The following is a 72089-nucleotide window of genomic DNA, read 5'->3' as shown; positions in this document are numbered from 1 at the left end:
CTGTACCAGCCTCCCCGAACAGGTGCCGGAATGTGGCGACTAGGGGCTTTTCACAGTAACTTCATTGAAGCCTACTCGTGACAATAAGCGATTTTCATTTCATTTTTTCATTTCTCTCCACTCTGAGCCGATACCCATTACCACCCCCACCCTGACCCCTCCCATTATCCCAGCACCTGTTTCACCTGTTTCCAAGACCCCCCCAACCATGAAACCTTCAGCCCCCCTGAATATCACCCAGGACCTGCCAGCCTAATTGCACCCCACTGTCCCCTCTGACTGTGACTGTTCCCTCTGCTTCCCAGCATCCGCAGTCCAACCCCCAGGACCCCACATAGACAGAAGCAACCCCGCCCTCTGGGACCATCTCGCTACCACCATCCCTGCCCAGAAACCCCCTCCCCATCCAACCAGTGCGACCCCTAGACCCAAGAAGCAAGTCACTTCCCTCGATCCCATGTCTCTGCACCCTCGAATTCCCTCACATTCCCTCGAATTCCCTCACATTCCCTCGCATTCCCTCACATTCCCTCGCATTCCCTCACATTCCCTCGAATTCCCTCACATTCCCTCACATTCCCTCGCATTCTCTCACATTCCCTCACATTCCCTCGCATTCCCTCGCATTCCCTCCCATTTCCTCACATTCCCTCTCATTCCCTCGGTGCCTCCCTCTCCACCAGGACAGCTCGTGTTCCTTCCCTGGACAGCCGTCCCCTCCCTTCCACCATTAGCCTGACTCCCATGTCCAGCCGTTGCTCCTCCCCTACCCCATCTCTCGTGTCCAGTCTCCGAATCTCCCTGCCCCTCTGCCCCTTCTCGTGTCCGGCCTCCCATCCTCCCTACCCCTTTCCCCCCTCTCGTGTCCAGCCTCCCATCCTCCCTACCCCTCTCCCTGCCTCGTGTCCGGCCTCCACACAGCTTGGTCTACCAATACCGAATATGAGTCACGATTTGTGAGCAGTCCCCAAGGCCAGAACAGCATCTGCTCACCGCAGAGTGGTGGGAGAATCAATCTCACCGGATCCACGCTGCTTCTATAGAATCGTAAATGTGAACATTCTCATTTCTAACTGGAGGGAGCTTTATTCCAGTGAGGTGGCCTTTTAATGAGCGTGTGATGTGCTAATATATGGAAAAGGACTTCCTGACGTTGAACATCAGAAACCTCGACCCACCTTTAACGACCTTTCCAGTCCCGACAACTTCATTCCTGAACTTCATCCCAACATCGGGAAACTGATTTTTGGCCTTGTGCAAATTAAGGTCCCCGTTCCCGCCAAGCTCCCCGCTGCTGGTGGAGAGGAAGATTCTGTCTGAGAGGATGGCTGTGATTCAATTGCCTCGTTTCACTCGAGCGAGGGGGTGGCGGGACCGTGAATAGCGGGAGAGGCCAAAAGAGAGGGCGCCAAACCATTGGCGATACAAGCGGCCCACTCCCATAGGCGAAATCGGGACCTCGTCGGAGCGTGGCTACTCCCCACCAATTGTCACCACTTCAGCCCCATTTTCATAAAATTAACCATGATGTGGAGATGCCGGCGTTGGACTGGGGTGAGCACAGTACGAAGTCTTACAACACCAGGTTAAAGTCCAACAGGTGTGTTTCGATGTCACTAGCTTTCGGAGCGCTGCTCCTTCCTCAGGTGAATGCAGAGGTCTGTTCCAGAAACACATATATAGACAAATTCAAAGATGCCAAACAATGCTAGGAATGCGAGCATTAGCAGGTGATTAAATCTTTACAGATCCAGAGATGGGGTAACCCCAGGTTAAAGAGGTGTGAATTGTATCAAGCCAGGACAGTTGGTAGGATTTTGCAGGCCAGATGGTGGGGGATGAATGTAATGCGACATGAATCCCAGGTCCCGGTTGAGGCCGCACTCATGTGTGCGGAACTTGGCTATAAGTTTCTGCTCGGCGATTCTGCGTTGTCGCGGGTCCTGAAGGCCGCCTTGGAGGACGCTTACCCGGAGATCAGAGGCTGAATGCCCTTGACTGCTGAAGTGTTCCCCGACTGGAAGGGAACATTCCTGCCTGGTGATTGTTGCGCGATGTCCGTTCATTCGTTGTCGCAGTGTCTGCATGGTCTCGTCAATGTACCACGCTTCGGGACATCCTTTCCTGCAGCGTATGAGGTAGACAACGTTGGCCGAGTCGCACGAGTATGTACCGCGTACCTGGTGGGTGGTGTTCTCACGTGTAATAGTGGTATCCATGTCGATGATCTGGCACGTCTTGCAGAGATTACCATGACAGGGTTGTGTGGTGTCGTGGTCACTGTTCTGAAGACTGGGTAGTTTGCTGCAAACAATGGTTCGTTTGAGGTTGCGCGGTTGTTTGAAGGCAAGTAGTGGGGGTGTGGGGATGACCTTGGCAAGATGTTCATCGTCATCAATGACGTGTTGAAGGCTGTGAAGAAGATGACGTAGTTTCTCCGCTCCGGGGAAGTACTGGACGACGAAGGGTATTCTGTCGGTTGTGTCCCATGTTTGTCTTTTGAGGAGGTCGGTGCGGTTTTTCGCTGTGGCGCGTTGGAACTGTCGATAAAATTAACGTGAGCCATCCCATATCCTCCTGTGATCTACCCACCTCCCCAGCAAGTGAACCTGACCGAAGGGCTTCTGTGGGGAGCCGAGGTGGGGAGTAGCCATCTTTGCTCACAGGCAAAGAGCCCGGGGGCACTGGGCTTGCCACCACAGTGCTCGGAGGGGGGTGGGGCTGGGCAACTGTAGGGGGTCGGCTGGGGTGGGCCACCAAGGGGGGGGGGTCAGAGATGTGGGGGGGGGAAGGGGTGGTCCGTTGGAGGGCAAACCCACGCGGCACCTCCATGCCAACCCCTGGATCGTGTGTACCTATTCCGGGGGCCTCAACCCCATCTAGGACCCTCCCCAGGTCCAAACCTTGGGGCCGGTCGTCTCGGCGCCATGACTGCGAGCTGAGTGAGGCTGAGCAAGTGCAGCTTAAGTGCTGCTCGACCTTGTTAGCGGGGGATGCTGGCGAGGGCGGTCCCAGTGAATCGGCTGATGAGCCTTCATTTGTGGAGTGTAGCCTGTGAGGCCTCGTCAAGTGGACCAATTAACGTTGTATTGCATTGCTGGCCTCGCTGGACTGAGCGTTGGGATGCTCGCGGCAGTTCCCGCTCGCTACCCCACTTAGAAATCGTTCTGGAGAATCGCACTCGAGGTGTAGATGAGTTGATTGAAGACAAAGTCATTGGAAAGATATTGGGTGGGATTCTCCGTCTCGCTGCACCCGTTTTCTTTCGTGGCGCGCCCCCGCTGGCATTGGGACCCTCCATCCCGGCAGCCGGCCAATGGGGATTCCCATTGTGGGCACCCCCAAGCCGTCGGAAAATCAGCGGGCATGAGTGCGTTGGCGGAGAAGCAGAGGATCTCGCAGACACAGATTCCAGCCCCAGATCTCCAGTTTCTACCTTGTCCTCAACAGAGACAACTTGCCCCAGAGAATTAACTTTCCCATTTTTGCTATTCTCCCCCTTAGTGATATTGTCCAGTTTACTAATGTTAGAATTTACCACCAGTTCTGGGTAGAATGCAGGATTTTTTATATTTCTTTGTTGGGTATGGAACTCACCAGCTGGGACATTAATTGCCCTCGAGAAGGTGGTGGTGAGCTGCCTTCTTGAACCGCTGCAGTCCACGCGGTGAATCATTCGGTACAATGAATGGTTTGCTAGACCCGCTCAGAGGGCAGTTACATGTTCATCCATCAGCACTGTTGCGCTCCATGCTAAAATTAATCTTTCAGTCAATACTTTTGTTACTTCATCAAGTATTTAAATAAGCACGGAATCAGCATTAAAAGTGAACTATGCAGAGCAGGTTTATAAATATCCAGACTGTGAATACCCTCTGGGTCTCTGCAGATGATTTAAATAAATCTTCTCTAATCATTTGCTTTATTTGGTGTGCTAACCGCTGACTGTTCACTTGGGACCAGCAGACACCTGTTCTGAAGCTGGTTGATGAGATTAACATGATGAGGGCATCATTCTGATCCAGGTTTTTTGAATTCTGCTTGGGGAGACGTTAAAGGGACGATGCCAGGCAATGAATGTAACAATTTAAGAGACTGACTTTTCTTTGAGACAAAGTGGGTCATTGCATTTGACCATGTTTGACCCTGTTTGATTTCGTCCCCTCATTTCTCCTACCATTTACTCAAGTTGCAGTGATAAGGTACAGCTGATTAAAAACATTTCTGGTTCAAATGGAGCACAACATTGTGCACAGGAGCATGAATGGCATACTCGATGTGCTCATTATCCCTGGATCCACGTAGCCTTACTGCTAATGACCAGAAGGAATAATCCAGCCTCTATCCTCTTTCCCGCTCTTGGTCTACAGGTCACAATGCTTCAAGTAAATCCTCATGATGAGAGCTTCTGTCTCTACCACCATTCACACAGCAAGTTCCAGTTCCTCACCACTCTCTGGGTGTAAAAGCTTATCTCAATTCGCATCTAATCCTTCTATCAATTACTTTAGGTCTATGTTGCGTGGTAAATTGACCCCGCTGCTCAGGGAATTATGTTCTTCCTGTGAACTCCTTCTTGATATCAAGTTCTAGTTACCTTTTGCTAGTTGGGCCACATCACTGTGCTTCGCACTTGCTCCCTGTCTCACTGTACAGAAATTGAGATGGGGTCTGACCAGAGCAATGTCCAGGTTCGCTATCAACCCAAAGATGTGCAGGTTAGGTGGATTGGCCACGCTAAATTGCCCCTTGATTGGAAAAAAAAGAATTGGGTAAAAAATAATTTCCTCTGATGATATTAAATTTACCATCGGTTTTGTCAAAGCTGCTCAGACTTATTATATTAGCACAAAACAAACAATAATATACAATTCAGGCAATGGCCAAACAACAGCCGATACAATCCGAATGTTCACATTGCTCAATTCTCATTTGTGGCAGAAACTCCAAACTGGAAAACAGGTGATGGCTGGTGAGAGATGAGAGCACTTTGGACAGCGACTGAGAACATTGCCGGTGTAACTGTAGCCACCAGACTGAGAAATACCACAGCATCAACAGACAAACATGGAAACATTTTGTTTTTGGATTTTAAGCCTGGGGAATTTGGGAATTCCACCTCCCATTAGCACAGTAAGTGTTTTCATGCGAGCTAACTCTTCTCCATAGAATCCTGACTGTGCAGAAGGAGGCCATTTGGGCCTATCATGTCTGCATTGACCTTCTCAAAGAGCACCTCACCCAGGCCTACTCCCTCATCCTAACCATGTAACCCCACTTAACCAGCAAATCTTTGGACACTGAGGGGAAATCTAGCTTGGCCAATCCACCTGTCAGCTGCATTTGAATCTAATCATTTAGTGATACACAGGAGGCAAGAATCATAGAATCCCTACCGTGCAGATGGAGGTCATTCACCCATTGAGTCTGCCCCAACCCTCCAAAAGAGCGCTGTTACCAGGCTCTCGCTCTTGCCCTGCAATCCCGCATCCCCACCTAACCCACACAACCCTGAACACATCTTTGGGACTGTGGGAGGAAACCGGAGCACCCAGAGGAAACCCACGCACACACGGGGAGAACGTGCAGACTCCACACAGACACTGACCCAAGCCGGGAATCGAACCTGGGCCCCTGGCGCTGTTCAGTGCACTACCGCTGAATTAAAAGTCAAATAATGGCCATGAAACCATAAACAAAAAATCCATCTGGTTCACTAATGACCTTTAGGGAAGGAAATCTGCCGTCCTTACCCGGTCTGGCCTACACGTGACTCCAGCCTCTGAAATGGAGACTCAGTTCAAGGGCAATTAGGGATGGGCAACATGCCTACATCCCCTTATCAAATTTAAAAAAAAGAAACAAATACACCTTAGCTTCCCCTAAAGTCTTTCTGGTGGGGATAGTGGAGACTGATCTAAAATCAGAAAATCCTGGAAGCTCCTGTCTGACGTCCATGCAGAGAGCTGATGGGTTAACATTTTAGTGTAGAGTCTAGTGTAGGGGCTGCTTTAGTACAGTGGCTAAGGCAGCTGGCTTGTAATGCAGGACAAGACCAGCAGCGTGGGTTCAATTCCCATTCCAACCTCCCCGAACAGGCGCCGGAATGTGGCGACTAGGGGCTTTTCACAGTAACTTCATTGAAGTGATTATTGTTATTAGATTCTCCATCAACACTGGATGAAAGTACAGATGTACATGTTTTAAGTAGGGACATATAAAAAAGAACAGGAGGGTAAAAGGGTTTTCTGGGTTAGGGAGAGGGCCCTAAAGATCATGGATCATTTCTAGAATCTTGGAAGGTACAGGGGTCCCATTGTTGCATTGTCCTCCTGCCTCTCGCTGCCACACCCTATCTCAATTAGCTGCTTGTTTCTTCAATTGTTTTATATTCTTTGTTTTCAAATCCGATTTAATTTAGGTTATAGTCTCTGTCACAATGGCCACTTGTGGTAAAGTCTTCCGTATCTAAAAGCACTCCATGTGTGAAAAGATTTTGTTGAATTTATACCTTGTTGTTAAACCATCAAAAATAATCTTTCACTATTTTCCCCTCGCAGAACCTTTCATATTTTGAAAACCTCAATTTGTCCTCCGCCCTCCCTGTTCCTTTCTTCAGCTGCGGTCCTGAACTGTGAGTGTCAGTTTGCTATTCAACTGCGGTGTGATTCATAACGTCAAACCAAAGTAAGGAACAGGAAGACATTCAGCATCATATGAGATGGCAGGTTGCTTGAAATTGTGAGTGGATCATGTTAAATCTCCAGGCAAGAGGTGAGTGAATGGTGCATAAGGTTACATATTACATAGTAACTGTAGCGAAGAAACAGGCCGTTTGTCCAATGAGTTCCACGATCTTCATCAATGTTTACACTCTATTGGATGTGCGGGCTTGATGATCTTTATTTGTTTTTAGTTTTATAGTTTCATACTAAGGGCAGCACGCTAGCACAGTGGTTGGCACAATTGCTTCACAGCTCCAGGGTCCCAGATTCGATTCCAGCTTGGGTCACTGTCTGTGCGGAGTCTGCACATCCTCCCCGTGTCTGCGTGGGTTTCCTCCGGGTGCTCCGGTTTCCTCCCACAGTCCAATGATGTGCAGGTTAGGTGGATTGGCCATGATAAATTGCCCTTAGTATCCAAACTTGCCCTTAGTGTTGGGTGGGGTTACTGGGTTATGGGGATAGGGTGGAGGTGTTGACCTTGGGTCGGGTGCTCTTTCCAAGAGCCGGTGCAGACTCGATGGGCCGAATGGCCTCCTTCTGCACCGTAAATTCTATGATAATCTATGACTATACAACATCTGCAACCAAAATAAAAGTGACCCTCCAGCCGAGATGTTGCACTTCAGTGAGCGATCTTGTTTGGGAAATTCTTCATGTTCATCACAAGCTCCTGCTGACATGGGATGTGTTCTATACCCACTGCTCTGTGATTGAGTGGATTATAACCATAAGACCATAAGACATAGGAGCAGAATTAGGCCATTCGGCCCATCGAGTCTGCTCCGCTATTCAATCATGGCTGGTATTTTCTCATCCCCATTCTCCTGCCTTCTCCCCATAACCCCTGATCCCCTTATTTTTTTTTTTTTTAAATATTTTATTGAAAATTTTTGGTCAACCAACACAGTACATTGTGCATCCTTTACACAATATTATAACAACACAAATAACAATGACCTATTTTATAAACAGAAAATGAATAAATAATAAATAACAAAAATGAAAATTAACCCTAATTGGCAACTGCCTTATCACAAGTAACACTCTCCAAAAATATAATTTAACAGCCCAATATATAATTATCTGTAGCAACGACCTATACATATTATACAGTATATATTAACAACCCTGAGAGTCCTTCTGGTTCCTCCCCCCCCCCGATCCTGGGCTGCTGCTGCTGCCTTCTTTTTCCCATTCCATCTATCTTTCTGCGAGGTATTCGACGAACGGTTGCCACCGCCTGGTGAACCCTTGAGCCGACCCCCTTAGGACGAACTTAATCCGCTCTAGCTTTATAAACCCCGCCATGTCATTTATCCAGGTCTCCACCCCCGGGGGCTTGGCTTCTTTCCACATTAGCAATATCCTACGCCGGGCTACTAGGGACGCAAAGGCCAAAACATCGGCCTCTCTCGCCTCCTGCACTCCCGGCTCTTGTGCAACCCCAAATATAGCCAACCACCAGCTTGGTTCGACCCGGACCCCTACTACTTTTGAAAGCACCTTTGTCACCCCCATCCGAAACCCCTGTAGTGCCGGGCATGACCAAAACATATGGGTATGATTCGCTGGGCTTCTCGAGCACCTCGCACACCTATCCTCCACCCCAAAAAATTTACTGAGCCGTGCTCCAGTCATATGCGCCCTGTGTAATACCTTAAACTGAATCAGGCTTAGCCTGGCACACGAGGATGACGAGTTTACCCTGCTTAGGGCATCTGCCCACAGCCCCTCCTCGATCTCCTCCCCCAGCTCTTCTTCCCATTTCCCTTTTAGTTCATCCACCATAGTCTCCCCTTCGTCCCTCATTTCCCTATATATATCTGACACCTTACCATCCCCCACCCATGTCTTTGAGATCACTCTGTCCTGCACCTCTTGTGTCGGGAGCTGCGGGAATTCCCTCACCTGTTGCCTCCCAAAAGCCCTCAGTTGCATATACCTGAATGCATTCCCTTGGGGCAACCCATATTTCTCGGTCAGTGCTCCCAGACTCGCGAACTTCCCATCCACAAACAGATCTTTCAGTTGCGTTATTCCTGCTCTTTGCCACATTCCATATCCCCCATCCATTCCCCCGGGGCAAACCTATGGTTGTTTCTTATCGGGGACCCCCCCAAGGCTCCAGTCTTTCCCCTATGCCGTCTCCACTGTCCCCAAATCTTCAGTGTAGCCACCACCACCGGGCTTGTGGTGTAATTCCTCGGTGAGAACGGCAATGGGGCTGTCACCATAGCCTGTAGGCTAGTCCCCCTACAGGACGCCCTCTCTAATCTCTTCCACGCCGCTCCCTCCTCTTCTCCCATCCACTTACTCACCATTGAAATATTAGCGGCCCAATAATACTCACTTAGGCTCGGTAGTGCCAGCCCCCCCCTATCCCTGCTACGCTGTAAGAATCCCTTCCTCACTCTCGGGGCCTTCCCGGCCCACACAAAACCCATGATGCTCTTTTCGATCCTTTTAAAAAAAGCCTTCGTGATCACCACCGGGAGGCACTGAAACACAAAGAGGAATCTCGGGAGGACCACCATCTTAACCGCCTGCACCCTCCCTGCCAGTGACAGGGATACCATATCCCATCTCTTGAAATCCTCCTCCATTTGTTCCACCAACCGTGTTAAATTTAACCTATGCAATGTGCCCCAATTCTTGGCTATCTGGATCCCCAGGTAACGAAAGTCCCTTGTTACCTTCCTCAACGGTAGGTCCTCTATTTCTCTACTCTGCTCCCCTGGATGCACCACAAACAACTCACTTTTCCCCATGTTCAATTTATACCATGAAAAATCCCCAAACTCCCCAAGTATCCGCATTATTTCTGGCATCCCCTCCGCCGGGTCTGCCACATATAGTAACAAATCGTCCGCATACAAAGATACCCGGTGTTCTTCTCCTCCTCTAAGTACTCCCCTCCACTTCTTGGAACCCCTCAACGCTATTGCCAGGGGCTCAATCGCCAGTGCTAACAATAATGGGGACAGAGGGCATCCCTGCCTTGTCCCTCTATGGAGCCGAAAATATGCAGATCCCCGTCCATTCGTGACCACGCTCGCCATCGGGGCCCTATACAACAGCTGCACCCATCTAACATACCCCTCTCCAAAACCAAATCTCCTCAACACCTCCCACAAATAATCCCACTCCACTCTATCAAATGCTTTCTCGGCATCCATCGCCACTACTATCTCCGTTTCCCCCTCTGGTGGGGGCATCATCATTACCCCTAACAGCCTCCGTATATTCGTGTTCAGCTGTCTCCCCTTCACAAACCCAGTTTGGTCCTCGTGGACCACCCCCGGGACACATTCCTCTATTCTCATTGCCATTACCTTGGCCAGGATCTTGGCATCTACATTTAGGAGGGAAATAGGTCTATAGGACCCGCATTGTAGCGGGTCCTTTTCCTTCTTTAAGAGAAGCGATATCGTTGCTTCAGACATAGTTGGGGGCAGTTGTCCCCTTTCCTTTGCCTCATTAAAGGTCCTCGTCAATACCGGGGTGAGCAAGTCCACATATTTTCTATAGAATTCGACTGGGAATCCATCCGGTCCCGGGTCCTTTCCCACCTGCATGCTCCTAATTCCTTTCACCACTTCTTCTACCTCGATCTGTGCTCCCAGTCCCACCCTTTCCTGCTCTTCCACCTTGGGAAATTCCAGCCGATCCAAAAAGCCCATCATTCTCTCCCTCCCATCCGGGGGTTGAGCTTCGTATAATTTTTTATTAAATGTCTTGAACACTCCATTCACTCTCTCCGCTCCCCGCTCCATCTCTCCTTCCTCATCCCTCACTCCCCCTATTTCCCTCGCTGCTCCCCTTTTCCTCAATTGGTGTGCCAGCAACCTGCTCGCCTTCTCCCCATATTCGTACTGTACACCCTGTGCCTTCCTCCATTGTGCCTCTGCAGTGCCCGTAGTCAGCAAGTCAAATTCTACATGTAGCCTTTGCCTTTCCCTGTACAGTCCCTCCTCCGGTGCTTCCGCATATTGTCTGTCCACCCTCAAAAGTTCTTGCAGCAACCGCTCCCGTTCCTTACTCTCCTGCTTCCCTTTATGTACCCTTATTGATATCAGTTCCCCTCTAACCACCGCCTTCAGCTCCTCCCAGACCACTCCCACCTGGACCTCCCCATTATCATTGAGTTCCAAGTACTTTTCAATGCACCCCCTCACCCTTAGACACACCCCCTCATCTGCCATTAGTCCCATGTCCATTCTCCAGGGTGGGCGCCCTCCTGTTTGCTCCCCTATCTCCAAGTCTACCCAGTGTGGAGCGTGATCCGAAATGGCTATAGCCGTATACTCCGTTCCCCTCACCTTCGGGATCAACGCCCTTCCCAGCACAAAAAAGTCTATTCGCGAGTAGACTTTATGGACATAGGAGAAAAACGAGAACTCCTTACTCCTAGGTCTGCTAAATCTCCACGGGTCTACACCTCCCATCTGCTCCATAAAATCCTTAAGTACCTTGGCTGCTGCCGGCCTCCTTCCAGTCCTGGACTTCGACCTATCCAGCCCTGGTTCCAACACCGTATTAAAATCCCCCCCCATTATCAGCTTTCCCATCTCTAGGTCCGGAATGCGTCCTAGCATCCGCCTCATAAAATTGGCATCATCCCAGTTCGGGGCATATACGTTTACCAAAACCATCGTCTCCCCCTGTAGTTTGCCACTCACCATCACGTATCTGCCCCTGTTATCCGCCACTATAGTCTTTGCCTCGAACATTACCCGCTTCCCCACTAATATAGCCACTCCCCTGTTTTTCGCATCTAGCCCCGAATGGAACACCTGCCCCACCCATCCTTTGCGTAGCCTAACCTGGTCTATCAGTTTCAGGTGCGTTTCCTGTAACATAACCACATCTGCCTTAAGTTTCTTAAGGTGTGCGAGTACCCGTGCCCTCTTTATCGGCCCGTTCAGCCCTCTCACGTTCCACGTGATCAGCCGGGTTGGGGGGCTTCCTACCCCCCCCCCCCCTTGTCGATTAGCCATCCCCTTTTTCCAGCTCCTCACCCGGTTCCCACGCAGCTGTATCTCCCCCAGGCGGTGCCCCCCCCGCCCATCCCCTCCCATACCAGCTCCCCCCTCTCCCCAGCAGCAGCAACCCAGTAATTCCCCCCTCCCACCCCCCCCGCTAGATCCCCCGCTAGCGTAATTACTCCCCCCATGTTGCTCCCAGAAGTCAGCAAACTCTGGCCGACCTCGGCTTCCCCCCGTGACCTCGGCTCGCACCGTGCGACGCCCCCTCCTTCCAGCTTCTCTATTCCCGCCATGATTATCATAGCGCGGGAACCAAGCCCGCGCTTCTCCCTTGGCCCCGCCCCCAATGGCCAACGCCCCATCTCCTCCACCTCCCCTCCTCCCCCCATCACCACCTGTGGAAGAGAGAAAAGTTACCACATCGCAGGATTAGTACATAAAACTCCTCTTTCCCCCCTTTTTAACCCCCCTCTTCGCCCCCCACATTCGCCCCACCACTTTGTTCAAACTTTCTTTTTAATAACCCGCTCATTCCAGTTTTTCTTCCACAATAAAAGTCCACGCTTCATCCGCCGTCTCAAAGTAGTGGTGCCTTCCTCGATATGTGACCCACAGTCTTGCCGGTTGCAGCATTCCAAATTTTAACTTCTTTTTATGAAGCACCGCCTTGGCCCGATTAAAACTCGCCCTCCTTCTCGCCACCTCCGCACTCCAGTCTTGATAAATGCAGATCACCGCGTTCTCCCATTTACTGCTCCGAGTTTTCTTTGCCCATCTAAGGACCATTTCTTTATCCTTAAAACGGAGGAATCTCACCACTATGGCTCTGGGAATTTCTCCTGCTCTCGGTCCTCGCGCCATCACTCGGTATGCTCCCTCCACCTCCAACGGACCCGCCGGGGCCTCCGCTCCCATTAACGAGTGCAGCATCGTGCTCACATATGCCCCGACGTCCGCTCCCTCCACACCTTCAGGAAGACCAAGAATCCTCAGGTTGTTCCTCCTTGCATTGTTCTCCAGTGCCTCCAACCTTTCCACACATTGTTTCTGATGTGCCTCATGCATCTCCGTCTTCACCACCAGGCCCTGTATGTCGTCCTCATTCTCGGCTGCCTTTGCCTTCACGACCCGAAGCTCCCGCTCCTGGGTCTTTTGTTCCTCCTTTAGCCCTTCGATCGCCTGTAGTATCGGGGCCAACAGCTCTTTCTTCATTTCCTTTTTGAGCTCTTCCACACAGCATTTCAAGAACTCTTATTGTTCAGGGCCCCATGTTAAACTGCCACCTTCCGACGCCATCTTAGTTTTTGCTTGCCTTCCTTGCCGCTGTTCTAAAGGATCCACTGCAATCCGGCCACTTTCTCCTCCTTTTTTCATCCGTATCCAGGGGGGATTCCCTTCTGGTTTACCGCACAGTGTTTTTAGCCGTCAAAATTGCCGTTGGGGCTCCTATCAAGAGCCCAAAAGTCCGTTTCACCGGGAGCTGCCGAAACGTGCGACTCAGCTGGTCATCGCCGCACCCGGAAGTCCCCTTATTAATCAAGAACCTATCTATCTCTGTCTGAAAGACACTCAGTGATTTGACCTCCACAGCCTTCTGCGGCAAAGAGTTCCACAGATTCACCACCCTCTGGCTGAAGAAAGTCCTCCTTAGCTCTGTTTTAAAAGATCGTCCCTTTAGTCTGAGATTGTGCCCTCTAATCGTAGTTTTTCTACCAGTGGGAACATCCTCTCCACGTCCACTCTATCCAGGCCTCGCAGTATCCTGTAAGATCCCCCCTCATTTGTTACAATATACACCAGTATATCATGGTGCAGACACACTGCACACTGATAGACACACCGCAAGACCAATCAACACACACAACACCGCAGCCAATCACCAGTTAGAGCACACTCACTATAAAGACAGGAGGCATCAGAGTTCCCGCTCATTCGGGATGCAGCCTCCTACAAGGACAGAGCTTACGGCTTACAGCACAGATCTTCACCATGTGCTGAGTGCATAGACTGGTTAGGACAGGCATAGGTCTTTAGTTTAATCTAACATCGTGTTAACCCACAGTGGAAGTATATTCAACAGTTTCTAACTTAATAAAATAGTGTTGCACTATTTTAAGTGTTGGTGGCCTGTATGTGTTCCACGGATCCAGAGCACCCAACACATCATGCCGGTGAATTGAGAATTTGCATTGATCCCAAGGATCTAAATCGCAATATCATGAGGGAGCATTATCCAATTCCCAAGCGCGAAGAGCTCACATGTGAGATGGCTCGCGCCAAGCACTTCACCAAACTCGACGCCTCAAAAGAATTCTGGCAAATCCAGCTCGATAAATCCAGCAGGAAACTTTGCACATTTAACACCCCCTTTGGCAGATATTGTTGCAACAGATTGCCGTTTGGGATCATATCTGCATCAGAAGTGTTCCATAGGATTATGGAACAAATGATGGAAGGCATTGAAGGTATTCGTGTCTATGTCGATGATATAATCATTTGGTCCACCACCCCGCAGGAGCATGTTAGTCGCCTCCAGCGCGTATTCAGACGTATACATGAGCATGGCCTCTGCCTCAACAGGGCCAAATGCTCTTTTGGTCAGACGGAACTCAAGTTCCTCGGGAACCACATCTCCCAATTGGGTGTGCAGCTGGATGCGGACAAGGTAGCTGCCATCACAGCTATGAAAACACCAGAGGACAAGAAGGCGGTCCTCCGATTTCTGGGAATGGTCCTTTTTGTTAGGAAAATTTATCCCTAACCTCGCCTCTCATACCACAGCTCTCAGGAACCTGGTCAGGAAGACGACAGACTTGTGAACCTCCTCTGAACCCTTTCCAAGACCAGCACATCCTTCCTTGGATACGGGGCCCAAAACTGCTCACAGTATTCCGAATGGGGGCTGACCAGAGCCTTATACAGCCTCAGCAGTACATCCCTGGTCTTGTATTCTAGCCCTCTTAACATGTCACCGGATCATACATCTGTCTCGGTGATCAAGTGTGTGATAAAATGCCATTTTATGAGTTGATTTTCAGGCAACCCTGAAGCTACTGCCCATGTTAGGCTGCACTACCCTCCGCTCGCATTCGCAGACAAAACTGGCCCCATTAACAGAGCCAGGAACAGGGGTCATTCCCAGGCCTCGGTGAAATTCCTGCTGATGGGAGATTAACAGGAGTGGAAAATTCAGCCTTCACCCAACCCACTGAGTTCATCCAACTCAAACAGTGGCCATGGATAAGGTTGCCTTGGTACCTTTTTCAAAGTGACAGCTTCAGTGAGCTAAAGCCTTATGAAATGAAGAGAAGTGGGTTTCCTCTGAACCTTATAATATGCTGCAATCTTGTGGAAAGTGTATTGTTGAAAGAATTTAAATGGCCAATTTGGAATTCTTCTCTCCCCCTACCTGCTTAAGTCAACATTGAAAGGACAGATGCCCAAGGATCTGGTTTAGTTCTGCTGTGGAAAACATGTTATTCTGAAGATTTGCTTGCTTGGCTTGGGCCTGCTACTATGCCTGCACAGAAAACTATCACCTTAAAGACTTGGTGCAGTAGTCCGAGGATCAGGGTTGTGGATCCTCAAGTTCCTGAGGTTTTCCAGTTCAACTACCCTGAGGTACATCTTCCCCGTCTGCCTCCTCAAGTTGATGCGAGAAGATCCCAGGGCGCTATTTTGAAGAGGAACAGATGTTCCCCCTGGTGAGCTGGTTAATATTTATTCCTACACCAGCGCCGCTAAAAGTGGTTTATCTGGCCGTTATCTCATTGCTGTGTGTGGGATCTTGCTGTGCGTAAATTAGCCGCTGTGTTTGCTACATTACAAACCAGTACATTTCAAAGGCCCTTTGTTGGCTGTAAAACGTCAACTGTGAAAACCACTATATAAATACAAGTCTGTCTTTTCTAGCTTTACAATCCTTGCTATTCCCACTCCTCACCCTTCAGGGTAAATCCAGTCCCAAAAATCCAGCCCCAAATAAATCCCAGCAGGAAATAGTTCCGGGTTTGTCCCAATAGGGAATTCTCAAAAAGGCGATCTACATGATCTCAAGACACCTGGCAAAAGAATAGTTAGAGAAAGGAAGCCGTTTCCTACCACTAAGGAACAGTAACAGATACAGATGATAGCGCAGACTCCAAAAAAGTATTTAGTCCTGAATAAACAATGTTGCTTCACCCCAAAGAAACTATAGTTTTAATGTTATTCAGGCTTCCCTATGACTCCATTTAATCTTTTATCACTAGGAAATCTGAACATGAAAACTCACACCAGGAAATTAACACACCCATCCAGAAATAGGATCCAATGAGACACTCAGTCAAACCATAAAAGGCAACTTTAATCATCAAATCCACTGGGCTTTCACAGACTCACTCTCTTCAATAAGGGAAAAGATGTGTCGGTTTTGTGACTGGGCTAAATCACTGGGAGAGGACGGTGGACCCCTGGCATTGGTCTTGTAGCTACAGCAATATGGTGAGTAAAATTGGAACAGGCTGGTATATTTGTGGACAATTAGAGATTGTTTCCTCTTGTTTAAAACTGGTATATCTGAATGTAGGCTTAATGGCTACATGTGTGTTGTATAATTATATATCTAATTGTAAGATAGGGTTCCATGTTTCTTCTGTGGGTTTAATTGTTTTGAATTTTTTTAACCAAAAATTAATTTATTGAGCACATTTAGAAAGCACGGCGCATCAGATTTTTACCTACATTGTTTATTCAGGACTAAATACTTTTTTGTACACTTGAGTACAACCTTCTAGTTATTGCAAAATGTCCATTTCTTTGCTAGTCAATGATAAAAGTACAGGATATATACAGGATATGTAGCGTGATCCTGATGAATTACGGTTTACACTGGTGACTCTTCACAAGCCATAGAGGGCGTCAAATTGGAAAAATAAACAGGAGGCACCAAGCCTAAACTTGAATTGGCTTCCAGCAATGTTGCTCTACTCTGTGGTGATCTTTGTGACATTGACTTAAGGATGGAAGGCGTGGTGATCACAAAGACAGTTAAAGCTCTTTTCATGAACTAAACTAATTTTATTTACACTACCTGATTTAGAGTTCGACATTTATTCCTATGGTAAACAAATGGATTATTAAATTACGCTCACTAACACTATCTCTATATTCTAACTATAACTATATTCCATCTTCTCTAGCTCTACAATGTACTCTACTCCAGTCTCCTCTAACTTTAATCCACCGTCTCCAGCTCACTCCCAGAAATCTACGAGTCAGTGCCATTTATAGTACTGTCCCTTAGCTCCCTCTAGTGGCTAGTTTTAACATATCATTAACTCTTCACATTCTGTACATTTGTATAATTTCACATACTCCAGTCCCTGCGCTTGTGATCGTCTTGATCTGTTTTAACTCGTGCAAAGACCCAACTTGATTCTGGAATATGCCCAATTGCCCCTCCGTCCAGAGGTCGATAGCAAAGTCTACATTGCTTTCTACTTTTTGTCTCATCGCCTGAAATGAAATTATTGCCTCGGCTCCCAGCAAAGTAATTTGTCAGCCACTGTATCACACACAAATATCTAAGGTTTTCAAACGTGCAATGAGAGGACAAAGTGGAATGATGGACAAAGTGACCAACTATAAGTGTGGCTGACAACTAGAAAATGTTTGTGTGTATCAGCAACCTCACTGAGTTATCAAATGCAAAGTGGCGAGTTTTCTGTATGTTGTAGAAACACATCGAAACAACATAGTCAAAAGGTAGAATTTGGCTTCCGACCAGTATGACTGATAAATCCGCGCTACCCTCTCATGAGCTACACAACCAAGCAAGGTCCAGCGAATGATAGACAAAGTGACAATCAGTCAGTACAAAGGGTTTCAGCAACAATGGACCAGGATGATGGGATCTGCTGCCTGAATCTTTCCAGATAATTAATCAGAAACGTATTGTAAACTCCCAGTCTCCTGTTCTGAGTCTCTATCTTGCCACACATTTTTATTTATGAACTTTGCATGTTGAAAAACTGATGCAAAGTGTTAATTTTATGAATGCACTTCTAAGACCAAGATGATGTTTTGAATATGATCATTTGAATAAAAATGCTAATCCTAAGCATCCCTGCATTGAAAGAGTTCAGCGACCCTCTGGATCAAAATTATTTGCTGATAGTTTCCAAAATAAACTGAGGCTGAAAGCAGTTAGAATCAGTTTGGCAAGTTTCATAGATTATCATCGAATTTACAGTGCAGGAGGAGGCCATTCGGCCCATCGAGTCTGCACCGGCTCTTGGAAAGAGCACCTTACCCAAGGTCAACACCGCCACCCTATCCCCATAACCCAGTAACCCCACCCAACACTAAGGGCAATTTTGGACACTATGGGCAATTTATCATGGCCAATCCACCTAACCTGCACATCTTTGGACTGTGGGAGGAAACCGGAGCACCCGGAGGAAACCCACGCACACACAGGGAGAACGTGCAGACTCCGCACAGACAGTGACCCAAGCTGGAATCGAACCTGGGACCCTGGAGCTGTGAAGCAATTGTGCTAACCACAAGGCTACCGTGCTGCCCCTTTAAGTGCCCCTAAAGTTAACATTAATGTGTGCAACAAACTCTTCAAGGAAAATTGTCATCAATGATGATCACAGAATGGTTACAGCACAGAAGGCCATTCAGCCCCTTGTCTCTGTATCAGTTCTCTGAAGGAGCGATTTACCTAAAACTGCTCCCTTGCCTTCTCCCTGTCATCCTGCACATTCTGCCTTTCCAGATGGTAATCCAATTCTGCCGTAAAGCCCTCGGCGAACCCTCCTCGACCACCCTGTCAGGTCCCATTTCAGACCCTAATCCCTCTCTGAGTTAACACATTTTTCCTCAAGTCTCCATTGCTTCTATTGTTAATTACCTCTGGTTCCCACCCTTCCACCACTGGAAACAGTTTTTCCCGATCGAGTTTTCTCAGACCTCTTGTTCAAATCTCCCCTCAACCTGCTCTCTGTCAAGGATCAGTCGCGACCTCTCCAATCTGCCCATGCAGCTGGAGTGAGGCTTGTGATCGTTAATGTTAAAAATAACAACTGAATCTGTCAGTGAAGTATCATCGAATGGCAGATAAGACTCAAGTGTTTGGGAATGTTCCCGTCGGACACTGCAGGCAGATCCTGGAATTCCTAAAAGTGAATCCTCTGATCTTTGCCACCTACCCATTTTGCTACAATTTATTTTCCCCCCTCACTCTCCCTTCTGTCCCTTTTGCTTGTCATCGATTTCCAAACTCCCCGCCCACCACCCCCTCTCTCCAATGTCCCCACTCTCTCACCATCCATTCTTTCCTTACTCATTCCCTACCTCTCCATTCTTTCACCCCTCCTTGCCTCTTCCTATCCTTCTCTGTCCTCCCATTCCTTCCCCTCCAGTCACCTCCTTTCCCCCTTCACTCCATTTCCCTTGGTTTGCTGTTTAGTTGCCGTTGAAAACCCTAACTGGATCCTTCCGCCTTTTCCGGCATCTCCCAACAGAGACAGCTGACGTTGGCCAACTCTGCGTACTGTGGTGGGGACCTGTCCGCTGTGTTAGCTAAAAGAATGAGAAGGAGCCAGCCTGGAGGAGGAAGGGGGCAGAGAGATGGCGAGCACAGCTGGGGGATGGGGAGAGGTCGTGCTGATGTCTGTCAGCAGATAAGGCCATAACCCCACCCTGAAAGTCTACTGGTTGCCACGTCTGGGTTCAATGGATATGCTGTAGTTTAGTGAGTGAACACACAGCCAGTAGAGATCTAGGCCATTGATTTATGGCTGGATTTTTCATGTTGGTAATTCCGTAGAGCTAACTCCTACTCCATACAGAATAAGGGAAATGTGGAGGCTAATTCAGGCCCTGCTACTGATTAGCATTGAGGTCCCATTAGCAGGTCCCTGAAAATGGTGCAGTTTGTCTCCCTTACAATCAGAGGATTGTGCGTGGGCCTGTGTGTGAAAAAGGTGAAAGAGTGTCTAAATTACAAACCAGGGCTTCGGGATTTTGAGGAGTTGCTGAGTGTTTGGCTCCCGCACTTTCTATCGGGAATGGAAAACTGCCATTCTTGCCCAGTCTGGCCTCCATGTGGCTCCGGACTCACAGCAAAGTGGTTGATTTTACCTTCTGAAATGGCCAAGCAAGCCCCTCAGTTCAAATCACAATGAGACAAACGCTGATCTTTCCAGCGAGGCCCACAGCCCCATGAAAGAATAAAGAAAAAATGACCTGCTGTTCTTTATTTTAATTGTTTTTCATTCATTTCTGACATTTACAGTCATTAACCGCTGAGCTTCTTGCCGAGTACAAGGGAGTGTTTGAAATGTTCGACGAAGAAGGGAACGGATTAGTGAAGACAGCTGATTTGGCCAAACTCATGAGTCTGTTGGGCATCAACCTAACCAAACGAGATTTGGCACAAATGGCCAAAGATGTGGATAAAGACGGTGAGAAAACCTCTTTGGCTATTCTGCTGAGACGTCAGTACTAATGTAGAGAGAGGTGTGTTCACAAATGGAGAACCATCTGTATCAGAAATACCTACTAGTCAGTAAAATAAAAGAAATAAAAGCAAAAAAAAAAGCAAAATATGGCGAACAGTCAATATAATGGGGATATATGACAGCTCTTTCCAGAGAGCTAGTACAGGGGTGATGGGCCGAATTACTTATTGTGCACCTTCTCATCCCAATTGTTAGTATATCTGGTAGGGGAACATCTTCCCAAGGGCTCGGTGGGTAGATGAACCACCTGGTGTGTGGTGCCAAGCCCCTGTTAGAAGGAGGATGTTCAGGTTAAACTGCAGCTTGTTTCAGTCTGGTGCAGTGACATTAGAAAGGTCACAATTTGGGCCTCACTCTGTGTTATGAATGGAATGAAAACAGTGCCTGCCCTCAGCACTGACCAGTGACAGTCTCTGGATAGTGTGTTCAGATATTGAGTGAGAAATGAATCCTGTGCCCCTGACAGGTATATTCTTGCTGACAGCCATTAATATGAATAGAAGTCCTTAGACAATATACCAGAGGCTCCAGGTGCTCCTGGATATGTATGAGCATTTCAGTAGAGACACTGAAGCTGGAAAGGATTGGACTAAGATAATTCTATAATCTACACTTCCATTTGGACAGATAGTACATTCAACTCATTCAGAGGACAGCTTCCTTCCAAATCAGCTCCCTCCAACCGCAGTAATAGGGACTTTGCACACTCTGAATCCTTCATTTAAGTTCAACAGATGTTGCTAAAACCATATTGTCCGGGTTTCTGTGGTGTCTCAGGGACGTTACCTGTATGGGTTGGTGTTGGGTTGAACAGATTGCACAGGTTCCAGATTCAGATCCAGTGTCCAGTGATCTAGTGAGCGTATCAATGCCAAGGTTAGCTCCCAATTGTGACCAACCAATTCCTGGTGCGGTACGTGTGCGTGGGTGAGTGTGCAAGTCAGTGAGCGCCTGTGAGAAAGTCCATGACAAAGCGTGAACATCATTTAAGCAAAAGGATCAGTCTCCAAGTTTGTGAAACAGAGTAATAATCAGGTGGGATATCTCAAGCAGCTGACCAGTGGAGGGTGTACCAGAGCTTTAGACAGCACCTTCCTGAAGAGAAAGTGTGATAGAAAATTGTACAGTACAATGGTTCAAAATGCAAGTTAACTTCCTTCAATGGTAGCCTGGCATTCTACTGTGTGATAAGAACAGCTCTTAGAAGACACCACCAACTGACCTTAAACTGAAATGGTAACGGAGAAAGTTAAAAAGAAATCTCTTGTCATATGTCCAGAGAACATGCTCACAATTGTTCTGCCGTTTCTGTGACAGGGAAAGGTTCATTTAACTGTGAAAACTTCCTGGCCCTGATGGGTGATTACCACGAAAAATCTAAGAACCAGGACAAAGAACTCAAGGAGGCATTCTTGGTGTTTGACCCGGACAAAAAAGGCTACATCGACTGGAACACTTTAAAGTGAGTACTTCCACAGGTATTTACAGCAGCAACAGGAGCTGTCTGCTCGAAGTTATATTAAGATTTACCCTGTTTACAATCTCATGTTGGAGCTTTCACTTGTTCTCCCTGTATTTTGTGTAATGTGCTCTGTAAATATTGATTGCATTTGTAAATCAATTCTCATAACAGGGCTCACCCGCCTGTTCGTTGCTGAATATCAAACAAACTGTTACCTCACTCTGTGTTTCTGCAAAACAGGATCAAACGTTTACACCTTGTTACAGAGTGTCCTTTAGACCAGCGGCTAAATCAGTTTCCCTTTTCTTGGTGTTGACACTTTGAAGCAGTTTAGAAACAAAACCTTGAAATTTAAATTATGATTGAAGGTTGCAGCGATCAGACAGAGTGCGGGAAATACTCCGTAGAACAAGATCTCTAGTGTACTGTTGGGCCGGGGCACTGGAGTTCACAGCATGAATGATGGTTTGAGTAATGGAGATATAAATGCTAAAAAGGATGAAAAAAACAAAGCCTTTGTATTAATGCAGCAGCTGCTCAAATCTCTCAGAAAGATTTCAAGTGCTTCACAACATTAACGTACAGCGACTCCTGTTGTGTAGGGGAGATTCTATCATTTGTAAGACCCCACAAATGACCACATGGTGAATTATAGAGATATTGGGCCCGATTCTCCTCAAACATTTCTAAGTTACTGTGTGGTGGGATTTTCAGGGATTTTCCCGGGCTCTGTCGGTAAGCTCCCCACTGCTATCCAATGACACTTAGTCACTTTTTTGGGCCCTGGGGAGTTTCTCGCCGGTTTTGGCCACACTTGGAATTTTCTTTAGCACTGGGGAGCTGAACTCTGACATCGGTCCGCAATTTTGAAAAGGTGCCCCCATCTCTAAGTGAGCTTGTGTCCGCCCCCCCCCCCCCCCCCATGGGCAATGTCATCCCCCGCACACATGGATGCTACCTCACCCCCGCCCCCCCCCCCAAGTGAGAACACCTGTTATGGGGTCCCTGATGGTTCCCCCTCTTCAGGCCCCCAAGCCCCTTTACAGAACCCCCTCCCTTCCACAACGCCCACCCATCACTCACCCCAATCTCTGAGGCCCCTATTTACTTGCCCTGCACTCCCCCACCCTTCAAACCCCCCTCCACCTTCATTTAATTGGCATGGCCCCCTCACCCCCTGGCCCTTGGCAGTGCCACCCTGGCACCCGGCCACCCTTGCACTGCCACACTGGCACACATGCTACGCTCCCGCTGGCTCGGCAGTGCCGGGTTTGCAGTGCCCACGTTCCAGGGGAAGGGCCAGGGATCCACCCTGCACTTACTCTGACCACCCAGGGGTCTCCGATGTCCCAGGAGACCCCCCGGATTCCGTTTCACCTGGTCCATGTTGGGTGATACGGGGCGGTCCGTACTGGGTGATACGGGGCGGTCCGTACTGGGTGATACGAGGCGGTCCGTACTGGGTGATACGGGGCGGTCCGTACTGGATGATACGGGGGGTCCGTACTGGGTGATACGGGGGGTCCGTACTGGGTGATACGGGAGGGTCCGTACTGGGTGATACGGGGGGTCCGTACTGGGTGATACGGGGGGTCCGTACTGGGTGATACGGGGCGGTCCGTACTGGATGATACGGGGGGTCCGTACTGGGTGATACGGGGGGTCCGTACTGGGTGATACGGGGCGGTCCGTACTGGATGATACGGGGGGTCCGTACTGGGTGATACGGGGGGGTCCGTACTGGGTGATACGGGGGGTCCGTACTGGGTGATACGGGGGGTCCGTACTGGGTGATACGGGGGGTCCGTACTGGGTGATACGGGGGGTCTGTACTGGGTGATACGGGGGGTCCGTACTGGGGGATACGGGTCAGTCCATACTGGGTGATACGGGGCGGTCCGTACTGGGTGATACGGGACGGTCCATACTGGGTGACACGGGACGGTCCATACTGGGTGATACGGGGCGGTCCGTACTGGGTGATACAGGACGGTCCATACTGGGTGATACGGGGCGGTCCGTACTGGGTGATACGGGACGGTCCGTACTGGGTGACACGGGACGGTCCATACTGGGTGATACGGGGCGGTCCGTACTGGCTGATACAGGACGGTTCATACTGGGTGATACAGGGCGGTCCGTACTGGGTGATACGGGGCGGTCCGTACTGGGTGATACGAGGCGGTCCGTACTGGGTGATACAGGGCGGTCCGTACTGGGTGATACGAGGCGGTCCGTACTGGGTGATACAGGGCGGTCCGACTGGGTGATACAGGGCAGTCCGTACTGGGTGATACGGGGGATCAGTACTGGGTGATATGGGGGGGTCTGTACTGGGTGATACGGGGGGTCCGTACTGGGTGATACGGGGGGTCCGTACTGGGTGATATGGGGCGGTCTGTACTGGGTGATATGGGGCGGTCTGTACTGGGTGATACGGGGGGGGGGGGGGTCTGTACTGGGTGATACGGGGGGGTCCGTACTGGGTGATACGGGACGGTCCGTACTGGGTGATACAGGGCGGTCCGTACTGGGTGATACGAGGTGGTCCGTACTGGGTGATACGGGGGATCAGTACTGGGTGATATGGGGGGGTCTGTACTGGGTGATACGGGGGGTCCGTACTGGGTGATACGGGGGGTCCGTACTGGGTGATATGGGGCGGTCTGTACTGGGTGATACGGGGGCTCCATACTGGGTGATACGGGGTGTCCGTACTGGGTGATACGGGCGGTCCGTACTGGGTGATACGGGCGGTCCATACTGGGTGATACGGGGGGTCCGTACTGGGTGATACGAGGCGGTCCGTACTGGGTGATACGGGGCGGTCTGTACTGGGTGATACGGGGGCTCCATACTGGGTGATACGGGGTGTCCGTACTGGGTGATACGGGGGATCAGTACTGGGTGATACGGGGGGGTCCGTACTGGGTGATACGGGGCGGTCCGTACTGGGTGATACGGGGGGTCCGTACTGGGTGATACGGGGGGTCCGTACTGGGTGATACGGGGCGGTCTGTACTGGGTGATACGGAGGGTCCGTACTGGGTGATACGGGGCGGTCCGTACTGGGTGATACGGGGGGGTCCGTACTGGGTGATACGGGGGGGTCCGTACTGGGTGATACGGGGGGTCCGTACTGGGTGATACGGGGGATCAGTACTGGGTGATACGGGGGGGTCCGTACTGGGTGATACGGGGGGTCCATACTGGGTGATACGGGGTGTCCGTACTGGGTGATACGGGCGGTCCGTACTGGGTGATACGGGCGGTCCATACTGGGTGATACGGGGGGTCCGTACTGGGTGATACGAGGCGGTCCGTACTGGGTGATACGGGGCGGTCTGTACTGGGTGATACGGGGGCTCCATACTGGGTGATACGGGGTGTCCGTACTGGGTGATACGGGGGATCAGTACTGGGTGATACGGGGGGGTCCGTACTGGGTGATACGGGGCGGTCCGTACTGGGTGATACGGGGGGTCCGTACTGGGTGATACGGGGGGTCCGTACTGGGTGATACGGGGCGGTCTGTACTGGGTGATACGGAGGGTCCGTACTGGGTGATACGGGGCGGTCCGTACTGGGTGATACGGGGGGGTCCGTACTGGGTGATACGGGGGGGTCCGTACTGGGTGATACGGGGGGTCCGTACTGGGTGATACGGGGGATCAGTACTGGGTGATACGGGGGGGGTCCGTACTGGGTGATACGGGGGGTCCGTACTGGGTGATATGGGGGGTCCGTACTGGGTGATACGCGGCGGTCCATACTGGGTGATACGGGGGGTCCGTACTGGGTGATACGGGGGGTCCGTACTGGGTGATACGGGGGATCAGTACTGGGTGATACGGGGGGGTCTGTACTGGGTGATACGGGGGGTCCGTACTGGGTGATATGGGGGGTCCGTACTGGGTGATACGGGGTGTCCGTACTGGGTGATACGAGGCGGTCCGTACTGGATGATACGGGAGGGTCCGTACTGGGTGATACGGGGCGGTCCGTACTGGGTGATACGGGGCAGTCCGTACTGGGTGATACGGGGGGTCCGTACTGGGTGATACGGGGCGGTCCGTACTGGGAGATACGGGAGGGTCCGTACTGGGTGATACGAGGCGGTCCGTACTGGGTGATACGGGGGGATCAGTACTGGGTGATACGGGGCAGTCCATACTGGGTGATACGACGTGGTCTGTACTGGGTGATACGGGGGGATCAGTACTGGGTGATACGGGGGGGTCCGTACTGGGTGATACGGGGGGGTCCGTACTGGGTGATACGGGGCGGTCTGTATTGGGTGATACGGGGGGTCCGTACTGGGTGATACGGGGGTGTCCGTACTGGGTGATACGACGTGGTCCGTACTGGGTGATACGGGGGGTCCGTACTGGGTGATATGGGGCGGTCCATACTGGGTGATACGGGGCGTCCGTACTGGGTGATACGGGCGTTCCATACTGGGTGATACGGGGGCTCCATACTGGGTGATACGGGGGGTCCGTACTGGGTGATACGGGCGTTCCATACTGGGTGATACGGGGGCTCCATACTGGGTGATACGGGGGGTCCGTACTGGGTAATACGGGCGGTCCATACTGGGTGATACGGGGGCTCCATACTGGGTGATACGGGGTGTCCGTACTGGGTGATACGGGGGGTCCGTACTGGGTGATACGGGGGCTCCATACTGGGTGATACGGGGGGTCCGTACTGGGTAATACGGGCGGTCCGCACCTGCCAAATTCCGTTCAAGGCCATGAATCCTTTGCTGGTGAACATGGTGCCGATACTAGCACTTTGACTATTCCCTGGGTACTGACCATGTACCGCAGTCTGACCATGGTCACATTCATGGTCATGGTCTGTACCTTTAGACCTCAAGCCACTTTGAGTGGGTGTCCACCATAACGAGGAATGTTGTCCGCTGAAATCTGTTGCGGACCAAGGTTTTCCCGGTGACTCCCAATGGTCCATCAGTACGGCTGTACTGTTGATGTGAATCAGATTGGTGCCAACAGCATGGGGTTTGACCCTTGTCCTGGTTAGAACAAAGAACAAAGAACAAAGAAATGTACAGCACAGGAACAGGCCCTTCGGCCCTCCAAGCCCGTGCCGACCATACTGCCCGACTAAACTACAATCTTCTACACTTCCTGGGTCCGTATCCTTCTATTCCCATCCTATTCATATATTTGTCAAGATGCCCCTTAAATGTCCCTATCGTCCCTGCTTCCACTACCTCCTCCGGTAGTGAGTTCCAGGCACCCACTACCCTCTGCGTAAAAAACTTGCCTCGTACATCTACTCTAAACTTTGCCCCTCTCACCTTAAACCTATGCCCCCTAGTAATTGACCCCTCTACCCTGGGGAAAAGCCTCTGACTATCCACTCTGTCTATGCCCCTCATAATTTTGTATACCTCTATCAGGTCGCCCCTCAACCTCCTTCGTTCCAGTGAGAACAAACCGAGTTTATTCAATCGCTCCTCATAGCTTATGCCCTCCATACCAGGCAACATTCTGGTAAATCTCTTCTGCACCCTCTCTAAAGCCTCCACATCCTTCTGGTAGTGTGGCGACCAGAATTGAACACTATACTCCAAGTGTGGCCTAACTAAGGTTCTATACAGCTGCAACATGACTTGCCAATTCTTATACTCAATGCCCCGGCCAATGAAGGCAAGCATGCCGTATGCCTTCTTGACTACCTTCTCCACCTGTGTTGCCCCTTTCAATGACCTGTGGACCTGTACTCCTAGATCTCTTTGACTTTCAATACTCTTGAGGGTTCTACCATTCACTGTATATTCCCTACCTGCATTAGCCCTTCCAAAATGCATTACCTCACATTTGTCCAGATTAAACTCCATCTGCCATCTCTCCGCCCAAGTCTCCAGACAATCTAAATCCTGCTGTATCCTCAGACAGTCCTCATCGCTATCCGCAATTCCACCAACCTTTGTATCGTCTGCAAACTTACTAATCAGACCAGTTACATTTTCCTCCAAATCATTTATATATACTACAAAGAGCAAAGGTCCCAACACTGATCCCTGTGGAACACCACTGGTCACAGCCCTCCAATTAGAAAAGCATCCCTCCATTGCTACCCTCTGCCTTCTATGGCCTAGCCAGTTCTGTATCCACCTTGCCAGTTCACCCCTGATCCCGTGTGACTTCACCTTTTGTACTAGTCTACCATGAGGGACCTTGTCCCTCATGGTAGACTACCCCTAGTGTGGGTTGCGGACCTGCCTCCTTGTCCTACCCATGCTGGAAGTCACGGTGCTGTTGGTCGAACCTGCCTTTGGGCAGGGAATTGAAGAAGCAGAACAGAAATCTATCAATCTCAGATGTAAAATTAACAATGGATCAATTACCATTTGCGGAGGAGAGTTTCCAAACTTCAATCGCCCTGTGTGTTTAGAAATGTTTCTAATTTCACTCTTTATTCAGAGCATTAATGTCCCACAGTGCTTCACAAGAGAGTAATTAACATTAAGCAGCATGAGGTGATAAAGGAGCAGGCGATCTAACAGTTGATGAAAGAAGTTGAGTTTATGGAGAATCTTAAAGGACGAAAGAAAGATGAGGATGAGAATTTAAAAATGGAGTCATTGCTTTCCAGGGGTTGGTGCAGGAAAGCGAGCTTGGGTGACAGGGAACTGGCGTGAGTTAGGATGCAGGCAGCAAAGTTTGGATGACCACAAATTTCCTGAGGATAGAATGTGGGAGACTGACCAGGAATGCATTGGTGTGTCATGTGAGAGTACCTTTAAGAAATGGGGGTTTATAAAATAGTTGTAATGGATGTACCTTTAAGAAATGGGTGTTTATCAGTGATGTCAGAGTGTGGGTGGAGCTGTGCTGTCTGTCTGCTTTTACTTTAGCTTTGGGCTTGCAGCTACAGGGTGTGTTTAGTTTGGTTTTAGATTTGGAGATGCTGCAGTCACAGCAAGATGTGTATGAATCTCTGCAAGCTTATGAATGTTCATTTGGTGATTTCAAAGTGGTAACTGCTCTCAGTGGAGAAGTTAAACCTGATGTCTTTCTGTAAAAAGGGTTCTTTTGTCTTATGGGTGTTGCAAGGAAAGATTAAGAGTTACTTATAGAGTACTGTATTCTTTGGGGGATTATTGGTGTTGATAGTTGTTAAGATGTTTACTGTGGGTTTATAAAGTGTTAACTGGTTTCATAAATAAACAGTGTTTTAATTTAAAAGTACTGTAGATCTCTGTTGCATCACACCTGTAGAGTCGGCCGTATGCTCCCCATAGCCACAATCTATTCAAAGTTGTGCGTTAGGTGAATTCCATTATACACTTTGGGGTTCTCGAAACCCTGGTCCATAACAGGTGTCTCTCAGCATGGGTGGAAAGTTTCCAACTAAACCATGTGCAAGAACATTTACATTAGATGTCGATGGTGTGGGAAAGATATCAGCACATCTCCTGCACCCTTTTCCTTGGGGTCTCACTCCTCCCATCCCAAACAGGCAAGGATGTTCTTTGAAAGACCAGTTAGTAGCATCAGTGGGGCTTCAGATCATTTGGTCCCTGTTGTTGAACTGCAATCATGGGTTTAAAACCAGCAGACATTATCACTCTTGGGGACCTTTCATTCCTGCAGTTGCAATCAAATTTCCTTCTCCTGGTTTGGGCTTGGGCCCATTCCCAGATTGTGTTAAAGCGAGCCTGGGAACATGGACGTTCAGGGCTGTATGGACAGAGCAGACAGCACTGTAGGCACCATCTGATTTGCCTGATGTGTGCTTGCGAAAGATACATTCAAAGATTCATTTCTATCTTTCAAACTTATGTTTTTAACCACCTGTGCGACCACTTATCTTTAAGTAGCTGCATCCTGTTCATATTTTTCCATCAGAGATGCTGGCTCACTGGGTACCCAGCTGCCCTCCCCGCTCCACCGTACCCTGCTCCACCCCGCTCCACCGTACCCTGGTCCACCCCGCTCCACCGTACCCTGCTCCACCCCGCTCCACCGTACCCTGCTCCACCCCGCTCCACCCTACCCTGCTCCACCCCACTCCACCCAACTCTGCTCCACCCCGCTCCACCGTACCCTGCTCCTCCCCGCTCCACCCTACCCTGCTGCACCCCGCTCCACTGTACCTGCTCCACCCCGCTCCACCCAGCCCTGCTCCACCCCACTCCACCGTACCCTGCTCCACCCCGCTCCACCCAGCCCTGCTCCACCCCACTCCACCGTACCCTGCTCCACCCCGCTCCACCCAGCCCTGCTCCACCCCGCTCCACCCTACACTGCTGCATCCCGCTCCACTGTACCTGCTCCACCCCGCTCCACCCACCCCGCTCCTCCCCGCTCCACCATACCCTGCTCCACCCCGCTCCACCGTACCCTGCTCCACCCCGCTCCACCATACCCTGCTCCACCCCGCTCCACCCCACCCTGCTCCTCCCCGCTCCACCGTACCCTGCTCCACCCCGCTCCACCCAACCCTGCTCCACCCCGCTCCACCCAACCCTGCTCCACCCCGCTCCACCCAACCCTGCTCCACCCCGCTCCACCGTACCCTGCAACACCCCGCTCCACCGTACGCTGCTCCTCCCCGCTCCACCGTACCCTGCTCCACCCCGCTCCACCGTACCCTGCTCCACCCCGCTCCACCCAGCCCTGCTCCACCCCGCTCCACCCAACCCTGCTCCACCCCGCTCCACCGTACCCTGCTCCACCCCGCTCCACCCAACCCTGCTCCACCCCGCTCCACCGTACCCTGCAACACCCCGCTCCACCCAGCCCTGCTCCACCCCGCTCCACCCAGCCCTGCTCCACCCCACTCCACGCAACCCTGCTCCACCCCGCTCCACCGTACCCTGCTCCACCCTGCTCCACCCAACCCTGCTCCACCCCGCTCCACCGTACCCTGCTCCACCACGCTCCACCGTACCCTGTTCCACCCCGCTCCACCGTACACTGGTCCACCCCGCTCCACCGTACCCTGCTCCACCCCGCTCCACCATACCCTGCTCCACCCCGTCCACCCAACCCTGCTCCACCCCACTCCACCGTACCCTGCTCCACCCCGCTCCACCCCACCCTGCTCCACCCCACCCTGCTCCACCCCGCTCCACCATACCCTGCTCCTCCCCGCTCCACCCCGCTCCACCGTACCCTGCTCCACCCCGCTCCACCCAGCCCTGCTCCACCATGCACCACCCAGCCCTGCTCCACCCCGCTCCACCCAGCACTGCTCCACCCCGCTTCACCCAACCCTGCTCCACCCCGCTCCACCGTACCCTGCTCCACCCCGCTCCACCGTACCCTGCTCCACCCCGCTCCACCCCACCCTGCTCCTCCCCGCTCCACCCAACCCTGCTCCACCCCGCTCCACCGTACCCTGCTCCACCCCGCTCCACCGTACCCTGTTCCACCCCGCTCCACCGTACCCTGCTCCACCCCGCTCCACCGTACCCTGCTCCACCCCGCTCCACCGTACCCTGCTCCACCCCGCTCCACCGTACCCTGTTCCACCCCGCTCCACCGTACCCTGCTCCACCCCGCTCCACCGTACCCTGCTCCACCCCGCTCCACCGTACCCTGTTCCACCCCGCTCCACCGTACACTGCTCCACCCCGCTCCACCATACCCTGCTCCACCCCGCTCCACCCAACCCTGCTCCACCCCACTCCACCGTACCCTGCTCCACCCCGCTCCACCGTACCCTGCTCCACCCCGCTCCACCCCACCCTGCTTCACCCCGCTCCACCCCACCCTGCTCCACTCCGCTCCACCCAACCCTGCTCCTCCCCGCTCCACCATACCCTGCTCCACCCCGCTCCACCGTACCCTGCTCCACCCCGCTCCACCCCACCCTGCTCCACCCCGCTCCACCCCACCCTGCTCCACCCCGCTCCACCCAGCCCTGCTCCACCCCGCTCCACCCAACCCTGGTCCACCCCGCTCCACCGTACCCTGCTCCACCCCACTCCACCCAGCCCTGCTCCACCCCGCTCCACCGTACCCTGCTCCACCCCGCTCCATGGTACCCTGCTCCACCACGCTCCACCCAGCCCCGCTCCACCCAGCCCTGCTCCTCCCCGCTCCACCGTACCCTGCTCCACCACGCTCCACCCAGCCCCGCTCCACCGTACCCTGCTCCTCCCCGCTCCACCATACCCTGCTCCACCCCGCTCCACCGTACCCTGCTCCACCCCGCTCCACCCAGCCCTGCTCCACCCCACTCCACCCAGCCCTGCTCCACCCCGCTCCACCCAACCCTGGTCCACCCCGCTCCACAGTACCCTGCTCCACCCCGCTCCACCGTACCCTGCTCCACCCCACTCCACCCAGCCCTGCTCCACCCCGCTCCACCCAACCCTGGTCCACCCCGCTCGACCCAGCCCTGCTCCACCCCGCTCCACCGTACCCTGCTCCACCCCGCTCCACCGTACACTAGTCCACCCCGCTCCACCGTACCCTGCTCCACCCCGCTCCACCGTACCCTGCTCCATCCCGCTCCACCCAACCCTGCTCCACCCCACTCCACCGTACCCTGCTCCACCCCGCTCGACCCAGCCCTGCTCCACCCCGCTCCACCGTACCCTGCTCCACCCCGCTCCACCCAACCCTGCTCCACCCCGTTCCACCGTACCCTGCTCCACCCCGCTCCACCGTACCCTGCTCCACCCCGCTCCACCCCACCCTGCTCCACCCCGCTCCACCCCACCCTGCTCCACCCCGCTCCACCCAACCCTGCTACACCCTGCTCCACCGTACCCTGCTCCACCCCGCTCCACCCCACCCTGCTCCACCCCGCTCCACCCCACCCTGCTCCACCCCACTCCACCCCACCCTGCTCCACCCCGCTCCACCCAACCCTGCTCCACCCCGCTCCACCCAGTCCTGCTCCACCCCGCTCCACCCAGCCCTGCTCCACCCCGCTCCACCGTACCCTGCTCCACCCCGCTCCACCCAGCCCTGCTCCACCCCGCTCCACCCAGCCCTGCTCCACCCCGCTCCACCCAGCCCTGCTCCACCCCGCTCCACCGTACCCTGCTCCACCCCGCTCCACCCAGCCCTGCTCCACCCCGCTCCACCCAACCCTGGTCCATCCCGCTCCACCGTACCCTGCTCCACCCCGCTCCACCGTACCCTGCTCCACCCCACTCCACCCAGCCCTGCTCCACCCCGCTCCACCGTACCCTGCTCCACCCCGCTCCACCGTACCCTGCTCCACCCCGCTCCACCGTACCCTGCTCCACCCCGCTCCACCCAACCCTGCTCCACCCCGCAGCATGCATCAAGTGTTCTCCAGTGTGAGCAGAGACCACGTTGAAATTGTTTAAGTGAAATGGCTTCACAAAGAGCATTAGAAATTGGTTCCACTGCTTGCTGAATGTTCTGTGCTTTGACCCAGGCAGCTCTACAACTAGGAACAGAATGCCCACCCAAATGTGTGAATGAAAGGTCCCAAGATTGCTGTTGATTTGTAAGAATGGGTGTTATTTTCAGCTTAAAACCAGCAGAGGGCGACCTTACCTCTCCAAATGGTCTTCCCAGGATAGGACCTGTGGCAATGTTTTCCTTGGATTGGGGGTTTGGGAATGGAGAAGGAAGGGAAACATCTTTTCATCAAAGCAAAACACTACACTCCAAATCCTGTCTAAATAGTTGCAGTAGCTACATTTTCGCTGAGAATAGCTCAATTCCATTTGATTGGAATGATGATCAGCTCCTTGTCATTACTCTCTATACTGGGGAGATACAGTCAGACTTCACTCTGTATCCGAACACAAAGAGTGGGCTGGAATCTTTTCCATTGCGGAATATTCTCATTTCTGACTATGCTTCAGGCTTAGTCAACATTTGACTAATGGAATTGACTCGCTTTGACAAATAGTCACCCAGACTCGAAATGATAGCTCAGCTCTCACCACAGATGATGTCAGACCTGCTGAGATTGTCCAGAATTTTCTGGATTCCAGCATCTGCAGTAATTTGCTTTTATAATTAACTAATATTTTGTTGAACCTATTGATTTATGAAAAGGTGAACTAATATTTACCTGCAGCTATGGTAAATAGACGGATCATGGATCTAATAATATTGCAATTAATTTGTCAACTTTAACTATTGTTTAAAGAGCGGCGAGGTGCGCATTGGTTTGTTGCTAACTTTGGTTGGCTCTTAATTTGTTGCCCGTTGTGTCTTTACTTAATTTGCTCTGTTTCTATAACCTTAGCTCTTGAGTCGCCAGGTATCTTTATGATACCGCCACGAGGTTCAAGTTCAAGTAATGATCAATAACTCACTACACGAGTTAGTAAGTTTCAAATCAAAACACATTTATTATACACAGTCAATGACTACTCATGCATAAAACTCTACTTACTAGACTATCTCTAACACTAAAAGGCCTATACTTAGCTTTGGGACTGGCCCACCAGGTCAGGGGAACAAATGGCCTTTCGTTCGATTCTGAGTCTGCAGGATTCAAAACTGGTATAGACTGGTAGCTAGGAGCGCCTATCTCGTAGCGTGCGTTGACTGGAGACTTACTTGGTTAGTGCGGCAGCTAGGCAGGTCACGGTCAAGGGTTGGTTCGCGCTGCTGAGTGACCCTGCCAAGAAGGATGAATTTTATAGTCCCCAGGAAAACTGAAGATAGGGGATCTCATCCTGTATACCGGGGTGCGAGAGCGGTAGGCTCTCCTTCGCCATTTTCTCATGCGGATAGTCTGCACGATGCTGCAGAATATCGCCAATGCTAGAAGGGATTCAATTACGTATGACAGGGAGTACCATGTTATAAACCTATCACACCATGATGGTGTGTTGTTACTTGTCACTGAGCTCTGGGTGCTATGGGGAAGTGAATCATTGATGGCCGGGGGGGGGGGGGGGGGGGGTTGGGGTCAGGGGGTTCGCGTCCGCGCGTAACCGAATACACATTATAACGAAAAACACGTATGCCGTCTTCATTGTTCTCTTCTTTTCCTTTCTTCTCTTCCTTTTTGTCTCGTCTCTCTTCCTGGAGCTTCTGGAATTCTGGGGATCAAGCATAGTTTCTGTTACCATCTTGTTTAATATCTTGTACGTGTACGCATCTTGTACGCATGTCTGTCTTTTAGTGCCAATTTCCCTTTATAATTGGTCACCATGTGTGACTCCCTCATTTTTTTAAAAACCGAATATTTGGACAAGACATCTAAGAAAATACTGCCGTACTGCGAGCCGTCTCGCAGCCTGTGTCATTTACCATCCCAGTGTTTGAGGATGTAAATAGCATAGTGAAGCAATCCTAAGGGATGCTAAACCAAACAAAAGGATTTTGAATGTAATGGAGCCAAAATGGGGTGCGTATGGGCCACGGCGGGTAAGATTTGGATGGAATCCCCGGGTAGGGGGTAAGAATGTGGTCGTCGCGGGGGGCTGCCTCTCGAATTACCTTCAAATCAGGAGAGTAGTTATGATTGGTGTCTGCCGACAGACTAGTTCCTCTGAACTATTGTCTGGGACAAATTTGTTCCATTAACAGCCAGGGGGCGTTAAAGGAGTGGTGACATGGGGCCGTGAAAACGTTCGGGTTTACGAACAACACTTAACGTTAACACTAACGAACAAACATACAACGAAAATGGTGCAGGTTCCATCAGAAAGGACACCGTAAATCACATTTGGACTGGGGTGGAACTAGCATATGGAGGTAGTGTAGCGTGACCGAAGAAGAGAGGAAGGAGGAGCAAAACAAAAATGAAATGGCATTGCTGAGGTATCGCTGCCATGAGAAGTGGTGGGTAAGCGCTCACAGTTTGCATGGGGCAGCTGGGACCTTGTAGCTGCTGTGGGTGGTGTTCTCTTTCATATCCGGGGGCTAGTCTAGCTGGTGGGGGTCTCCTGCAATCTTGGGCAAAGTGTCCTGGCTGCCGACAGTTGTAACATGACCCCTGGGGCACGTAAGGTGGAGCAGGCTCTCTGGGGTATTGCTCCCTTGGATATGGTTCCCTGGGTGGGGAGTTGGGTCTGTTGGTGTTGTCGCTGGTTCGGGGGGCATTTGTGGGCTGATTCTGTTGCTGTTTCAGGGGGGCTTCACATTCTTGTGCATAATGTCCTAATTGGCCGCAATTATAACACTCCTGGGATTTGGTTTGCTGTGGGCTGTTTCTTCCCTCATTCACCCATGCGGGGTTCTTGTGCATTTTAACTGCTTGAATATCTGCCTCTGCCTGCTGTTCTTCAGGTTTTCTAATTGCGGGTTTGTTGTGGACAGATTGCTCCCAGGAGCGGGACAACCTTTTTAAAAAACACTTTTCGTTGTGCGTTTCTTCCGAGGGGTCATAATTAGTGCAAGCTTTTTGTCCTGCCTCTGTGGCATGGGAGATAAGGGTGTGGGTCCATTTGGCCATGTCGTCTGGGGACAAATGGGCATGGCCTAAGGTGCCGGAAATGGCTGTAAAATGGATCCACAGGCATCCAGCAAACGCTGTGGGGTGTTCTGTTGTCTTCTACCTGCACTTATTCAGGCCTTCTACTGGGTCACCTCTGTTGTAACCGATCGCGTCTAGGATCGCCGTGTTTATCTCTGCAAGGGTGCCTCCTCCTACACTCTGTGGGTCAGGAAGGGCTGCTACAACAGAAGGGTCTAAGCTTAAAACTGTGGGCTTCACTTGCTCACGCTCATCCAGGCCGTACATGGTCGTCTGCTCCTTCAGTCTAGCAAAGAAGTGGTGGGGGTCTGAGGTGGGGAAGAACGGTGTGATCTTTTCGCACGCGTCCCGTAATTGGGTCACGGTTAAGGGGGTGGTGTAAAGGAATTTTGCGTCTCCTTCCAATGTGACTGTGCGGTGGGTAGTGACTGGATTCATGGGTGCCTGATCTAGCTGCTCTGTGGGGGGTTGGGGTGCTTTTCTCTTTTGGGGCTTTCCTTGCGCACATGTTCCCTGAACATACCTATGCGCAGTTTCATTTAATTCTTGCCAATCAGGGCCGTCTTCCTCATCTAATTGGGATCCAAAGGTGCTCTGAAACCCATTTTGTACTGAATGCAAAGACTGCAGTTCCGCAATCTGCTTCCTGCATTTTGAATGATCCACTGAGCTTGGTCTGTGCTCCGTGGTGGCAGCATGGAGTGCTCTTAACGCTGCTTTTAGATCGCTGCACTGCCTTTGCAATGCCTCTACCTGTTTCTCTGTCTCTTCTCTTACCAGGACTGCACGTTGCGTGTCCTGATAGGCCTTATCGTACTGGGTTTGGAAGCTGCTCAGATGCGCTAGACAAGACTGGTGTGCCCACTTGGCATCATCCACCTCTCCGTCCTTTGCTGCCAACTTCCTTCTCAACTCTATGTTCTCTCTCTCGATCTCACTAACATCGACCTTGCTCATTCGATGTCTCTTTTCTATCTCTTTGCGGAGTGTCCGAATGACCTCCTCTGTGCCTCGCAATTGTGCCAGACAGGACACGGGTGCCATCGGCTTGTGAGCTTTCCCTAAGCTCTTCTTATGGATTTCGCTCAGGTTCTCCCACCAAGTATATCCTATACTCCCGGAACCTGTTTCCTCATTATCACAGAATTCACTCCAAAGGGGCCATCCTTTCCCTTTGAGGTATTTCATGATCTCTTCTTCCCAAACGGGACACTGACCTACTCTGCTGCTGGTCGCTGCGACCACAATTTTTTGAGGGTTCATGAGGCGTTCCATTGCCTTCATTGCCATTTTTCCTATCTGAATGCTCTTTTAAAATTTGGAACGAGGGGTGCTAAGGCGGTACTGTAATTACGGGTACGGCTTTCGCTATTTTCCGGAATACAAACTCCCGACAGTTTTTCGCAACAAAAATCTATCAGTTTTACCTTATAGCCCTGTTAGTTATGCATGCATTAACACGCTTCCGAATTATGAGGATTGATCAGAACTGCTTGAACACTTGTGACTGTTTCTGTTCCCAATTGGATTCTGAATTAACATTTTGGGTTCTCCCGGAGTGGTTAGGCCACTTCTAAGTCGGGTCCCGTCAGAGTTCGCCACTAAATGTTGCTAACTTTGGTTGGCTCTTAATTTGTTGCCCGTTGTGTCTTTACTTAATTTGCTCTGTTTCTATAATCTTTGCTCTCGAGTCGCCAGGTATCTTTATGATACCGCCATGAGGTTCAAGTTCAAGTACTGATCAATAACTCACTACACGAGTTAGTAAGTTTCAAATCAAAACACATTTATTATACACAGTCAATCACTACTCATGCACAAAACTCTACTTACTAGACTATCTCTAACATTAAAAGGCCTATACTTAGCTTTGGGACTGGCCCACCAGGTCAGGGGAACAAATGGCCTTTCGTTCAGATCCTGAATCTGCAGGATTCAAAAGCTAGTATGGACTGGTAGCTAGGAGCGCCTATCTCATAGCGAGCGTTGACTGGAGACTTACTTGGTTGGTGCGGCAGCTAGGCAGGTCACTGTCAAGGGTTGGTTCGCGCTGCTGAGAGACCCTGCCAAGAAGACCGATTTGAACTTGGGGGCTCTACTTTATAGTCCCCAGGGGCTTCGCGCCCCTTCAGGTGGACCCCGTACCTGGTTCCAAGTGATTGCACTAAGTTCTGATCACTGGGCGGTTTCTAAGTGTCCGTTGGCCTTCTTTGTCTTGGCTCCTGCTGGCGCCGAGGAGTCTGGCTTGGCCTTATTCACCTTAAATGTTTCCAATTGTTCCCGGCTTTTGCTCATTAATATGCAGATGGTTGTTCTAATACACAGGAAACTTTGCACCTGCTAGTTTTCCTGGCTTGACTGAATTTCCCTGCAGTCTTTGCAGGTCACCATTTTAAAGTCAGGAAGTGGCCAACACAGGTGGCTACAGGTTAGCACTGCTGCCTCATGGTGCCGCGGACCCGAGTTCGATCCCGGCTCTGGGTCACTGTCCGTGTGGAGTTTGCACATTCTCCCCGTGTCTGCGTGGGTCTCACCCCCACAAACCAAAGATGTGCAGGGTAGGTGGATTGGCCACGCTAAATCGCCCCTTAATTGGGAAAAAGAATTGGGTACCCTAAATTTATTTTTAAAAATGATTTAATAACTATTTTTACTCTCTACGTTATTCCAAAATGAAAAGCTTCCCATTTAACTTTCTCCTCTTCCCTCCTGAAGGCACTGACCACTGGAATAACTTTACAGGTTAAACTATCCTTTGGGGTCCAATCCAGCATGCGAGTGTAGCCAGTCTCTTTGACTATAAGGCAACATGGATGGGTCTAGATTATCATTGGGCCTGGACAGGAGTGCCTCAGTCTAGCTCAATCCTAACCTCACTGAATATTATTTTCCAATAAGCAGCTTCAGTTATATCCAAAGGTGCAGAGTTCATTTGCAACATTCCCACCTCCACCTGTATCCCGTTCCATCAATCTGGCACAGGACTGAGCTTCTGCAGTTGTATGATTCAAGTCATCCATTTAGCAACTGAACCAGTACGACTTTATGACTTACATCTTTCTCACATTTCGTACAATAAGGTATGTCCTAATGAATGCAGGGGAGCCTCTCAATGAAGACGAAGCAGAGCACATGATGAAAGAAGCTGATAAAGATGGCGATGGAACAATTGACTATCAAGGTTGGTTCGAATCCCAGATATGCAGTGATTAGAAACTGTTAATGGAGCCAGGCTGGCACGTGAGGCTGAACTGACTCACAAATCCCATTTCTTTTCTAGAATTTGTTGACATGATGACCGGCGAATCCTTTAAGCTAATCAAGTAAACAGCGCTGAGGAAATATTTCCATCTGGAGAGTGAATCACGAGTGCCACATCCAACAGATCACTGCACAATGGTCAACATTTACATCGAGACTCTTTACACCACGACAAATAGATATTTTTTCTCTTTGAGACCTTGCCTTGTTCTGTTTTAAAGCGTCTCACAGCTGTCATTTCAATTTTGAAAGTCATGAGGAACGATCCGGAAAGATACGTGGTGTCCAGCCTGTCTCAAAGTGAGCTTCGATTCTTCAGTATTCCCAATTGTCGAGTATCTCCGCTCTCACATTTCTAATATTAAAGAAAAACACACATTATGGGTGGACTTTTATCACCCCATCTGTGTGTCAGTGTGTATCAGTGTCTGTGTGTATATTTGCCTGCCGGTGTATGTGTGTATCTGTGTGAGTGCCTGCCTATGTATGTCTGTGTGTATGTGTGTGTGCCTGCCTGTGTCTGTGTGTACGTGTGTGTGTGCCTGCCTGTGTCTGTGTGTACGTGTGTGTGTGCCTGCCTGTGTCTGTGTGTATCTGTGTGAGTGCCTGCCTGTGTATGTCTGTGTGTATGTGTGTGTGCCTGCCTGTGTCTGTGTGTACGTGTGTGAGTGCCTGCCTGTGTATGTGTGTACGTCTGTGTGTATGTGTGTGTGTGCCTGCCTGTGTATGTCTGTGTGTATGTGTGTGTATGCCTGCCTGTGTGTGTGTGTATGTCTGTGTGTATGTGTGTGTATGCCTGCCTGTGTGTGTGTGGGTGACATTTTTCAACTCACTGACTGTCTCTATAAAATAATAATTAGCTTCATCTTTTCTGGATAGTGGAACCTTTTGACGCTGCACATCTCGATGCCAGTATATAAATCACAACTTGTTTCCTTAAAAGTGTCATTAAAATTAGATTTAACTGTGCTGAAAGAAAATAAATTGTTAATATTCTTTCCGGGTGGTGGGTATCCATAAACCCCAGAAAGTTCTTGCACAGAGGTGCACCCCAGTAGTCATTTACAATTCACAAAAAATAAGATAGATACTTAATGGCTTGACAACACCTTCCGAGCCCACAACCCCTACCATCTAGAAGGACAAGGGCAGCAGATACCTGGGAACCCCATCACCTGGAGGTTCCTCTTCAAGTCACTCACCACCCTGACTTGGGAATTTATCGGCCGTTCCTTCACTGTCGCTGGGTCAAAATCCTGGAACTCCCTCCCTAACAGCACTGTGGGTGTACCTACACCACATGGAGTTTAGCTGCTAAGGAAGGCAGCTCACCAGCACCTTCTCAAGGGTAATTGAGGGTGGACAGTAAATACTAGCCTCACCACATGCCATGAATGGATGAAAAATGGAGAGTGACATGAATGAGAACCTCTTCGCCCAATTCCTAGTGGGATAAGGGCTGGAATTTACAGGGGTCTCACCCACAAGCCATCAGAACAGTTGGTGTGTGAAAAGGTCTGTTAAGGAATGTGTTCTGCCGGTTCCACTTTCTACCTCATTCCTGAGCTGGGACAGTTTCACATTGACACTGGCTTCCCAATGTGAAGAAACAAGGCCCAGTTACTGGACCTTCCTTCAAATAGTCACCTGCACCAATTCACCAATATAGAAATTGTTCTTTTAAAAAAAAATGTTCAGCTTTCAAAGGGAATTAGTTTCACGTTACTTAAAGGCTTCTTCCATTAGGCGTACTTACAAGAATTCCAAATTAAGCTGCTGAAATCAAAAGGCTTGGCACCTTGATGAATGAATTCAAAACAATAGCTGGCTGAGGGGAGACATGTCAGCATAAAGCAATGATCTCAGCACTTCTGCTGACTCTGAGAATCTGATGCAGGTGCTGTGCACTGGACACTCTTATCCCCTATTGTTGGTCACACTGGCATGAAGTCAATTAAGCATCTGATGTGCAATGGATGCCAAAACTCTATCCTCAAGGACTTGCTGTAGAGATCATGAGGTTCGTTTTAACCAAAGGTTTATGCAAGTTACAGCTCCGTCTCCTAATACTGCCGGAATGAACAGAGAACAATACAGCACAGGAACAGGCCCTTCGGCCCTCCAGGCCTGTACCGGTCATGTTGCCAACCTTGGCCAAAACCCTCAGCACTTGCTTGTGCCGTATCCCTCTATACCCATCCTATCTATGTGTTTGTCAAGATGCCTTTTGAACGCCGTTAATATATCTGCTTCCACAACCTCCCCTGGCAACGCGTTCCAGGCACTCACCACCCTCTGCGTAAAAAACCTGCCTCGCACGTCTCCTCTAAATCTTGCCTCACAGACCTTAAATCTATGCCCCTGGTGACTGACCCCTCCACCCTGGGAAAGAGTGCCTGCCCATCCAGTCTATCCATGCCCATCCCAATCTTGTAGACCTCTATCAGACCTCTAACCCTAACCCTCAACCTGCGTCTTTCTAATGAAAACAGTCCGAGTCTATTCAGCCTCTCCGCATAGCTAACACCCTCCAGACCCGGCAACATCCTGGTAAACCTCCTCTGCACTCTCTCTAAAGCCTCCACACCCTTCTGGTAGTGTGGCGACCAGAATTGTGCGCAATATTCCAAGTGCCCTTTCCATACAGCTGCAGCCTGACTTGCCAGTTTTTATACTCGATGCCCCGTCCAATGAAGGCGAGCATTCCGTATGCTTTCTTGACTACCTTGTCCACTTGTGTTGCCACTTTCAAAGATCTGTGGACCTGCATGCCCAGATCTCTCTGACTTTCTATATTCCTAAGAGTTTTGCCATTTACGTTATAATGGCCGAGCAACGTTCAAATGGAATTGGCAGTCCAGGGGAAGCCTACAATAAAAACGCTTTGGTTCTTCCTGGGACATCTTGAACTCTGTTGCCCACTTCTTCAATTCCCAAGGGACAAGGCATTGAGGAGACCACTGACCCTGAAACCAGTAAAATAGAACAAGGGCTCGTTAAAGCTGCTCATTACCAACATTCCAACCCCCAACCCTGAATGTGCTCCGAGATCATTGTGTGCTGAGCACGTGAAACACTGGAATAAAATGGCTCTTGCACCACAGTCTAAGACCAACTCAATGTAATCGAACCCGCACAGTGATACTCGATCAATGACTCCAGAAGCGAGATTGGATGACAATTGAAGGCTTTATTGGACTAGATGTTTCCCCAGCAGCGCAGGTACAGAATGCAGCTGCTGGGGAGACACAGACTCTTATACTCTGCCTTACTGGGCGGAACCAGCAGGCAGGCTTCACCAATGATCTTCCTGTCTCAGGTACCTCCCACACCAATGATCTTACAGCCTCAACCTAGGTACCGTAATACCCCTAATACCGACTACCACACACAGCACCACAGGCTGAAACTCCCTCCAAACGCACAGGTCAAGGACTCGATAATGCAACCATCCTGCTAACCTCACGCTTCACTCAAATTTCCCATCAATCTTATTTGAATGCATCCCAATGTTAACATGAGCATTAATCAGCAGTTCAGGAATATTCCCAATAAACCCCAGAACCCAGGAGAAGCTAAAGTCTGGACTGATTTAATCACCATTCATACACATCAGGAACAACATGGGCAGCACGGTAGCACAGTGTTAGCACAGTTGCTTCACAGCTCCAGGGTCCCAGGTTCAATTCCCGGCTTGGGTCACTGTCTGTGCGGAGTCTGCACGTTCTCCCCGTGTCTGCGTGGGTTTCCTCCGGGTGCTCCGGTTTCCTCCCACAGTCCAAAGATGTGCGGGTTAGGTGGATTGGCCATGATTAATTGCCCTGAGTGTCCAAAAAATGTTAAGTGGGGGTTACGGGGTTACGGGGATAGGGTAGATACGTGGGCTTCAGTAGGATGCTCCTGGTAAGGGCTGGTGCAGACTTGATGGGCCGAATGGCCTCCTTCTGCACTGTAAATTCTATGATTCTAACAGCACGTTTAAAAACTTTGGAAATGGGGAAGCTTTTTCCGTTTTTAACATGATTGTAGCGATTCCATAAAACTGTTTCCCAAGAAACAGAGTAAGTCAGATTGACAATCTTTTAAAAACCTAAAACAATTGCAAATAAACACCAGAAAAGTAACTTAACTTCCTGCTGCACCTGAAAATGTGGTCAGAATCTGCAGTGTGTTTGTGTGAGTGCCAATGAAGTTATCTTGGGGGCAGGGCAATTATTCGGAACAGAGAGATTGATAGACGATTATATAAGGTGAAGGAGATTTGAACATAAGACAAGTAATTTACGTCCAGAATCCCACCATCGTTTAGACTTTTAATTAATTTTCTGTGCCAATTGCAGCAAACAGGGGCACAAATACACAGGAAACTCCAGACCGGGAACACGAGCAGCCCTCTTCACAGCAAAATCTCAATAACGTCTCAACTGGATAAATGCATCGTCTCATGTATTGTCGAGTCATATCGCACAGGAGGACCCCGGGCTCATTTTATGGCCTTTTTTGAGAAGAGGGAAAATAAAAGAAGCGCCTGCGTTTATATCGCACCTTCCATAACCTCCGGTTGGCATTTTTGGAAGTATAGTCACTGCTGTGATGTAGGAAAAGCAGCAGCCAGTTTGTGCACAGCAAGCTCCCACACATAGCAGAGTGATAATGGCCATATTTTTTAAAAAGTTGTTATTTGAGGTAAATGTGTTGGGTAGGACACCACTGCTATTTTTTCATTGGTATCTTGGGATTCTTTACGTGCATGTGGGGGCTGTTGCCACTTTATTATTGAATCACAAGTAGCGAGTATGTTTCTTGCATTGACCAAATGACCACACAGCCAGTGTGTTAGTTCAAAGGACAGTTTATTATTAAACACAAGACTGATCTCTCTGTGCAATGATGCACGCGGCTACGTATTAAACTAAACCTATCAACTAAGATGACCTTTGCTTAACTTCTGGGTGACCGGCTCTGTGCAGGTAGATAAGGCCTTTATCTGAGTCCCCACGTGCGTCGGCTGGAAATCGTCAGGTTTGTCTCGGCTGCGGCTCGTCTCTCTCAGGTAGCGATCATGGTCTTGAACTTGGCTGGTCGTTATGCTGCAGTTGGTGTGGGCACAGGCCGGTCCCAAATTAGACCGATCCCTCGTGCACAGGGCTTCTTATCCTTCTCTTTTGTGTCCTTTTGGGCGGGGTTAACTCAGGATCCAATGGATCGATAGGATCTCGGTCACTCTGATCGATACTAGCCAATTAGGGGCGGGTACCTTGATGGCCGGGCGGGTCCTAGTCGTTATTGTTCCAAGTGCGTCGGCCTTTCCAAATAAGGGGAGGTGGCTCCGGGGAGTCTGCTACTGTTGCTATTCCTTAATTTGAGTCTATTGTTCTGGGGAAATCGGTGATTGACCTTTAACAGGGGCAAGTTTCAATTCGGTCTGGTTTTACTTTGCTCAATACACATGGGGTTGTGTACTGCCTGTGTCCCGACTTGACCACAATTCCCTTTATACTTTGTGGTTGGCCATTTTGGATGACCACAGGGCAAATGACAACTTCTCCGCAAGTCTCACCTCCTAGAGTCCAGCATTCCCTTCGTGCCACATAGAAATGCGGCACCCTCAGGGTTCGCAGTGTCTGTGGGCTGAACACTCGGTGGGTCAATGGGGCAATGGACCCGCCACCAGGGCTCCCAATGCTGTTTGTTAAAGGTGCACCTGTAGGGCTGGATTCTCCGTTTTAGCGGCTAAATGTCGGTTCGAACGGGAATTCCCGTTTTATGACACCAAAATCGGCGCCGAACCCTCACCGAATCCGGGACCGGTGAGGGGCTAGCAGCGGTGCCAGGTAAAACTCCCGGCTCCCGCACCAAAAATGGCCGGAGAATGGCTGGGTCCGTGGCCACGCATGTGCACGGCGGCGACCTATAGCGGTCGGGCTGTACAATATGCGCCGGCCGTGCGTGGACCCGATCTGCCATCTGCGACCCCACAGCCACCCCTCACCAGTCCCCACAACCCTTGCAGAAGCCCCCCCCCCGGCCAGCGGCACGGCTCCCGGGTGACTATGGTGGCGCTGGACACAGTCCACGGCCGCCACGCCGAATTCCCAACTGCTCAGACCACACGTTAACGGCGCAGTCGGGAACTAGGCCCATCGGGGGCGGAGCACTGGGGGAGGGGCTTCAGATGACCTGCCAACGCTGTTCTAACGGCGTGCGGTGATGACGTCATTTTGGAGGGGGCGGAGACTCAAAAACTGGTGTCAAACCGGTGCCGCACTGATCTAGCCGTCGGAAGGGATTCACTGCCTGATCGCCGATTACGATATCGGCGTCGGGCAATGGAAAATTCCCCCCCCCGATATCTGGATTGATTTTCAATGGAATATTTCTCCACATTTGTTAATAGCTCCTCTATCTGATGGATGACAAATAAACAAGCTGGTAGGAAACTAATCAAAGGGAAATTTTCCCTTTGTAGCCAACTGAGATGGCCACCTGCAAAGGACCATGGGAATTATGCCCAACCCAGGACTCAGAGCTTGTGTGTTGATTTGCAACCCAGACAGCTAGACCCAATCGAAACCCCGCTCGTTTGCATTTTAATGGCCCATTTCCCCAGAATAGGACTGCAATCAAGAAACTGATACAGACACAGACTGATCGGCGCCTCTCCCTTTACTCAGAGAGCACAACTGCCAAGGTCAATGACCGCTAAGGGCCCACCCAGCCACCAAAGCACCCGCTTCTTTATTGGCCAAAATCGAAGGCAGTGATCGAAGCCTGTCGAATTATTGGGTCCAAGTTAAGGACCGCGAAATCCCAGAGAGATAAGAAGAGACACAGCCATGTGCTCGGTCTCTCTTGGATCCGGCCTATGCCAACCCAAGTGTAGCATAACGACCAGACAGACAAGTTCAAGACCAACGATCGCTACCAGACGGCTGAGCCCAGCAGCAACAGAGCCACTACTTCCACCCAGCCACACAAGATCCGGACAAAGGCCTTGTCCATCTGCACAGAGCCGGTTGCCGTAAAGTTAAGTACAGGTTATTGTAGTTGTTAGGTGTAGTTTAACTTGTAGTGTTTTGTGTTGCATGTCGAAGTAATCCTTGTGTGTAAATAAACCATCTTTGGACTTGAACTGACTAACTGGTTGTGTGGTCCTTTGATCGATATCTGGTAAAGCCTTGTGGTGGTATCATTTGATACCTGGCGACTCTAAAGAGCATCATTATTAATTGGCAACATTATTGGTGACTCTGGTGCCGATTGGCAACACCTTCTCAATTTCGAAACGTTAGGATTTGTTCATTGCAATTTTGCAGAATTAAATAAGGGAATTATCAGGTTACTTTGAATGCTTCAAATGAGTTAGTACTCACTATCACTCCGATAGTTATCTTTGCATGTCCAAGATAACTTCAATAATAACAAAAACATTTTTAAAGCATATTTATTTCATACAATACTAAACCCATGGGGCTCGTTATAAAAAAACTATACAGAAATTTGTGACATTAAAGTATACAAACAAACAATTTCATTCTAATACATTTCCACATTATGTAAACAAGACTTCACAACTTCTCTCAATGTTGGTGACAAGACGATAGTTTTCCCCCTTCTGGGCAAAAGCAGCTTCTGACCAGAAACTCTGCATTTTTTGATTCCAAATTATTTCACTGACGTAGAATCAGCATCGGTAGGTTTATTAGATTAAGTAGGTTTTAAATTTAACTCATTCATTGATTTGTTGGCTTTGCATTGCATTTTGATACAATTAACTAACGTATGTGTGTCACAGAACATGAGCATTAGGATCCACATTTGATGATGTTGACAGTATAAATAATTTATTTTTGATTTGAAGAGGTCCGATTTCTAATGAAAGTGACCGGATTAAGGTTTGATGAATACTAAAGGTTTCTTCAACTGAAAAAAGCATGGCTTTTATTGCCTTTTGAAAACTAGAACTGTGCAAGAGGCTTAGTGATTAAACAACGGGCTAGATTCTCCGTTTCAGCGGCTAAGTGCCGGCTGAAACTGAGAATCCCCGGGTGTTTTACAACGGCAAAAGTGGCGCCAGAACCTCACCGATTCTGGGACCGGTGAGGGGCTAACAGCGGCGTCGGGTAAAACTCCCGACTCCCATGCCAAAATCGGCCGGAAAATGGCCGGGTCCGTGGCTGCGCACGCGCACGGCGACGACCTGCAGCTGTCGCGCTGTACAACATGGCGATGGGGTCAAATATGGCCCCACAGCCCACCCCCCACCAGTCCCCCCAGCCTTGGCGGAAAATCATATTTTCTTTGTGATATTCCGATTGCTGAAATCCTATCAGTATTTATTTATCTTGAATATCATTAATTTTTTAAAAAAAATTTTTTATTAAGGTTTTCACAGAATATCAATAACAAAATGAAAAAGGAACCCATCAGGGTTAAATACAAAACACAGTCAAAAACAACCCTACATACCCCCTCCCCTGTACATAAATAATAAATTAACACCCCAACTTAACACAAAGCCAACATAGCAAATATATACACCCCCTCAGATCCCCCAGTGTAAATAACCATAAATAAAGTAACCCCCCCCCCCGAGTTGCTGCTGCTGACCAATGTCTACCGTTCTGCCAGGAAGTCTAAGAACGGTTGCCACCGCTTGAAGAACCCTTGTACCGACCCTCTCAAGGCAAATTTCACCCTTTCCAACTTAATAAACCCCGCCATATCGTTGTTGAATATCATTAATAGTGATACACCCAAACCACACTGAACAAATGTCATTACTTAGTAATGGAGTTGGTTCTGCAGCAATCTGCTGAAAATGTTTTGTTTGCTAAAGCAATGTGTAGCCGCTATAAACAGCTCTCTTTGGAATTGAAGGAAGACACTTGCTAGGTCAATCTGTGAGGACTCTGAAAAATATAAAAAGTGAAGAAAAAATCTGCACGAGTTTCGACTCAATTAATAAAAGGTGTTGATTGCTCCAACAACACCGAGGAGGTGGCTGTGAGTGTTTGCTCTTTCGGTCTGGGTTCTTAATTTCTTTCCAAATTCTCGCCCAGGATCTTTGGGTCGTGGGTCGCTGTAGGTTTGATCATATTTAGGGCCATTTCATAGGGCGGAAGGGTATCAATAGAATAAAGACTGTAGGGCGGAGGAGGCAGAATAAAGTTGTTGGCTTCCTGGAATGTGTTGCCATTCCTATTGGTGGAAATGTACTGCAGTGGACTGTGCGCTATTGAAGAAAGAGAGAAAAATACTTGTGTTAAATAGGTTCAGCGGCAAACTGCATAAAAGATTTTTAAAAAAATGTTTATCCTGTATATAATTTGAAGCAGACAGTAACATGTTAGAAAGTTGGCGAATATTTTTTTTAAAATGGCAGATTCATTGATCTCATGGTCCAAACATGAATCTGTGCTTACAGGATCAATACTAGTTTGTGCTCTCATGAAAGATGGACTAATGAGTTTACCCGCAAAATATACTCAGAAACTTAACCACAGTAATTTTCAAATAACATTTGAAAATGTCTTCGAACAAATTAATGTCCTGCTGTGCCCATGCTGCTGGGCTGAATTACCCTTTTAAAACATGCCAATTATCTATTCTCCCATTGGTCAGGGGGAGGGTTTACATGACAATGTCTGCTTGCATGGATGAAAATGTTCACTCACGTGACCAATTTCCACTACCTTTGATAGTGCTTGCCTGAGAATCAATCAACTTCTGGGGACACAGGTGTGGTATTCAAGCTGAATCTGATGTCGGCCTCACTCGGTCGCCATATACACTTTCCAATGATGACTAGTAATGTAGTTGTCTATTCTGAGAGAGGCTTTTACCAACTGCGTTACCACCAGCACCTGCCATCTCCAAGGTGAGTCAACTCAGATTGGGAGTGCCTTGATGTGGTTAGCTCAGATACTCTCCATGTAAAACATGCGATCCGGCCAAAGTAAGCACATTCGTACTCTTAACCATGTCAGACATTAGCAGCATTCACCGAGAGGCATTACAGTCATACAATGTGACAGCAGGTCAATGCGTGGAACAGTCATAGCCCAAGCTGGTGAACTGCTGGCTTTCAGCTGTCCCATCAAATGGAAACACCAGAGGCTTAACTCAGCTCCACGAGGGAGGGAAATAATCGGTGCGAGAGCGAAGCTGGGTGATTTTTGATCACAGGAATGTTGTTTCTGCAGTGACAGCCACAAATGGCTGAAGGAAAGCAGAAAAAGAGAAATAGAAACCTCTTTCGCTCAATTACATTTTTTTGCTAGCCTGCAAGACAAAAGAACTGAGACCACAGGAGTAATTGTTAATATAAACACAAGCCATGATTGAAAGGCCAGTGGAAGCAGATTCAATAGGAGCTTTCATTAGGCAAGTTGATAAATATTTGAAGGGCTGTGGGGAAAGAGAAGAGGGAGTAACGACTAACTGGAGTGTTTGTCAAAGAGCTGACACCGGCACATTGGACCTTTAACGCTCTAGCAATTCATGGTTCTAGTTAAGTTCTGGACTGCCAAATAGATTGTTACTTACGTGACACAGTGCTGTGAATGGTACTATCATTATCAATGGCGATCACTGTGACTTCATAAGGCCGTGTTGGAAAAGTGGGGACCTGGGGTTTAGTCCTTTGGCAGCATTTCACACAACTGGCCATCACTCCGCACACCAACAGCAAGAAGATGGTCAACAAAATCAACCTGAAAGAGAAGAGGAAAATAATTACTTTCAAGACCTATAAATACCGGTTCAATCACCGTTATTAGTCTGTGGCTTTTGTAACCCTTAAAGCAATAAATCACACATAAATCTATTGGGGAATCTGCGATACGTTTATTACCCCAGGGTAATTATGACTTATGTGCATGGCTTCCAGTTTGTTGATGAATGGTGTTTCATTCTCTATTTTGACATTTTTCAATGTTGTTTAGATAGATCAGTAATCCTCCGTTTAGTTATTTATAAAAGTTCCTTTCTGAATGGTTGCCTAATTCTCCGTTTACAGGTCTTTCCTCTACTGCTCAATCTGGTTGTCTAACCCATCATTACAATTTAAATATCAAACAAAAGAGATTGAACATAACACTTGTCACGTTGCAAAACATGTAGAGAGTAACCGGAATGATTGAGTTGTAGGTGTACTTATCAATCTAGATTCACGTCCTTGCAAACTGATTGCAATGGGTTTTACTCCGTTTGCAATAATCTGGTTTCCTGATAAAGTACGACAGTCTATTCCTTAACATTTATTTGGAAAATCTTAATCTTGTTTCATTAATTTCTATGAATTCCTTTTAAAGAACTTTTAATGTGAAATATGTGCAGTTGATGTCTTATTAAAAAAAAATCAAGATCAGCAGGTTGAGTGGATAAGGAATGATGAGAGTATGTATGTATTTCTTTTGTGTATTTGATGTATTGAAATGTCCCAAAGTGTTCGCAAGAGCAAAATTTGACATTGAGATTCAGAGGATGCAAGGCAGGAGAGCAAGAATTTGGTCAAAGATGGGGAGGCAGGGGCGGCACGGTGGCGCAGTGGGTTAGCCCTGTTGCCTCATGGCGCCGAGGTCCCAGGCTCGATCCCGGCTCTGGGTCACTGTCCGTGTGGAGTTTGCACATTCTCCCCGTGTCTGCGTTGGGTCTCGCCCCCACAACCCAAAGATGTGCAGGGTAGGTGGATTGGCCACGCTAAATTGACCCTTGGAAAAAATGAATTTGATACTCTAAATTTAAAATAAATAAATAAATAAAAAGATGGGGAGGCAGTAGTGTCGTGGTATTGTCACTGGACTAGTAATCCACAGGACCAGGGTAATGCTCTGGGGACCTTGATTCAAATCCCACCAGGGCAGCTGGTAGAATTTGAATTCAATTTTAAAAATCTGGAATTAAAAGTCTAATGATGACCAAGAAAATCATTGTCAATTGTTGTTACCCATCTGGTTCATTAATGCCCTTTTGGGAAGGAAATCTGCCTTCCTTACCTGGTCTGGCCTACATGTGACTCCAGACCCACAGCAATCTGGTTGACTCTTAGATACCGACGCTGACCCGGCCAGCATCGCCCCCATGACGAATTTTTAAAAAAGGTTTTAAGGAATGTCTTCAGATGGGAATGGAAGGCAGAGAAGTGATGAGGGAATTACTGAGCTTAGGGCCTCCATAACTAAAGATGCAGCCACCCATGGTGGAGCGACTAAAATCGGGAATAAAGAACAAAGAAAAGTACAGCACAGGAACAGGCCCTTCGGCCCTCCAAGCCTGCATCGACCATGCTGCACGTCTAAACTAAAATCTTCTACACTTCCTGGGTCTGTATCCCTCTATTCCCATTCTATTCATGTATTTGTCAAGATGCCCCTTAAACGTCACAATCGTCCCTGCTTCCACCACCTCCTCCGGTAGCGAGTTCCAGGCACCCACTACCCTCTGTGTAAAATACTTGCCTCGTACCTCTCCTCTAAACCTTGTCCCTCGCACCTTAAGCCTATGCTCCCTAGTAATTGACCCCTCTACCCTGGGGAAAAGCCTCTGACTATCCACTCTGTCTATGCCCCTCATTATTTTGTAGACCTCTATCAGGTCGCCCCACAACCTCCGTCGTTCCAGTGAGAACAAACCAAGTTTATTCAACCTCTCAATTTATTCAATGTGCTGCCAGAGGTAGTAGTAGAGGCGGGTACAATTGTGTCTTTTAAAAAGCATTTAGATAGTTACATGGGTAAGATGGGTATAGAGGGTTATGGGCCAAGTGCGGACAACTGGGACTAGCTTAATGGTAAAAACTGGGCGGCATGGACTGGTTGGGCCGAAGGGCCTGTTTCCATGCTGTAAACTTCTATGATTCTATGATTCTCTCCTCATAGCTAATGCCCTCCATACCAGGCAACATTCTGGTAAATCTCTTCTGCACCCTCTCTAAAGCCTCCACATCCTTCTGGTAGTGTGGCGACCAGAATTGAACACTATACTCCAAGTGTGGCCTAACTAATGCTCAAACTAAAAACAGAAATAGAGAAAAAACAACATCTCAGATGATTGGTGGGGCTGAAGGAGGTGACAAAGATAGGGTGGGAACCACAGAGGGATTTGAAAACAATATTGAGAATTTTTAAACTGAGGCATTGATAACTGGGAGCCAATGTTGGCCTGAGGGCACAGGATGGTGGGTGAACGGGACTTGGTATGAGATAAGACATGGGCAGCAGGGGTTTTGGATGACCAAGAGGGCAGGACACGAAAGGCTGGTGAGGAGAGTGTTGAAATAGTCTAAAGGAAACAGTGTGGATGAAGGTTTCAGCAGCAAATGAGCTGAGGCAGAATTATGTAATGTTATGGAGGTGGTGATGGTGTGGGTATTTCTGTGCACGCTCTGTGATGCCACTGGCCTCCAAATTGCCTTCTGATGGCAAGTGTATTTTTTTCCCCTGGGGAGCTGCAGCAATAGTGTGGCTCAGGGGGTAACACCGTCAAAACGTTGTGGGTCCAAGTTCGACTCCAAAGACTGGAGGATAGAAATCTAGGCTGTCACTCCAGTCCAACACTGAGGGTGCACGGCACCACTGGAAGTGCTGCATTTCGGATGAGATGTTAATCAGAGGCTCCATCTATTCCCTTAGGTGGATGTAAGAGATCCCAAGACAGAGCAAGGGGAGATTTCCCCGGTGCTCCTTGAGTCAACATCACCGAAATAGATGATCTGGTCTTCACCCTGATCTGGTCTTCATCCCGATACTGTTTGTGGGACCTTGCTATGCACCCTACATTAAAAGGGACTACACTTCAGAAGTATTTCTGGTTGTGAAGTGCTTTGACAGGCAATAAGAGGTGCTGAACTCTCCAAACATCTCCTCTACTGAGTAACACGACACTGCGTATGCTTCACCCGATGTCCATGACTAGGTATTTACATTATGGGAGGGATTCTCCGATCCCGTCGTCGGGGGGGGGGGGGGGGGGGGGGGGGGGGGTGACCCCATGGTGGCCTTGCCCGCGATCGGGGCCCACCGATCTGCGGGCAGGTCTGTGCCATGGGGGCACTCTTTCCCTCTGCGCCGGCCTCTGTAAGGCTCTGCCATGGCTGGCACGGAGAAGAAACCCTCTGTGCATGCGCAGGAAACACGCCGGCAGTCCTGCGCATGTGTCAACTAGCGCCGGTCCACGCCGGCCCTTCGGCGCTGGTTCGTGCGGCGCCAACACCTCCAGCGCCGGCCTAGCCCCCGAAAGTGTGGAGAATTCCGCAACTTCCGGGCGGCCCGATGCCAGAGTGGTTCGCGCTGCTCTTGGCGCCGGTACGGGCCACCCCGCCAATCACGGGAGAATCCCGCCTCATGTATTTATCCTACGTCCTATTTTGTTTTCATGTAATTTTTCAAATAATAATCTTTATTGTCACAAGTGGGCTTACATTAACACTGCAGTGAAGTTACTGTGAAAATCCCCTAGTCGCCACATTCCGGCGCCTGTTCGGGTACACAGAGGGAGAATTCAGAATGTCCAATTCACCTAACAGCACGTCTTTCGGGACCTGTGGGAGGAAACCGGGGCAGACACGGGGAGAACGTACAGACTCCACACAGATAGTGACCCAGCCGGGAATTGAACCAGGGACCCTGGTGCTGTGGAGCAACAGTGCCAACCACTGTGCTACCGTATGAAATGATCTGTCTGGACTGTACGCAGAATAATACTTTTCACTGTACCTCGGTACACGTGACAATAAAATAAATCCAATCAAAATCAAATATAGGATTGCAAATCTTTCCTTCATTAAAGTAGATCAGGAGAGAGCCTCAATTGGGAGGTGGAATATGCCTCATTAAACAGAAAGGGATTCTTTGGTGCATAATTACAGTCTATTCCTTCATAAAAGCTGGAAATGTTTGTAAAGTCTTTGCACTAATTTATCTTCAGCACTTAATTGGATCCACAATTTAATCCTTTGAACTTCTGCGTCTAGAGTTGTGGAACCCGTTTACAGTAATTCTGAACACTTCGAAATGACTAAAGGTTGCTATCCTTCTGACGGGAGCTTCTGGTGTTTAAAAAAAATATATATACTTTATTCATAAAATCTATCATAAACATTACAGAACATTTCGAATTGGCTTGACTGTACATTTCCATCAGAGTTACACATTCCCTTGACTTTCTTCCATTCAATTTTGATAACATTACACACATATCGCTCTTTACGTTACAATTCCTTCTGAAATATTTACATTGTCATGTTTCTTTTATACATTGGAGTGTTAATGGCCCAGACCGAGGTGGGTTTACACTGTTACCCACCCCCCGGTGTACATTTGCTGGAAAGACCTTACACAGTGGTCTTTCCCCATTGCGCCTTGGCGGCAGCTGCCCCAAGCTTGAGTGCGTCCCTCAGCACGTAGTCCTGGACCTTGGAATGTGCCAGTCTGCAACACTCGGTCAAGGACAATTCTTTGCACTGGAAGATCAGCAAGTTTCGGGCAGACCAAAGAGCGTCTTTCACCGAGTTGATGACCTTCCAGCAGCAGTTGATATTTGTCTCGGTGTGTGTCCCTGGAAACAGTCCGTAGAGCACAGAGTCCTGTGTCACAGAGCTGCTCGGGATGTTACAGTTGTTGCAGAAGTCAAAGTGACAATGCTAAACACTGTGATTAAACAGAGAGCCGGGCCGGTACTTACCACACATACCACAGACTGGTCCAACTGGAGGGACACCTGGAATCAATAAGACAGATAAATTGTTTAGGAAGAGTCATCATATTTAAGAATATCGAAGAGATTGATTAATTAAGCAAAATATGGTGGAATCTGAAACAAATAGAGAATGCAGGAAACGCCAGTGCGTCTGGCATTGTCTGTAGTGCAGAGAGAGAGCAAAGGGAGATAACACTGATGGCAATGGATTTGAAACATTAACTCTGTTCCTCGCACTATAGATGCTGCCAGTCCCGTTGAGTGTTTCCACCATTCTGTTTTTTCTAAAATATTCTTCTTGAATTCACGGACTGAAGGCAGCTTCTTAGCTAGGGTTCATCGTAAACATGGACGTGTTGTAATTTTCTTTTTTGATGAGGCTAGGGTGAGGAGGCAGGTGCCAAGTTTACCTCTGGTAAGACCCTATGGGGATGGTGTTAATCTGATCCACATACCAGCAGCGTAGCCACCGGGCTAACTCTTAATATTGCAACTCCTGAAATGAAATCAAAGACTGCAGGAGAGTGTGAGAGAGGAAGAAGCAGGCAGGATTTACTTATTCCACAGAATGACCAACTCAGATACCATTTGGGCCAACCATGTCATGCTGGTATTAATGCTCCACTTGGGTCTCCTCTAGTCTTTCCTCACCTACCAATGCAACTCTCTATCCCCTTACCGGCTTCACCAGCTTTTCATTAAATGCATCCATACCATCCACCTCAACTACTCTCTGTGATAGCAAGGTCCACATCCTCACGGATTAAAGAAGTTTCTTTGAATTTCCGACTGAGTCTCTTGGTGAACTATCTCCAGCTTTGCTCTTTCCCACAAGGAGACACATTCTCTGTCAAAACCTTGAAGAACTTTAGAGACCGGAGTTTCCCCTTCACTTTGCAGCAGAACCACACCTTGTCACCCTCCCCTGCTGACTAAAACTCTCCCCTCGACACCTCCTGAACAATATGGTGAACAGACTTTACTGGATTTAATGAACTGCTGCCTTTGATGGAATATATTTCCAGCCTCTGAATCTACGGAATAACCGCCCCAATGTAAATAAAAGCAAAACCGTGTAACTGGCGCCACACATACGGGAAATGTGGGATTAAATAGGACAACCCAGGGGGGGGGGGGGAGAGAAACCCCCAGGAAAGTAAACCCCAAAATATTGAGAATGTTTATTGTTATGGACTTGAAATCCATCTCCTCAAATGCTGCACAGGGAGAATGGGTTCCTCCTGCCCCCTCGGATCTGACCATGAATTCATTGTTCAGGGAGAATGATTTAAACCAGAAATGGGACTAAACTCACCCGATGTTTTCTCCCAGTTCTGTGTCACAGTTTCCAGCTCCAATAACAGGCGCCTGCACAGCAAAACGGCAAAGGTCAAATCACAGGAACAACAAGAGCGGCTTTCAAACCCAACACAGACCAAAACCCTTCCCAGTCCCAAACGCCAATCGCTGCAACAAAGCCGCTCATTAGATTTAATATGTGAGGCCATTCAGCCCCCAGAAACTAACCTCAAACATGCAGAGGGCGAGGACAGCTGTTCTCAGGATCATCAGGCATTTCTCCATTTCTCTTCACCAGCTCACTCTGTGTCACTTTCAATGTTTCTGCTCCAGGCTGCTCTTATTTATAATCACCTGACCCTCCCCCTCACACCCACAGAGAGAGAGAGAGAGCTGCTCTCCCTCCCTCTCTCTCTCTCCCTCCCTCCCTCTCACTCACTCACTCCCTCTCTCTCTCTCCCTCCCCCTCTCTCTCCCTCTCTCCCTCCCTCCCTCTCTCACTCACTCCCTCCCTCTCTCTTTCTCTCCCTCCCTCCTCCCTCCCTCCCTCTCTCCCTCCTTCCAGGCAGTCACTGTGATAAAAGCAGAGTGATCATCGGAGAGATGGTGACAACACCCCGAGGTCACAGTGTGTGTGTGAGAGAGAGCGGTGTCTTTGTTCTGGAAAGTCACATTTTGTATCGTCTCTTTCCTAAACAATCTGCTATCCCAGTGCATTTCCATTAGAGCCAATCAATGTTGCTGTTAAATGTATTCTGTGTGTAATTGCTGCGGTTTAAAGGACAGTGTGGGCTGGAGTAAAGTTTCAAACTGGTCAGACAGTGAGTGTCAGTGACATCCCTGAACTGTCCACATCACAGGAGATGGAATATTGATGTGAGTCCATCTCGAAATTTGGCATTTGTGTGGGAGGCAGTTTTGACCATTTATAAAAACACAATAATACATTGAAATGTCTGATTTAAGTTAGAAAGCCCATCACTGAAAAAAAAAATCTGCTTGTCCAGACAAAAATCCCCAGTAAATCATGTAAATGATGTGGCCGAATGTCAATGGTAGAGCTGGTTAATCAGAACTGGGCACATTCTGCGCAGCAAACACAGCGCTCACTCTGAAAGTACCCAAATCGCAGCATGGAGCAGTTTAATACAAACACTCTCCAGCCTAAACACTGTGACTCATTCGTTAACAAAGCTGACTTATTCCAAAGGATTGCAAGTCATTTCCGCTTTCCCAGACGGGCAGTATGGATTGAAGCAGGGAGTGATTGGAGACATTGATCACTGGCGAATAGGTGTCAAATTGTGATGGCGATTCACATAGCGGAAGTAATCATGATTCATGACATAGTTATAGACACGTAACATAAAAATAACGCATGAAATAATATAAAGGTTGCGCAATTATCAGTATACACGTAATTAGAATACTTTGCAAAATGTGTTTCCTTAATTACAGAATAAGGTTCACTACATTCTGCATTTTGTATTAAAGGCCCCACCATCAGTCTGAGTTCATTACATTCTCAATCATTTTATATTTATGAGTTTTATAAAGTGTTGGTTTGGCTGTATCTTGTCTGGAATTTCTCCTTAATTCCACAACACATTGATTGTTGTGTAGATTAAATTTAGATTTATTGTCAGGTGTAGACATAGAATTTACAGTGCAGAAGGAGACCATTTGACCCATTGAGTCTGCACTGGCCCCTGGAAAGAGCACCCCACTTAAACCCACACCTGTAATCCAGCAACCCCACCCAACCCCTTTGGGCAATAAGGGCAATTTATCGTGGCCAATCCACCTAACCTGCATGTCTTTGGACTTGTGGGAGGAAACCGGAGCACCCGGAGGAAACCCACACAGACACAGGAAGAACGTGCAGACTCCGCACAGACAGTGACCCAGTGGGAAATCGAACCAGGGACCCTGGAGCTGTGAAATGACTGTGCTAACCACTGTGCTACCTTGCCGCCCATTACTGAGGTACAGTGAGAAGTATTGTTCTGTGTACAGTCCAGCCAGATCATTCCATACATGAAAAACTTTGGGCATACGATAAATACACAATGTAAATACATGGAGCAAGACATAGTGACAATGGATGGGGGAGGGGGTTATATTGAACTGTTCCCAAATATACATAAACAGTAAAAAGAAACGTCAAACACCAAATATTGCCTATTTTAGCAACTTTCCACAGTTCTACTGACTTAAAGAATTAATGTTTTCATCAGTAAATAAACATCTTCAGAGGAAATGAGAGCATTGCCTGTTGTACAAAGGGTTGTTTCAATATTCAATTGATCTAATCCCTGTTCACATTCACTAAAGAACTTTTTTAAAGATCTAAGGACCCAGAATAGAAATCTCTGTTTGGTTCCTGGCTTGGGTGACTGTCTGTGTGGAGTCTGCACGTTCTCCCCGTGTCTGCGTGGGATTCCTCCGTGTGCTCCGGTTTCCTCCCATAAGACCCAAAAGATGTGCTTGTTGGGTGAATTGGACATTCTGAATTCTCCCTCTGTGTACCCGAACAGGTGCCGGAGTGTGGCGACTAGGGGCTTTTCACAGTAACTTCATTGCAGTGTTAATGTAAGCCTACTTGTGACAATAAAGGTTCTTATTTGTATTATCCAATAACCTCTGCCCAAGGCTAATGTATCCTACCTGAGGTATGGTGTCCAGAACAGAATGCAGCAAATGGGATATATCCAAGGCTCTGTACAGAGATCATTTATTCCCTCTGGAGCAGTGATGGGCAGTCTGGGCCGGTGAGTGGACCACGCGAGCGATCCTCCTTCAGCTCAATGGGCTACAAGATTGAAATTGGGCTTGTTCACTAACCATGACCCCATGAATAAGATGAAATACATGCCAAATATTTCATAACGAATTATTGAAAATGCTAAATCATTTCTATATTAAAAGAACTATCAATTTCAAATGTTAAGAGCAAAATAAATCTTTACACTTTGGACACAGAGGGCATGCACAGCTCTCACAGTCAGTGTTGTGAGCAATCGGCATGCACCTCCCCTCACTTCACTTGCCCCTGTTTCATGTGTGAATCACTTCAGTCACACCGGTAGGAAAAATCCCTATGTCGATGGAAATTAGCGGAATGTGGCAACCCTGTGCACGGGCAACAGTCAGCAAAATGTCTTGTGGGCTGAACCCAGAACGTAGATGGGCCGCATGTAGCCCCCGGGCCACTGGTTACCCACCCACTGCTCTGGAGCCGAGCACCTTGAGATAAAGGATCATCAAAGGCGTGGCTGATTAGGGACGTTAAAGGAAACACTTTTGTGAAGGCACAGGGTGTGATTGAGACACTAACAGTGGGAGGAAAATCTCTAGTGACAATAATCCAACACAAGAACATAGGCAAGTGAAGTACAGCAAAATTTGTTAAAGGCAAATTGTATCTGATTAATTTAACTGAGATATTGGATAAAGTAATGAAAGGGGTGGATCATGGTAATGAAGTTGATGTTGTGGATATGGGCATTCAAAGGGCATTTGGTAAACTGCCACATAACTGGCTAGTTAACAAAGTTAAGGCCCCTGGAGATTCATGGGGCAGTGGCAGTGGATGTAATAGTGATGAAGGAATCAAAAACATAAATAATGGTGAATAATTGCTCTCAGACTGGCAAAAAGAAAATTGGGCCGGAGGAGAGTAGCAGTTCTTTCAAACTTAGTGAATTGTTGGGACCTGGAACATGCTGCCTATAAGAGTGGTAGAAACAGACTTTCAGTAACTTTCAAAAAGGAATTGGATAAATATTTGCAAAGGAAAACAAAAATGGCAGGATTAGAGCAAAGAACAAAGAGCAAAGAACAAAGAACAAAGATCAATACACAGGAACAGGCCCTTCGGCCCTCCAAGCCTGCGCCGATCATGTGTCCCATCAAGACCAACTGTTTCTATCCTTCTATACCCCGTCTGTTCATGTGTCTATCCAGATAACTCTTAAAGGTCGCTAACGTATCTGCCTCAACCTCCTCACTTGGCAGTGCATTCCAGGCCATCATCCTCTGTGTAAAAATACTTACCCCGCACATCTCCACTGAACCTATCCCCCCTCACCTTGAACTTGTATCTGCTTGTAATTGTCACTTCCGCCCTGGGAAAAAGCCTCCAACTGTTCACTCTATCTATACCCCTCATAATTTTATAAACTTCTATCAGGTCGCCCCTCAGCCTCCGTCTCTCTAGGGAGAACAATTCCTGTTTATTCAATCTTTCCTCGTAGCTAATAGCCTCCATATCAGGCAACATCCTGGTAAACCTTTTCTGTACTCTCTCCGAAGCCTCCACATCCTTCTGGTAGTGTAGTGACCAGAATTGGACTCAGTATTCCAAATGAGGCCGAACCAACGTTCTATATAACTAACATAATTTGTGAACCTTTATACTCGATGCACCATCCTACGAAGGCAAGCATGCCATATGCTTTCTTTACCACCATTTCCACCTGTGCTGCCACTTTTAAGGATCTGTGGACCTGCACGCCCAGATCTCTCTGTGTCTCTATGCTCCTGATGGTTCTGACATTTATTTGATAACTCCCACCTGAATTAGATCGACCAAAATGCATCATCTCGTACTTGTCCGGGTTAAACCCCATCTGCCATTTCTCCGCCCAATTTTGCAGCCTATCTATATCCTGCTGTTTTCTCTGACAATCTTCATCACTATCCGCAACTCCTGCAATCTTAGTAACATCCGCAAACTTGCTAATAGGGGAAAGATCGAGAGAGTGATATTAATTGGATAACTCTTTCAAAGACTATTGACTATTCTTTCATGAGGACAATTTTTCTTTGCTAAAGTGTTGGTCGAGGTAGTAATAATTTTGTGAAAATAAATAACATTTGTGTTAGTCTTTCAGAAGTGATTCAATATAGAAACAGACAGCAATAGGAACAGGAGCCATTCAGACCCCCAAACTATTTCACCATCCAATTTGATCATGGTTGACTTTTAATTTAATTTCATTCATTCCATGTTGATTCTATAACCCTTAATATCCTTATCCAAGAAAATCTATCAATCTTAGTTTTAATGTTAAATTTTACCGTTTCCCACCACTTACCCTATTCTCAGTTATCACAGACAACCACTTACATTGGGAAAACAGCACTGACCATTTGCCATTATTTTAAGTGTCACTAACAAAGGCTTTACCATACAGTGGATAGTATCCCTACCACTGGACCAGAAGCTCTGGGTTCATGCCCATCATTAAGGCATGTTAGCTATGGAAGAAGCTGTTCTTCTCCACAATACCTGCAAGAATATATATTTTATTCTTCCAGAGCTTTCTATTTGTAAAGTGCTGCTTTGTGTAATCTTTCGTGCATCATGAATGGACTGATGGTCCCTCATGATTCCTCTTCCTCAACCAGCATGTTTAGAAATGGCAAGGAATGCTCGTGCTCATCACTTTCTATTGCGCAGTTTACAAACCGCAGCTAACAGGATTACTGAAAGAAAGAGCGGGCAAGGGAGAGTAGCCCAAAATGCAAAATTGGCAGAGTTCCCAACACAAATACAATGCCAATGGATAGGGCAAAATGTTGTACCGAACCTCATCCCTCCCCTAAGATATCTCTTTATCAATGTGCAGCATAGATCTCTTTAAGAGATCCGTTTCCTCCAGTCAATGGGGATACAGCTAGTTTTGGCAACCCCTCACTCGAGTCAAAACCTTTGCAAATTACCAAGTACGGGGTGCACAATTGCAGATTGGAAACAGTGTTCCTGACAGCCATTAGAAACGTGAACCCAAGTGTTAGGACAACAAAGGCAGCTTTAAGGGATTTATATTTGTAATGGTAAACATTAGAAATAAGGTATAGTTTTAAGTGTGTTTACTTAAATGTTTCTGTGCCTGGAAGGGTAAAACCTATAGTTAGATTCATGCTGGACAAAGGTGGCTTGTTTGTGTGGGGTTGGCTAAGTACTTACTGTGGTTCTACAGTGCTTAGAGAAGGCTACGGCATGAACAATAAATAGACCAGCAGAGGTATGTGTGTGTTGCTCAGTAACTGGAGGCCCTTGTAAGGTAAGAAAGCTGTTAAGTTTTAGTTTTAGCTGGATATTGCAGTTGGAGACTGGACATTAGGGAATGCAGCCTTCTGAAGGAACAAGTTACAGTCCAGATAACCAGGGAATTGGGACAGGAATAATTTCTTAAGACGACTAAATTTAAGAGAATAGAGGCCAAGGTATGAAACGTTTGATATAATTTTAATATGGTCTGGGAATTGAGAGTTAGAGCAATTGTGAGGAGTTTGTACAGCCATCAAGACAAATAAATCCTAAAGAGGTTGGTGTCAAACCTGGACTGGATTCTCTGTTAAAAGTGGAGTGGAAACTTATTTAGTAGTGTTATTTTCAAAACGTGGACTGGATTTTGGAATGCAAATTGCTAAGGGAAATCATTATCATGAGAGAAGATTTTAAAGCTTGTTTTTGGGAGTGGAGTTTGGAAGCTCTCATGTGATAATGACCTTGGGGGATTTTGTGGCGAAATCCACAGACACTAATTTGGGTTCAGAGCAAAGTTTGTGTTTGACCACAGCCATCTTGTGTACTTAAAAGGGACTTTGTGTGTTAATGTTGCTTAAAATGTACTTAGTAATCTGTGTTAGTCCTCAAAACCTGAGTCTAATTGGAAGTTAAATGTTTCAGTTCTTTTCTTGTCGTTAGAATTAATTAGAGACTCTATGATTCTGTTCCTCCATGTTTATACAAAAATTTGCAAGTATACATCTTAACGTTGAAGAATGGGTGGCATGGTAGCACAGTGGTTAGCACTGTGGCTTCACAGCTCCAGAGTCCCAGGTTCAATTCCCGGCTTGGATCACTGTCTGTGCGGAGTCTGCACGTTCTCCCCGTGTCTGCGTGGGTTTCCTCCGGGTGCTCCAGTTTCCTCCCACACTCCAAAGATGCGCAGGTTAGGTGGATTGCTAAATTGCCCTTAGTGTCCAAAAAAGGTTAGGTGGGGTTGCTGGGTTTTGGGGATAGGGCGGAGGCGTGGGCTTAAGTAGGGTGCTCTTTCCAAGGTGCAGACTCGATGGGCCGAATGCCTCCTTCTGCACTGTAAATTCTATGATGCTATGAACAGGTAGATGGGGCTTCATAATCAATATGAAAGACAGCACCTCAGGCAATGCAGCACTCCCTCACTGCTGTACTGGTGTGCCAAGCTGATCTGCAGGCACCTGGGCCTTTAACCATGTCTCATGAGCCAATGTGACCAAAGAAAAATGGGAACAGTTTCATATTTTTATTCTTTCCGTGATGTATCTACTAGGGTGCGGCTGAGGATAGGCAATAAATACTGGGGTAGTCCACATCCTGTAAATGAATTTTAAACATTGCCACTAATATATAACAGGGGAATATATAGGAAAGGCATAAAAAAATAAGGAACAAACAGATTGACTACAATATCTGTCCAGTCTCCTGGTGAGAGGGAGTGAGGTAGAGAGGTGTGGAGGAGGAATCCCTGTGATTAAGACTGAAGACACAGCCATTAATAAACAAAAGGAATTCCTGCTCCTGACCAGCTGTAAATTGATGGGGAAGTATTGATGGTTTTCTTCAGTCAGACTTCAGGTAAAATAAAAGCAAATTACTGGGGAGCTTTGACAAAGAGTCATTGGACTCGAAACGTTAGTTCTTTTCTCTCCCTACAGATACTGCCAGACTTGCTGAGATTTTCCAGCATTTTCTCTTTCGCTTCAGGTAAGATAATTGTTGAGTCCTGGTGACACTTTGGGTGGGAATCAATGACTTTCATTCAACATGTTGGACTCCTGGTGACTCTGTGACAGATAAATAACCCAGTCAATTTCAACCACCCACTTGCCTGGTTTCCACTGGAAGGATAAGGTTAAAGTCCCCCCCACGGTAGACAATCAGGAATGTTGGAGTTCGTCCGCTTGACTCTGCTCGGTACAATTGTTCTTTGGAAATGGGGGAATGTGTGTTGTTAGAAGAGCTTCATTGAAGTATTGCGAATAAGGGTGTTCCAGTCCAAACCCACAGCACCACCTGTCCCTCCAGCATTCCTGCACTGAAGCAAATCAGAATTTGGCAAAGTGCTGAGTTAATCTTTGTGCAGGAACATGTAGAGGAACTGAAGCATGAGAGTGTTTTCATTATTACTATGATCTTACGGCTCAGGTCTGTAGCTACTTCGTTTAGGATCTTTTTTAAAATAAATTTACGGGATGTGTGTGTCGCAGGTTAGGCCAGCATTTATTACCCATCCCTCGTTGCCCTTCAGAAGGTGTTGGTGAGTAGTCCTCTTGAACCGCTGCCGTCCCTGAGGTTTAGGTAGAATGCAACCCATCAAGACCTTATCTGCCTTTAGCCCATTAGTTTGTCTAATACGACTTCTGTGGTGATTTTATTGGTATTTAATTCCTCCCCCATATTCTTAAGTATTAATGAGATGTTTGAAGTCCCTTCCACCATAAAGACTGACGCAAAATAATTATTTAACTCCTTTGCCATTTCCTTCTTCCCCATAACTATCTCCCCAGATTCATTTTCTAAGGAGCCTATGTTCACTTTGATCTCTCTCTTTTTTTAATATATTTACGAAAGCTCTTATTGTTGGTTTTTATATTCCTTGCTAGTTTGTCCTGGTAGTTTATTTTCTGTCTTTTTATTATCTTTTTAGTCCTCCTTAGTGGGATTCTGAATTTGAATTCTGCCCGACTTTTGCCTCCTAATATGCTTTTCTTTCAACTTCATATTCTGCTAAACTTCCTTGGCTAGCCATCGGTTGGTTTATCCCTTTTTAAAAAAAATAATCTTTATTGTCACAAATAGGCTTACATTAACACTGCAATTAAGTTACTGTGAAAAGCTTAGAATCTTTCCTCCTTACTGGGATATATTTTTCTAAGAGTCAGGAATTCCCTCCTTAAATATCTGCCATTGATTATTTACAGCCTTTCCTGCTAATCTATTTACCCAGTCCACTTTAACTAAATTTCATTGTATTTCCCTTTATTTAAGTTCAACACAGTTGTTTCCAACCCAAGTTTCTCACTCTCTAACTGAATATTAAATTATATCATGTTATGATCACTACTTCCTTGAGGATCTTTTGTTCTGAGGTCATTTATTAAACCTGCCTAATTACCAATTCCCAGATCCAAGATAATCTGTTCCTTGGTTGGTTCCATGATATATTGCTCCAGGAAACTATCCCTAATGCACTCTATGAATTTGCTGTCGTAGCTACCCTTTCCAACTTGATTAACCCAATCAACATGAAGATTAAAGTCACCGATTATTATTGCTCCATTCTTTTTACATGCTTCTATTATTTGTTGATTAATACTCTTTCGTACCGTGTGGCTATCGTTTGGGGGTCTATACACTGCTCCTAACAATATCTTCTTTCCCTTGCTTTTTTTCACCTCCACCCAATTGGACTCTACATCATCTGAGTCTAGATCTTCCCTCACCATAAGACCATAAGACATAGGAGCAGAATTAGGCCACCCGGTCCATAGAGTCGGCTCCGTCATTCAATCATGGCTGATATTTTTCTCATCCCCATTCTCCTGCTTTCGCCCCATAACCCCTGATCCCCTTATGAATCAAGAACCTATCTATCTCTGCCTTAAAGACACTCAGTGATTTGGCCTTCCCAGCCTTCTGCGGCAAAGAGTTCCACAGATTCACCACCCTCTGGCTGAAGAAATTTCTCCTCATCTCTGTTTTAAAGGATTGTCCCTTTAGTCTGAGATTGTGTCCTCTGCTTCTAGTTTTTCCTGCAAGTGGAAACATCCTCTCCACGTCCACTCTATCCAGGCCTCGCAGTATCCTGTAAGTTTCAATAGCCTCATCCTTCTAAACTCCAACGCACAACTGTACTCATTTCATCTCTTATTAACAGTGCTACCCCACCACCATTTCCTTCCCTCCTGCCCTTCTGAAAGGTTAAATATCCATGAATATTAAGTTCCCAGTTTTGATATCTTTGTAACCATGTCTCCGTAATGGCTATGAGATCATAGCCATTTACTGTGATTTGCGCTGTCTATTCGCCTTCCTTATTCTGAACGCTTTGTGGTGGCACGGTGGTTAGCACTGCTGCCTCACAGCAACAGGGACCAAGTTCAATTCCAGCTTTGGGTCACCGTCTGTGTGGAGTTTGCACTTTCTTCCTGTGTTTGTGTGGGTTTCCTCCAGATGCTCCAGTTTCCTCCCACAGGTTAGGCGGATTAGCCATGGTAAATTGCCCCTTTGTGTCCAAAAAGATGTGTAGGTTAGATTAATTGAGTTGATGGGATAGGATGGGGGGAGTGAGCTTGGTTGGAGTATTCTTTCCGAGGGTTGGTGCAGACTTGATGGGCCGAATGGCCCATGTAGGGATTGTACGATTCTATGAAAATACAAAGCCATTAGGCTTGCCTTTTTGCCATCTTGAATAATCCTAACTGTTCTTTATACTGTGACCCTATTTGCCCTCGGCCTTGATGACCCTGTCTACCGTTTTTGCTGTCATACTGTTCTCTTTCCCTGCCATTCTAGTTTAAACCTTCCCCCGTCCACATCCCTAATTATATGATGGGCCAGGACATTGGTTCCAGCCTGCTTCAATTGGATCCCATCTCAACAGAATAGCCCACCCCCCAATTCTGAGTATTGGTGTCAGGGTCCCATCAATCAAAGCCCCTTCATCCCACACCGCTCTTTGACAAATACATTTAATTTTCTAATCTGTTTAACTCATATGGCTCAGGTAACAATCCAGAGATAATTACCTTTGATGTTCTGCATTTTTAGTTGGACCCTAACTCCTCAAATTCCCTGAACAGAACATCATTCCTAGTGCTACTTCTGCCATGGGTGTCCCTGAACCATGACAACTGGATCCTCCCCCTCCTCTTCCAAGTTCCTCTCCAGCCACGAGATGTTGTTGACCCTGGAATTGGGTGGGTAACACAACCTTTGGAGCTCTTGGTCACAGTTGGATCTATCCCCCAATTACATTGTCTCCTATCACTACCACATTCTTCTTCACTTCCTCCACTTGAATGGCATCTTCACGATGGTCAGTCCGCTCATGCACCTCGCAGTCCTTCTCCTCATCATCACAGATAGCAAAGCACCTCAATGCAGTTGGACAAAGTCAGGACTGAGGCTCCTCCATCACTGTCCCTGACCATTGACTGATTCTGCCAAGTCCTGCCTAATATAAGGGGCATGACTGCCTCCCGGAACAAAGTATCCAGGCAATGTTCCTCCTTGCTGATGCCCTGGAATATCCGCAACTCAGACTCGGACTCAGGAACTCGGAGAAGAAGTTGGCCAGGCTGCAGACACTATCTGCAGAGCTGGATGTCTGGGATTGCTGTGTGTTGCACCGTTTCTCACACTCTGCAGTCACAGCACACCACCAGCCACTTCTGCCACTTCCGTTCAATCATTTTATTGAATTGGTTAATTAGTTAATCAGTTACACAGACAAAATAATAGAAAGTTAGACTCAACTTATTCAGAGACAAGGCAGAAAACTCACCAATTATTGGAGGCTGGAAAAAAAAGTAGAAAAAGGTGCATGTCCCTGTCCCTCTGCAGCAGATTCCCAGCGTTCCCTCTGGAGTAGCGTCCTGTCTGAATGCCCCTTTCTCCCTGTGTGTTTAAAACCCCTCTGCTTATATATCAAGCGTCTGATGACTCACTAGCTAGGATCTTCACAGCCTGGATTTTGCTGTCATTTGCAGCCTCCCTCACACCTTATGCCACTTGTACCCTCACTATGCTCACCCACCAACACTCTTTATCGGCCAGACCTTCCAGACCTTGCACCCTATACAACTCACACCCTGTACTATTCACACACACGAGACAACCTATGGCCTATACCACCCATCTGCCCGCCCCCTATGTTCCCTCCCTCTGCCCTCCCCCCACATCCTCTCCCTGTGCCTCCCCATGTTCCCTCCCTGTGCCCTCCCCCCACATCCTCTCCCTGTGCCTCCCCCCATGTTCCCTCCCTGTGCCCTCCCCCCACATCCTCTCCCTGTGCCTCCCCCCATGTTTCCTCCCTGTGCCCTCCCACACATCTACACTTTCCTGCCCTTTGAACTTGAAATGAAATGAATGAATGAATGTAACAGCCCGTAACAGCCTCCCCGAACAGGCGCTGTAATGTGGCGACTAGAGGCTTTTCACAGTAACTTCATTTGAAGCCTACTTGTGACAATAAGCGATTTTCATTTCATTTCATTCATTCATTTCATTTTTTCATTTCAAAGAGACTCATCGAAGGACAAGTGCGACACAGAGGAGCAACAGCAAGTGGAGGATGAACATGAAAATGAGACAGAAAACTGCACAAATTGCACAACTGAACTGATGTTGAGGCGGGTAAAATCCTCGAGTGGCGCCCAATAGATTAAATATTGAGCCTAACTCCTCCAATAGACAACAATGATCTTTGTATCTGCCAAATAGACATGTCAGATAGAACATTATTCCCATTAGTCACCACGCCTCCCACAATGTTCTTGATCCACTGTGAACTTACCCAGGAATAATGTGAACTTTCCTGTAAATTTAGCAAAATAAGCAATTGGCAAAACGTAGCAGATCCTCTCTGAGTTCAGCTGCAGCAAGTTCAGAGTCAGGTGTGTTATTCAGCAACAAGAAAGCCTCCTTAACCCGACAAACACCTTCCACAACTTTCGCCAGCGTCCGCACTGTATTGCTTTCACAACCATCTTCCACACCTGTTCTCATGCGAAGTGTCGCTGGTGCACAGTAGCAACAAGGTCGATTACCTCCAGCAAAGCTCTCGTACTTGATACTTCTGAAGTCTGAAGAAATCTGTACTGAATTTGACAGGTTTTCCTGCCCGTTTGACTGCAATCACTTACTTCTCTTTTTCGCAGGTTGGCTGATGGCCGTTTTAGTGCGACTGGGTGACATGTGCCTGGGGCCTCCTGGGCCGTATCTATCCTGTATTGCATGGCGGGGGGAGGGGGGGGGCAGGGGGGTTAGAAAGTGAGGTCAGTGTCCTGCTGCACAGACACCTTAGCTGCAACCACCAAGACTGGTAATCAAGATACCCCCGGGGAGGGGGGTTGGGGGGAGGGGCAGGGGGTAACAGCAACCCCTCCATCGGGGTCGCACCCTGAGGAGATCAGTGTTTGTGGTTTGAAATCTGGAAGAATAGAAAGAAGGGGGATAGAAAACAGAAGCACTGACAATTCATATTTTGGCTGTGGGTTACTTTTGTGGACATACCCACGGCTGAAAACGCAGACTGTCCCATGTCACAACAGCGAAACCGAGGAATATGTTTGGCTGAAACAGTCAATAAGAACAACAACTTACCCGTTGTTAATGACAACACACCCACTTAGCTGCTCTCTCACTAAACCCTACATTAACAAAGTGACGACATGTCAACACACTTCCTGCTTTAATTTCAGATCTCCAGCGTTCACAGTATTTTGCTTTTATTTTAGTGAATACAAATCAAAATCACTGCATTGGCTCTGAAGTGATTTGGCTCATCCTGACGTCATGAAAGGCGCTAGAGAAATGAAAGTTCCGCCGGTTATATCCTCCAGTCTCTTCTCCGCCCAGAAATACGTCCAATCTTCTTGAGGTGTAACTTGATACAGGATGACGGTCTTTGGATATTTTAAATCTCTCTCAGTGCCCTCTTCCTGACTGCCCCCCCCCCCCCCCCCCCACCTCCCACCCAACCCACCATTCATGTTCAGGATAAGGGGCCAACCATTTTGGACTGGGGTGAGGAGAAGAGACTTCACTTAGAGCGTTGCGGAGGCTCAGTATCCTCAGAACCGAGATAGATTCTGGCCAAGAAGGGAATCAAGCAACGGGGCTGGACAATTCTGCCATGGTCTTATTGATCGGGGAACAGGCTTGAGGGGCCGAACGGCCTCCTCCTGCTCCCATTTCTTATGATCCTGATCATCCCCAAGTTGCTCCTTGCTTTGCTGCCTGGCAAGAAGCTAATTCTGTAGCACCTGCCCAGGACAACCTCCCGAATATGGTTAAAATGGGTATTGATCAAACTAAGAGTGGAGGCTATGATGTGGAGATGCCGGCGTTGGACTGGGGTGAGCACAGTACGAAGTCTTACAACACCAGGTTAAAGTCCAACAGGTTTGTTTCGATGTCACTAGCTTTCGGAGCGCCTGAGGAAGGAGCAGCGCTCCGAAAGCTAGTGATTCGAAACAAACCTGTTGGACTTTAACCTAATGTTGTAAGACTTCTAAGACTGGTTAGAGGTTGGAGTTTATGAAAAGAAACGGTCTGGATTAACACGTGACTAAGGGATTGGTTTGGTGAAAAACAGCTTTTTAAAAACATTAATTTGTCCTTGAAATCACTTTGATTAAATCAAGACAAACCACAGGGATTGGAATAAAATGTACCACCTGATCCACCTCAGAGTCTACTAATTAAAAGCACTCTGATCCTTTGTCCGATGCAGAGCTGAATTAAAATTCCTGTGAGGCAATGCTGGGGTGGGGCATCATACCCAAGTCAAACTCACAACAGAGTATTCTTCCCATCACCTTCAATGTTTGATCAGCTGGAAAAACAGCTATTGCACAGTGGGAGGTCACAGATGCTTAGTTTTATGAGTGAGCTTCTAACTTTCTCTGGTATTTTCATTCCCATTGTATCAACTCTTACGCTGAGGTGAGTCATTTTGTCGACAGCTCCAGGGTCCCAAGTTCGATTCCGGCTTGGGTCACTGTCTGTGCGAAGTCTGCACATCCTCCCCGTGTCTGCGTGGGTTTCCTCCGGGTGCTCCGGTTTCCTCCCACAGTCCAAAGATGTGCAGGTTAGGTGGATTGGCCATGATAAATTGCCCTTAGTGTCCAAAATTGCCCTTAGTGTTGGGTGGAGGTGTTGACTTTGGGTAGGGTGCTCTTTCCAAGAGCCGGTGCAGACTCAATGGACCGAATGGCCTCCTTCTGCACTGTAAATTCTATGATAATCTATGATTAATCTAGGACAAAGGTTTGGCACAACATCGTGGGCCGAAGGGCCTGTTCTGTGCTGTATTTTTCCATGTTCTATGTTCGATTAAATTTTATAACAGAGCACATTGCCAGTCTTTGGCTGCTGACATCATCGCGTCTGGGACTTGGAAAACATTTCAGATAAGCGGAGGGTAAACTTATTCAGATTTAAAGTGATGGTGGCATATCTGCTACTGTTACAATTTCAAGTCAGGTGTTGGCGTGTCTGTTCAATGGTTTCCGTGCTGTTTTAGCTTCTTGGAACTATGCTGTAAGTCGCCATCAAACTTTGTGGCATACTTGATTTTCAGGGCGAACCAGTTTGAAAATATTCAGCTCACGTTGTCATGCCGAACGAAACATTATTGCAATTGGTACTCAAGTCTGCAGGAGCAAGAAATGGGACAAACAAATGCATGAAACAATGTAAATAAGTGCATTGGAGCACAGAATAAACTGGAAAAATAACCAGAGTGGACAAACTATCCCACCGGTATTACGGGCACTGCCAACTGGCCCACTGGTATCGTGAAAGGACGGTTCCTACTGGCAGTTTCTACTGGAACTTGGGGTGGGATTCACTGACCCTCCACACTGGAATCGCGCCAAGCGCGGGGGTGGAGAATAGCCGTACATACCGGAAATCCGGCGCGACGGTGCATTTGTGACTCTCCGCGGACCCGCCAGTGGT

General features: G+C 48.2%; 2 protein-coding genes across 2 annotated transcripts; one reads left to right on the top strand and one right to left on the bottom strand.

The window, feature by feature from the left end:
* The first annotated feature begins 16081 nt into the window (after positions 1-16081).
* On the top strand, positions 16082-46485 carry LOC140392536 (calglandulin-like). Its single transcript, XM_072477809.1, has 5 exons — positions 16082-16192; positions 19995-20163; positions 21538-21682; positions 39169-39269; positions 39369-46485. Exons 1-5 carry the CDS (start codon positions 16190-16192, stop codon positions 39413-39415), a joined length of 465 nt encoding a protein of 154 aa, XP_072333910.1. The 5' UTR covers positions 16082-16189; the 3' UTR covers positions 39416-46485.
* A 294-nt stretch (positions 46486-46779) lies between these two features.
* LOC140392535 (transmembrane protein 52-like) lies at positions 46780-56710 on the bottom strand. The gene is made up of 5 exons (XM_072477808.1): positions 56576-56710; positions 56364-56416; positions 55034-55069; positions 49898-50064; positions 46780-48584 (listed from the first exon to the last, which is right to left on the bottom strand). The coding sequence occupies exons 1-5, from the start codon at positions 56630-56632 to the stop codon at positions 48385-48387; spliced, it is 513 nt and encodes a 170-aa protein (XP_072333909.1). The 5' UTR covers positions 56633-56710; the 3' UTR covers positions 46780-48384.
* Between the last annotated feature and the right edge of the window lie 15379 nt (positions 56711-72089).

The sequence above is a fragment of the Scyliorhinus torazame genome, chromosome 16 (genome assembly GCF_047496885.1).
Source record: "Scyliorhinus torazame isolate Kashiwa2021f chromosome 16, sScyTor2.1, whole genome shotgun sequence".
Classification (NCBI taxonomy): domain Eukaryota; kingdom Metazoa; phylum Chordata; class Chondrichthyes; order Carcharhiniformes; family Scyliorhinidae; genus Scyliorhinus; species Scyliorhinus torazame.
Note: the sequence above shows the minus strand (reverse complement) of the source record. Positions and strands in the feature narration are given on the sequence as shown.

Coding starts and splice junctions, on each gene's coding strand:
- LOC140392536 (XM_072477809.1), top strand. Junction 20,164..21,537: donor CAAAGATGTGGATAAAGACG/GTGAGAAAACCT, acceptor TTTCTGTGACAG/GGAAAGGTTCATTTAACTGT. Junction 21,683..39,168: donor ATCGACTGGAACACTTTAAA/GTGAGTACTTCC, acceptor TCGTACAATAAG/GTATGTCCTAATGAATGCAG.
- LOC140392535 (XM_072477808.1), bottom strand. CDS start 56,632: ATGGAGAAATGCCTGATGATCCTGAGAACAGCTGTCCTCGCCCTCTGC. Junction 56,417..56,575: donor TCGCCCTCTGCATGTTTGAG/GTTAGTTTCTGG, acceptor TTTGCTGTGCAG/GCGCCTGTTATTGGAGCTGG. Junction 55,070..56,363: donor GAACTGGGAGAAAACATCGG/GTGAGTTTAGTC, acceptor TATTGATTCCAG/GTGTCCCTCCAGTTGGACCA.